A 72,089-nucleotide genomic window follows, 5' to 3' on the forward strand; every position below is an offset into this window, starting at 1 on the left:
ACGTATATAATACAAAATAGAGTCACACCACACCACCCAAGAAATTTGGTAGTGGCTGTACATGTGCTGCAATATTGGTTAACTTGTTACGGGTGCATCAAAAAAATAAGATTATAGAAGATTATACTATATCATCTTAATTCAGAGATTCATGAAACGGACGTTAGTTTATTTTTCCCTAATGTCATAATCGTAGTTTGATAAAAATAACAACGTATGGAACAGTAGAAGATGGGTTGAAAAGAGGGAGAAGTCAACTGGATCCAATTGGGTTGGGAGTAATAATTAATAATAAGAAAATGGGCAACTAGAACTAGGTTGCATTATGAATCTNACCATTTCCCAAATTCAAGATTCCTTTTGTCGACTGAGGAAACATTTGAGTTGTAAAACCAACACTAATACCTTATGGCTGAGAGTAAACTTCATGAGTTTGGTAGTTTAAGGATCTTGTGTTTGCTACGTGTGTGGTATTTGGAAACACAGTCCCTGACGTGTTAGATTGCACATGTGGAGAAAAATTGACATGCCCTTGTTTAGAAGAAATTAGTGCAGAAGTAAATTGCTCATGAAAGTCAATGCACTAGATTCTCTTGCCAGTCTCAGTTCATGCTTGTGAAGCATAAGCTGAGCTTCTTGAAGTGTTGCATCTTTACTATTGTATGTCAAATTAGGTACCACCGCATCATACTCTGGTCTTAGACCATCACGTATATATGTATAATAGCAATTCTTCATCACTAAGATTGACTCCACTATCAACTAATTCATCTCCTAGCTCTTTCATTTTCAAGACATATTCATTAACACTCAAAAGATTCCTTCTTTGTGGTCTGTAAAAGATTTCTTAAATGTAATGTCCTAGCCTTCAAAAAGACTGAAAATGAAGATCCAGTGTATTCCATATTTTATAAGAGCTAGTGCATTTGGTCACATGCCGAAACATAGACTCTGAGATTGACGAAAACAACCAACTCACTAAAAATTTGTTTGTTCTCTTCCAATTGAAATACCTAGGGTTTGGTTTCTTTACTAACTCTTTAGTCTCAACTACTTTCTCAATTAGAAACATAGGGGGATAAATATTCTCACCATTAACGAAGCCATCAAGATTGTGTGAAGCAAGAGCAGGAAGAACTTGGGACCTCCAATATCCATAGTTCTTCTCTACTAGTTTAACAGAGAGTGTTGGAAGGGAAGAGTGAGCTCCTAAGCCTGATGCGTTTGCATTCCTAATTTGGTCAATCCATCTTCAAGCTGACATTTGAAGTTTCAGGAATCGAAGTAGGCATTGACGTTTGTCGAGGCTCTGATACTATGAAGATTCTTGTTTAACCAAAGAAAAATAAAGAACAAGAAACAAAGAAAAGATTATAGAGAAGACGAGTTTCTTCTTCTAATTTTTCTAACTGAAATTTGTTACAAGGTAGCAATGTTTTTATACATTGAATACAGAGTAAAATGCACCGTTTTCCACTAAGTTTTATTCTATTATGAACAAAACCCAGATATCTGTTTTATTACAAGCACAACCCAAAAATATAGGGAGTTCTTCTACCTTCATTCCAATAATCTTTAATCTTAAGTGAGTACTAATATGTCTCTGAAATTTTGCATGAATAATCTTAATCACATAAGCAGTGAGAGTAAGAGAATTGAAGAAAGTTTGGTCAACTTGATGATCATGAGAAGCGCTATTTATAGAAGGTCAACTTTAATTTTTATACCTGGAGAGTCCTTAAGGAGAGCGCGTGACATTCATATCTTAAGAATATAATAATATTTCAGCAGCTAAACTTATCTTAAGAAATAGAAATAATTAAAAGCAGAGGAGTGGGGAGCACGCGGAAATTAATGTTTGACATGAGAGACATTGTGATTGAAAGGTGGCATGCAAACATTGGGCAGAAACCTAGAAAAAGGACCCACCAATGATGCCATTATAAAATATAGTTTTTATTAATTACTCTGAAATCTTTGTTGGGATAAATAATAATGAATTTATCCAACGTATATAATACAAAATAGAGTCACACCACACCACCCAAGAAATTTGGTAGTGGCTGTACATGTGCTGCAATATTGGTTAACTTGTTACGGGTGCATCAAAAAAATAAGATTATAGAAGATTATACTATATCATCTTAATTCAAAGATTCATGAAACGGACGTTAGTTTATTTTTCCCTAATGTCATAATCGTAGTTTGATAAAAATAACAACGTATGGAACAGTAGAAGATGGGTTGAAAGGAAGGAGAAGTCAACTGGATCCAATTGGATTGGGAGTAATAATTAATAATAAGAAAATGGGCAACTAGAACTAGGTTGCATTATGAATCTTGTTAATGCACCTCATTGGTCCATTTTGATATTTGTATCCCACTTTCTTCTCTCCATTTCTGTGGAAAAGGAAAAACTCATAATCCAAAGATCTATCTACCTACCATGGAGAGGAGAAAACAGGAGAGAATACTCCACACACCACGCTACCTTAATTAACATATGTATATGAATTATGACAGTGCATCAAATAATTTATTCATAGTGCTTCCATCTCCATACATATGCATATTCCATATTCCTCCATTATAAAATTCAAGATGCTTCACTAAGTTGAACCTTTAAACTTTGTTTAATTGCATGTCCTTGTTCCACACTGTTATATCATAATTAAAACAATTAAAAATCTCTAGTGTTTGCTGATACATATAATATATTTGAACTGTAAAAAGTAGGGAAAAGATGTTGGGCCTTTGACAAGACAAGGCCCAAGGTACAACTCAGATCTCGATCGTGTTGTTAAACCGGGCCACGACTTCCATGGCACCTATATTTTCGGAATTGGTTTTGTTTCTGGAAATTCTGATATTTTCACCTTCACGCTCAATGTTGTTCATATGCTGTCTGAATTCAGAGGATTGTTGTTTCAGAATTGGCTGATGCATGTTTATACATTGTTGTTCACTTCAAATGGAATGGAATGTACTGTTCAGCATATTTGAATTGAACATTTACTGAAAATTCATTTTTAGCTCTTTCCAAGCAGTCCTTACATCAAAGAACAAATCATTCTAATATGGCTGTCCAAATCATATGTCCAAAAAAAATTAAAAAATGAATAGGAAGCTCTTACAATTTAACAATAGGGTATTGGAATTGCCCCCAGAAAATGGAAGAAACTAGTCCTGTCTTTGTTAGTTGCTTTATTGCTGCTTGTCCTGCAGACGCTCTTTCCTGAGAGCCGTGAATTTAGCTGCTATATCATCGTAGTCTGGCAACTTCGGATGGACATGTTCAGGATATTCGCAAGGTAATGAATTGCTCCGCACAATGTTTGTTGTAGGCCTCTCTGTAGGCATTGACTTCACGGTCAAATAAGAGGCCTCTGGTCTTTTTGTAGTGGGCTTGGAAGTTAAGCTATTGGAATCAGCACATCCACCTGGAGAATCAGCTTTTGCTTTAGTATTTTGAACCTGTTCATTTTGCCAGCGGTCTTGGTGGTAGGTGAAAATATTATACTCAGTTGCACCATTGTCAGAGGTTCTTCTCCTTGACTTTTGATGAAGAGCAGGCCTTTCTATTTCTTCTGATTTTCTATGATGAGAGAAGTGGCACTGGCCTAAATGATCACCAAAATTTGCACTTTTCAGATCATAAATTGCCACCTTCACTGGTTTTATGGCTCCTGTCTGCAACTTACTACGTGGAATTTCCCATTCTTTGTCATCACCAATACAAAAATAACTTGAATGTTCCAAACTGCAGTCATCCCTTTCGCAGTTTAAATGACAATGACCCAATTTCATTTGGTCATAGTTGTTGTAATTGAATGATTGAAACTTTCTTCCCACATCTTTGCAAAATGCCTGCTTAAGTCCCTCCTGTCCATAACATGATCGCGTGCTTTCTTCTACTGAGGTCTTCCTCTGATGCTCTTTCCGATGATGAGATCTGTGCTTGCTACTAGAACTCTTGCGCGGCTTATCATAGTAAGCTTTACATTCTGTATCCTTTATGTTAGAGTTTTCTAGAGAGAATGATCTCCTCCTTGATTGTTTCCTAGTTGTCTTTGCACTCTTTCTAGAACTCCTTGAACTTGAATTTTCACTCCATGTGTCATACTGATCTATATAACTTTCTACTGTTTTTGTCTTTGGCTGGACAGATGGTTTGAACTTGAACAATCTTTGGTCCTGCCAGTCTCCATCTTTTGGCGTGGAAGTCTGAAGCTCCTCTATGTCATCAAGATAGACTACCTTTTCCTCGTCAAACTCAGACAAACTTTCTGAAGAAGATGCTGCAATTATTCTCTCCTCCCTGTGTTCTTTAGGGTCAGCACTAATCCTGCCACTGCTGTGCGTTTGTTTACCAAGATCAACTGCAACTCTGAATTCAAATGGAGAATCAAATTGGGCAAAATCTCCCACTTTCCCTGCATTTTTATGCTCCGGCAACTCAAACATATCTGGCGAAGATTTCTGAACGATGGAAGAACTAAGGGAAGCACCATTTGCATCAGAATTTCGGTGGGAGTGAGATTGATTTAGTCCGGTTGATTTGGTCTCCCTAGTTAACTCTGAATCAACTTGTAAGTCATGTATCTTGTTTGCATCTGAACTTTCATTTCCTTCCACCTGTGGATACATGACATAAAAGATGTGAACATTCTTGTTTAGAACATCAAACATTTATTTCAACCCAAACTATAGAAGTAAAATTATTACCTGTACCAGATCAGAAGTATATTCAATGGCCAAAATCCCAGGTTGGCAGCAGTGATCCTTAACTATTTCATCCATCAATTTGTGCTTTACATAATCGGGAACCGAATTTATGCAGAGTTTTTCTTTTATCTGAAGAAACATGGTTATTAAATTTGCATTAGTAAAACATCCCAATAAAAAGAAAAAATCAATTTATAAAGAAACAGAAACAACTATTAGAACTACTTTAAGTTATAAAACACTATATCTCACAACCTGACAATTCACAAGATTTCCCGAAAATAGTTCAGCCGAAGCCAATGCAAATCTCTGACCATAGCGCTCTTCAAAGAGCTTCCGTATCTTACAAAGCTCGGGAAGATCACCACATCTTGAGGAGGCATATATAAGAGTTGAAACTGCTTCATTGATATCATTCGGGCAGTCCCTGAAAATATATTGCTCCTTTTAGTTCATTTAAGGCCATATATGGCAAGAGTAAGAAAATACTTTAAAGCTTAGAAATGCTTTAATTGTCCATACTTGTTTTTGCGGATATATGACAAGTTACTTCGAATGAATTCGCAGAAATTGTCCAGCAACTCATATACGGCCATTCTGCTCTCCTCTTTAAAGAGCTGCTCAGCCTGAAAAATGAGATTAAGGATCAAATTAAGTTTGGTACAGAATAGTCATGTTGAGTACAAACTATTAAGATTTTTTTGTAAGATTTCACAGACAAAAAAAGAAAAAAAATGAAAGAAACAAGTTCCTGTTAAGGATAGAATTCAAACTCGGGATTGCAATAAAACGTACCAAGTTGAAGGCTTTTTCTTCATCGCCATTTTGGATGAGCTGAGCCATGTCCTCGCGTATAAATCTCACAATCGAACTTTTCTTGTTCTTCAGCAGCTTGAGACGGTACTGGAGCTGCTTAATTAGCTTCTTACTGCAAAAACAAAACATTTACGCATGCAAACATAATAATAAGAACATGACACCCCATAAATCATAAATCACAGCCAAAATTCTCGAACTTATATTAAGTTCACCATTTAGAAGCTCTTCGCCACCCAAACAAGATGCAAAACATGGTGGAAACTTCACGTCACTTGTTGGGCTGTTCCAAGACTATGAAGAGCTGAAACAAGTTTCCGCAAGGAGACAACCCTGACAGTTAAAGCTGGTAATGACGATTTACATGGACCAAAAAGTAGAGGAAAGAAAAAGAGAGAGACAACAAATATTGTACTTTAACGGGTAAAAAACGAAAGAGAAGAAGAATAAAAAGGGGAAAAAGGTCAAGGGCAAGTGAAGCAAAAGACAGTTGGGTTTACTTGTGAAATTTGGTGGGTATTATTTTTAGGAGGAGTGGGTATGATAAGAGGGAAGAGAGTGGTACGAGATAGTTCTGGTTTTTATTCCGAGAACTTCTCCACTACACGGTAGTTACCAGGACAGTTGTCAAAAACCAAGCTCTTAAAAGAATGTTTTTCTGTTGTGACAGGCTCCTTGGTTCCTGTTTCTTCAGCCTCAAGCTTCTGATACACTCAAATTCTCATAGTTAATTCAAACACTTGAATAAATTAGTATTACAAAAACTCTTGAATTGTTAAAATCTAAAAGCCATAATTTTACCTTTATATGGCAAAGTAAAAAAGAGAACTAAATCAAACAGACTTCTAATATTCTTAAGTACATCCTAAAGTAAAAGACTTCGATTGTAGCATTTGACATCACTTACATGTCAATTAATAGGTTTATTATTATATATTTAGTAAGCGGTTCTGATGATAACCATCTTACATAGAATTATAGCATTATCAGGCCCACAAATTAAGCTTTGAGGTCTGAGCTGATAAATACCTCCAGGTTGGTTGTTTGATGTGAGGAAATTCAAGATAACCACAAAAATTTGCGGTATCTTTTCAAATGGATAAAAATGATCCTTAATTCTCATGCACTGACCTTCTCATGATATGCTCTTGTCTCACAAAGTGAAATATAACAAACAGAAGAAGAAGTGCTTCAAGAAACAAATGACTTCGTGGTTGTTAGCACATGCCACTGTAGTCAAAGGAATTGGTAATCAAACCCACATCTCTCTTTGGCTTAACTTCTACACATTATTCTCCATCAAACAAGCATATAAACAGCCAATACTTCTTATCACACATCATACACAAACACTCAAGAATCAACTTACACATATACTACTCAAATTAAAGCTTAGATTGGGTTTACTTACCTTTTTCTTGCAAGAATCCTTTTCTTTGCTTCCTTTGCTCACTTGCTCCATTGATTCATGCTAAAACACATAAATTCATGAGAACTCATACTTATAAAACACAAATCACAAACTTTTGCTAAAATTCTTACCTTTGGATGCTTTAGGATTGAAAATCCACAAAAATTTAAGCTAAACCCTATGATTTCACTTTAAAATTTGATGAAGAAGCTTGAGAGAAAATGGATGAGAGGTGACGTGCTCAAGGGTGAGAATGGCTACGGTTTGTCAATTAAAGCGTTATAACTAATAAAATATATATACATTCCCATTTTGCCCTTAAACTTTTATGATAATTCCAATTATGTAATACGTGCATTTACTGATATACCCTCACTTTCAATGGATTTAACACATGTTCTTGGTCCTTTTCACTCCCCACTCTTTCATCTAGTTGTGAGTGAAAAGACCATTTTACCCTTATTCTTTAATTTCTTTCTATTACTTTACGAACACGTATTTATCTTGGCATCACACCACGTGTATTTTCCATAATCTTTCTACCACTCTATTCTCATGGCTAGCATACTTAATACATTATATTTATCATACTCACTTTTCACTTGAACACATGATTCTGTGTGAAATGACCATTTTGCCCCTATTGAAACTTTTATGGAATTCCTCTATAAAACTAGTTAAATATATTCACTATGACTATAATAATCCCTACCATATTTCTGAATGTGGGTATTACAATTACATAGTGGCATGTAGAATGCTCCGTAGAATATCATGTGATAGTATTAGTGTGGGTGATTATAAAAGTTATATCACTGGGGTATTAGCATGGATAAGCGGTTAGTGAACTATTTATCAAATATGACCATTTATGATGAATCACATGGACATTTAAAATGTACTTAATGATTTATCATAAGATCGTACTAGTGTATTATTAATCCTTAGACCTCAAATATCACGGTTGGATTCTGCATAAACGCATATGGTTCATATGATGTATAAACACGAGGCTAATCATGTCATGTGTTAATAAGCCGATTTGGCCATGTGTTATTTATGTGTGAGGACAAGTGATAGTCAAGATGGGATCCGTTGACTTGGTATAGATTGATATCAAGTTCCTAGACAAATGTCAAGATACATTGGAAAAGGGAAATCTCCGGCCGGGGTATATAAAATGTTACATGAAAGGTTGTTTCATGGTGACACGTTCCATATGTATTGAATTAAAATTAAGATAAGGATTTTGACATACCATGAATCCATTCTTAATTGGGATTAGACAACGGAAGGATTTGATTATACAACATGTATGATTGTAAAAGGTTCGTTGGAGTATATCTTCATTGTGACTTAGGGGTTATGGAGCATTGCTAGATGCCTACCATAATCAGTGGGAGTTTTGTTCATAAAGAGTTATGACAAAACATATCGAAATAGTCTGTGATATTGGGCCCACGGCTAGGCCACAGTGAACCTAAGAGGTCACACATAAAAACTAAGGAGAATGAAGAAATAGCCAAAGAGAGTTGATTATCCAAGGTTGGCTAGCACCTACCAAAGGTAATAAAGTTATTTATATTAATCATTTTCTTTATATTAAATTGGATTTTACAAGGGGTTGTAATTGTAAACAATTTAAGGGTTAAATTGTTATGTAAACAATTTAAGAGTTAAATTGTTAATTGTGATTAAATGTTAATCCAATGTTATTATTTAAAGAAGTTTAACAACTTCATAATAATTATGGAATTATTTGCAACTCCAAAAACAATTATGGAATTGTTTAAGGAAGTCCAAAACAATTATTGAATTGTTTACAAGGCTACATATATAAAGAAAATGATATATCAATTTTAGGGTAGAGATCAAAATTTCTAAGAACCCTAAATGTCTCTCTTGGCCTAATTCTTCTTTTACCTTAGTGTGGATACTCTTTTGTTTAATTTCTCATTAAAAGTCTCCAAGGTTGCTAAGGACTTGAGGTAACAAGTTATACCTTACTTGTTTTCAATTTGATTGATTTTTTTTTTTGCAAAATATGACTATACATGTTATAGTATCACATGCATCATTCTCCATGTATTCCATCTTTCAATAACCCAAGAGGGAATGCCAAACACTTTAGGGTGTTTGATTTTTAATCATTACCTTAGAACTTGGATTAACAGGATTCATAGGTTAGGTTTGAGTAGCTTGGTGAATTTATAAACCCTAACTTCTTTGTCTTAAGTGAGCATATTCCGTTGGAGTTAGTTTAGTTTTATTCACAATTTTAGCAGTTGATAATAGTTTTTTTTTTCTTTTCTTTTTTTTTCTTTTTTAGTTGTTTTGTCTCTCAGTAGTCCAATTTTTATGAGCTTCAATTAGTAATAGAATAGAGAATTCTATAAGTAGCACACAATCTTTGTGGAGCGATACTCTTCTCATCATTTTATTACTTGTGTGACTAGTGCGCTTGCTAAATATGCATGTGAACCAACACACACATCAGCAAGCAAATGTGTCAAGATGTGGAACTTGTCAAAGGGCCAAAAGTCATTTCAAACCGGACCATTATACTCCACTACTGATTCTGGATCAGCGTTGGGAGGATTTAAACATGGACTTCATAGTCCCATTGCCAAGGACACAAAGAGGGAAGGATTTTATAATGGTGGGAGTTGATCGGTTTTTAAAAATAGCACAATTTGTTCCTTGCCATAAAATTGATGATTCTTCTAATATGGCAGCCCTCTTTTTCAAAGAGATTGTACGTTTGCATGGCGTTCTAAGGAGTATAATGTCGGATAGAGATACTAAATTCCTTAGCCACTTTTGGAGGACTTTGTGGAGTAAATTTAGAACCAAGTTGTTGTTTAGTACATCTCATCACCCCCAAACCGATGACCAAATCGAGGTGACAAACTGCACATTGGGAACCCTTCTTAGAACCATGTTGAACAAGAATTTGAAGGATTGAGATGTCAAGCTTGCTCATACTGAATTTGCCTACAATCGGTCTCCTAGTTCCGCAACCAATCACTTTCCATTTGAGGTAGTATATGGTATTAATCCCATCACCCTGATTGAGCTATCTTCATTGCCCATTGATGTTCAGGTTAGTTTGGATGCCAAGGAGAAAGCTAATGCCATGAAGAAGTTGCATGAGTCCATTAAAACCCAAATTGAGAGGTCCAATGAAGCATATAAGAAAATGGCTAATAAGCATAGAAAACCAGCCCATTTCCAACCTGGAGACTTGGTGTGGATTCATTTGAGGAAGGAAAGATTCTCATCTAAGAGGAAAAGTAAACTTGCACCTAGAGCTGGTGACCCATTTGAGATTCTTGAACGGATTGGAGATAATGCTTATAAAGTAGACTTGCTAAGTGATTTTGGAGGTGTCTCAACCACTTTCAATATTGGTGACTTAAATAATTATTTCTTAGGCTACGATGATCTCAAACATACACTTAGTAATGGGAGCTACAAATCATTTAGATGGGGTTTAGAAATCACTCCCCATGTTGAAATAGAGTTTAGTCGCAAATTGATATTGCGACTCTTTGCATATTTCCTTGTCATGTCATCTTTCCAACTCTTCTTTATTTATCTTGGGTCTTTGGACTTCTTAAATTTTGGGCTTCATCTTCACTTCTACCTGTCAAAATGTATTTTATGGCTGGGCCTGAGCCCTTTTTTTTTTAATGAGAAATTGTTTATTCCATCCTCGATAGAAAGGGAGTAACGTTATGTGCATAGATAAGGATTATATATATATATATATATATATATATATATATAGACTAGTTTACGGCTTATTCCACGTTCACTTTTTACCACTAAGCTTATATTAATCATCTCTTTTTGCTGGCTGATTATAATTGCTTTCAAGGTGTTTGGATAATGGTTTCTTTCTTATACAGTTAGACCTAACTCTAATTTTATTCTTTTTTTACTTGAAATTCAAAAGACCACATCAGTCAATAATCAACCCATTTCACTATCTAAGTAACCATAAATATCGACTAAATGTAAGGATTGGGGCAAAACAAGAGGAAATGCGTTTGTTCAATCTCAATGAACTGAAAGAGAAAAGCAATGTTTTGAGTCAAGTCAAGTGGACTTCCCCAAAACCAAAAGATGCCTTGATAAACATTTTCCTTGAGATGATAAAACACTTACCTAACAGATTAAATCCTAATATGTATAATGAATGTTAAAAGATAATCCACTTTAGGACTTGACTAATTGACTATTCAAAGCAAAAGTTAAAAAAGTTAGCCCAAATTTGATTTGACTACAATTTCTTTGCCAATAATACTAATATCTCCTCCACCGTCCACATACCTAAACCACCATATTTTGTAGTCAGCTCGGAAAGGAGATTAACCAAAGTGATCAAATCCGTTCAAACTTTAAAATATTGAACTTTTTTATTGGTACCCATTTTCGGGGGGAACATCTTTTATTATAAAAGCTTATATTAGCGAGCTTTCATACCTGTGTTAATGTTATAAGTTAATTAATTATAATTAGGCTTAGTTTAACTGGCATCCATTAAAACTACTTTAGTCAGAACTTGCCTAACACTTTCACACCACCTACTTGCCTAATTTCAACTTTAGTTTTAGAATAACCTAATCTTTTTCTTTTTTCTTTTTTCCCTTTTATTTGTTAATGCATTTTTCAATTTTTAATTTGTATAAATAAAAAAAAAATATCATAAATAATTTAATTGAGAGAGTCTTGACTATCAAAAAAATAGATGAAAAGATATGTATTTAAAATATATGATAAGCTAAAAAAGAGTTAAAAATTTAGGAAATGGAATGAAAATGATTGTTGAAACTTGAAAGTATCAAGTTTCAAGTCCACTATAAAAAGAGAGTGAATATGTAGTGAATGTGGAATTTTTTGATGAATGAATCCATGGTGGAAATAGAAAGCAATTCTGATGTTTAAATATAATTTGGTTAAATATTAAGAAATGGGTATCAATTTCAGTCTTAATTCGATGTTGATGCATGCCACATTTATTTAAATATATGTTTATTATTGAATGAAAAGTTGATATCATTAACGCATGAACTAGGACCATTAACTTTCTACCATATGATAAGATAAGGTAGTAAATTCTATTTTAATCAATCAATGATGCTTTCACCATAAATCAACCATTAAAACAGTAACCATGATTAATTAGCCAAAACCCCCATTCTCAACTCAAATATCACATAAATATGTATTTGAGAGTGTTTTTAAGTGCTTTATGTATTACAAAAATAAAATTTAATTTTTAAAAAAAGTAAACCACTTTTTCCCACCCATGGTTTGCCTTAATGATACTTTCTTACCCAATAAGTTTCCAAATACCAACTTTACTACTCAAAACACAGTTCCATTAGTAAATTTTGTTGTGAAGAAGGTTAGGATTTTCAAAAGTCCGTTATAAATAAAGACGGGATGGTCAATTAACCTACTCTACAAAACCCCCCACCACCACCCAAATCAACTCAATCTCTTTATTTTCCGCATAACCTCAACTTTGCCAGCGTCGTCGTCGGTCGTCTGGGTGTTGTTTTTTGTCGATTTCTTCACCAAATAGATAGATCCCTTCACCTGTTTCATCCATTGATCCGTTCCTAGCAAATCTACCCAAGATCTGGCCGAAATCAAACTTTTTTTCCACAAAATTCCCCACTGTGTGTCACAGCCAACCCAGGCCTTATCAGCCCTTTCTGGCATCAACAACTGCCCCTAACACACCAAAACACTCCCCTTAACCTCTTAAACGAAACCCATTTTTCCCCTCCATGTTCATCCCGCCAATCGTCGGCTACATAGCCCACTGTTGCGGCCACGCAATTTTGCTAATTCTGGTCGATTCTTTCACTGAAAACCACTCTCGTGATTTTCTCACCAGCACCCTCTCTCCAAAACCCTCAACAACCCAACACCATTCACTCGCCAATCGCCACCCTCCTCTCTAGGGTTTTTTTCTTCGCGAAATTGGGGTTTTTGCTCGTATGATGAAATTAAGGCATTTTGGAGGCTGATTCTTGAAACTGGAAGTTGTAGAAGTGCTTTGTGTGTGTGGATTTGATTTTTCTAGCCGCCGATGACCCCTCATTGTCGGATTTATAAAACTCTAAGCCATGCCCACCAACTACTCGACGAAACTCCCAAGCCAATTTCTAGCAACCCATGCCTGTGTGCGTCACACTTGCTTGCACGACTACCCGTGCACGCATGCCGATGACCCCCTATCGTCAAATTTTAGAGAGTTGTGTTTGTTTTGACTATTGATTGAATGGTGGGTTGACTAATCAAAAAAATTAGACTAGATAGAGGTGGTATTGGTAGTGGTGGTGGTGGAGGAGGAGGTGGAGTTGGTGGTGGTTCTCGCCATGATGGAAGCTAAGAAGAGACGAGAAGAAGAAGAAAGAAGGGTGTTGATGCGTAATTTTGACACCAACGAAATGCACGTGTGAAACGCTGAGCTGGCTTAGAAGACACACGTGAATGTAAAGGAGAATGAGAGTAGATGCAATTGGGATAACTTTTAAAGTGGTTCGGATGCTAAGGAAGTAAATCCTACGTCCATTGTTATTTTATTAATGATAGAGGTCAGGTCGCATGAGCTGACTGACCTTCAAGTGATAGTACAAGCGAATGAATGCTTTAAATTGTAGAGAGAATAGCTAATCAAGAGTGAAATGAGTCAATCCCCTAAATGAGAGAGGAGCTCTCTATTTATAGTGGAGTACTTGAGATTATGATTATTGAATCTGTGAGTTGGTGGGATTATCTGTGCAAATCTTTCTTTATGTCACATTGCCCACCTTCTAGAGTGATTTACGCGATTTGGCGCAGAGATTGAACACGTAGGATCACCACAGCTTCTGGCTGGTCTAGCGCGCACCCACTATTCTAACAAAAGCAGGCTACGGGTGTACCCATGTTCTGACTTTTGTACGCTGACTGGGCCTTACGTTAGCCCTATATTTTTTAGGCATAACAAAGGGTATTTCCGTCTTCACAATAAATATCATTGTATTTAACATAAATTATTAATAAAGCATAATATTTAGATAGTAAAATAGTATTTTAAAACTTTTGAGTAGGAAAGTGTCATTGCAATAAACTTGGGTGGGAAAAAGTCGTTTACTCAAAATTATTAAGTACTCTTACTATTTTAAGTATTCTTTTTTTTCTAATTCAGAAAGTGTTTATATTTCAAAATTATATATATTTGTTTTTATTTTCCCTGAAGAGTAGTACCCTTTCACCAAAAATAACTCTTTTTTTATTCCAAAAAGTATATTTATAATTAAAAAAAAGATGGTAAACCTAGAACATTTGAAGTAATTAAAAGTTAGAGCAGATGCGGTATTTAAAGAGTCACATTAATTTGTTGCTTCAACTGTCCCAATTTCTTCTTCTTCTTCGTCGTGATTCATATGATGTTTAAAGTGGTGAGGCCCCGTGAGCGTGAAGGCCTCTTATTCACTTGGTAAATGAATCACCTACTTTACTAATTCACAATTTTTGCGAAGTGAACATTCAGAATATAATGTTAATTGAGAGGTCCATAATCGTTATTATTTAGAGCCGTTTTCAATAAACGGAAAAATAACTTAATAACTTTTCAACTGCTAGATTTTTAGTAGAATTAATCAATCAAGTATGGTATCGAACAACACTATTTAATGGGACAAAATAATTTATAAATAAAGAAAAAAGATAAGTGGGCTTGCATTTTGTAGTTTTGTGTGACGAAATAATTGAGGAAATTTTGTTAATTAAAAAAACGTCACAATCCCGGAACCTTGAGCCCTGGTCCATAGTGGAAGCCGAACAAAAAAGGTTTTTGAATGAAAAGACAATCAAACAAATACTTGAACAGAAATCTCCAAACAATTTTATCAAACTAATTATAAAAAGCAAGAGAATCCCCTGTGCACCGCCAAACACAACTTCCTCCCATAGTGCCATACACTCCAAGGGACCCTATGTTATTTACATCTTCGCCCTCCTTGGCACTATTATTTGATAAACCTTAAAATAGTTTATTTATTTAACGGTGATAAGAACAGTGTAAAATAAAATTTATTCTCCACTATATTTAAATAGAGAGATCCTAAGGAATTGGATTTAAAGGGAGTGAAGATAAAAGGAGTATCTGTTATTAAATGCATTGATAGCATAAAATCGAAGGGGAAATGATACGGGTCAAAAGGTCCATTGAAAAACTGTTTTTTTTTTTTCTTTTATAATTAACCTTGAAGGGGATATTCTGATTACACAGGATTTGTCATATCCATCCAAGAACCAACTAGAGCTGTAGATAGGTGGATAAAATAAGTAAAAAGACAGGCCCCAAAAGATTATCATTTCCCACATAAAACTAAGGCTACGTTTGGCTACAAGAGGATCTAAAAAGCCACTTCCATTTACAAAAGTAACCAAAGAAAATACTCCTATAAAACAAAGTGGGGATATTCTTTCATCTTTTACATCAAAAATCTATATCTTCTCATTCTTCCTTTTTTCTCTTCCCCGTATCACTAAAGCCTCTAATTAAGACATTAAAAGAAAATTAAAATTGAAAAAAAAACTACTAATTCCATAAAAGGCTTTTTCTAATGTGTTTTTCTTCATCTCTAATTTTTTTTTCAGCTTCTTTTCAGAACTCTCTAGGGTCAACAAAAATGGACAATCCAGGGGGTGATTTAGTCCAGTCACCGACAGACCCATCACTGTAGTCTTCCCCAAGTCTCTTAATGCACCACAAGTCCTCGGCGCAGGATAACACTTTCCAGTGTGGAATTCCTAACTTGAGCGGGTCGCCACTTGACACCTCTGTAGCCACCACGCCGCACCCACTCTCCTTAGCCAAGTTATGCGCGTAGCCACACAACGCTTTCACCAACTTTACTGCGCGTGTGCCTTCGCCACCTAAACCATAAATAAAATGTAATCCAAACGGTCTAAACAGCTCCGGTATAGACGGTATTTTCAACCAAGGCAAAACCCGATCCACAATCCGCGTCGTTCTAGCCAGTGTACGCCTCACCCGTGACGCGCCACGTACCTCAAGTTTAAAAACTTCCTTACAGTTCCAAACACTCATCACCGCCCACGACTCTGGCGGGTTTGATAAAAACGCATCCGACCCGGGCCACGACTCTGGTGAGTAACTGCCACGTGGTACTGCCAAAAAGGTGCCCAAGCTAAGTTTGTTTTTGAGCACCGAGTCAATGTCACGAGGGAAGAACTCGGTGGTGGAGAATTTTCTACGATATAGGAGCTCAGCGTCGGAAGCACCTACTTGAATGATGGTCACATGTTTCGGAACAGTAACTCGGTGAGCGTAGACCGGGTTGACCAGGATAGACGGTGTACGAAACTTTGAGTAACCGCATTTGTCGGTGAAGAGCTTGACGGAAGCGTCGTTGTCGTTTTCGGTGGCGATATATGAATATTCAGCGCCTCTCTCTCTAAACCACTCCTCCAATCTTTTAACAAGCCTCAAACCGATTCCCATCCGCCTAAAAGAAATAAAATAAAATAAAAGTATATATTAGCATTATTCTATTAAAATTACATATGTCCAACATTTGAATAGTGGTGAGAGTGAAGTAGAATACCGGTGAGAGGGAGAGACGCGAAGGCCTAGTATGTAGGCGAGTTTGGTGTAAACAGGGAGAGGTTTGATAGTATCATTGTTATTGTTTTTTCCGTTTCGAGAGAGTTTCTTGCCACATGTAACGGTCTTGATGCAACCTCTTATCATGCCAACTATTTCATCACCTATCTCAGCCACCTGCGAAACAACAAACAAATTAGAAACAGAATTTAGTAATGGGTGTTAAAAGCAGGGCAAATTATTAGAGTTTTAAGTTAAAACTTAAAAGAAGTACGTAGTAATATTGTTAAAGATGGATTTTGAATCTTTGATGATGGTTTTAGTTATGGACGATGAAAAGACGGTAAAATAGAAAAGAAAAGGACAATAGAGAAGACAAGTAATGAATAGAGGGTACAGGGCAGTAGTACCAGCATGAGAAAAGCAGGAGAGTGGCGGACCCTGCATATAGGATCACCCAAGAGGTCGGTAAACAAACAGAGTTTGCCGCTGGGACCAACCTCACATCTACTCTCCACTTGTTCAACGCTTAATCCATCTTTGCTTGGATCAAACTCCCTCACCCTCACCACTACTCCTAAAGTGTTCTCCACGTTCATAATCATATTAGTCACTTCTAAAAGAGAAGAAAGTTGTCAAGTGTTGGACTGTCGACTCAAGATCAGTAGAGGTTTATATAGAGGGAAAGAAGTTGTATGAGCAGCTTTTTCAAGGCCGCTAATTAGCCTGAATAACGTCTGAATTAAGCAAGACTTCGAAATTCGAGAAACAAAGATAGAAATACTGAATAGGATTTGAAAAGGGTTGTTTCTCTTCTCTTCTCTTAGGTGGTGAGTAGATCAACTTCACCATCGCAGAGGTTCAAGTGCTCTTATGATGCCCATATATACATGATTTCACGCCTTTATTATTTATTTATTTATTTGTTTTTGTTTTGTTTTTCTCTCTCTAGAATCTCAACTGTTTTTTTAATTTCTTTTTCTCTCTATTTAATTCAGTGCTTTTTGGCGTCCCTATCTCTTCTTCTGTCCTTCTGTCTATTAATCTTTCTGAGCAGTACAAACAGAGTTATGATTATAATTTATGATATATTAATAAATAGAAATTATTAATAATCAGAAAATAAAAAGGAAGAGGAAATGGCGGCTGTGGCTGCGCAGTCTTGTGGGCGTTGTTTTAAGTTGGTTTAGATTTTTATTTTAGCGTTGGATTTTAATCATAATTTATACGGAAGCAGGCGTTGCCATCATGACCCCATTTATAATCATTACCTCTTTCTATCTCTCTCCTTTTATGTTCCATCCATGATCATCGTCAACATCATCACCATCATATCATGGCCATGCAACCTCAACTGGGTCCCATTTTTACTATTCCTTCGTAATCAGGTGTTTCATGACAAACTTTGATGTACAGTCTGCTTCTGTTTCTTCTTTTTAACGGATTTAATATATAATTCAGAACATTACAGGAATAATTTCTTTTTTCTGATAATTTAAAATATTATATTAATAATATTTTTTCACATTATTCTTATTAATAAAATATATTTATATTATTCTTGACCCTGACTTGCAAACTATAAATGTGCTGTTTACCTAGTCAAAAATTAATTAAGATAAGTTTAAAATTATCTATTTTTGTGACAGATAAAAATATTTTAAAATAATAGAAATAAAAGTTTAAAGTATGTTATTTCTTGTTTAATGGAAAATAAGGAAGTGCAACGTGGCGGAGCGGGAATTTTCAGTTTGGGGGAGGCAACTCCCAGGAATATCGGCCGTTTGATTAAGTGGGCTGCGAAAGCGGGTGTGAATTTGAATCTGAGTAAGGAGTGGTAGCGTGAGTTTTCCGATCATAGATTCATAGTAATCTTCATCATTATCCTCTATCTAGATAGCCAGATGGAGGGTGATGATTCACGATTACTTACTGTATATCTTGCTTGATTAAAGTTCATTTACCTAGTCAGACTTGGCTCTCAAAATGGTACAACGGAATCGCCTTGTCCTTACCCTTCCAATACGAATTCAGGAATATTTAATCAAACGTCGTTTTAATGGTTTTTTCACAAATAAATTAGTGGAATTACAAAGGATCCGCATTATTGATGATGCAGTGTGAAACATATAAACCTTTTTAATTGTTTAAATAGATAGTGAGGAGTAAGGTGCATTTAATTGCAAGCCATAAACGTTTTTGTGACAATGATTGATGTTTAGAGGAAATGATAAGACGTAACAATAAATTAGGGTTTATGATTAGAAATTAAATATGGTAACAGTGGGACCATGGTTATAACATGAGGACCGTCAGATATTAATAAAGGATTGATAATGACCCAAAATTATTGGTCTTATTAAACCAAACAGTTCGGGGAGGAAAAGGAAAGGGAGGCCAATGACTAGAACTGAAGTTTCGGTTAATTTTATATAAATATAATTAGGGTGATGATCAATTTATGTATTTTTATGGGTGTATGTTTGTGATAAATTAGAAGTGGGGAGAACAAATTGAAATATCTATGTGGGTTTGTTAGGTGATTTGGACTGCCCTCCAATCCTAAATTACTAATTATTTCTTATCCGAATCTATAGGAAAAATAACTACTTATATACATCAACAGAGTAGTTGAAGAACTTCTGTCGAGATTGATTGTTGGTTGAAATGTATAATAATCTTAATTAAGTCATCATAAAATTCCAATTTTACCCTTAATAGATAGTGTGAAGTTCCCTTCCACTGTTAATTCAGCATCTTCCCTTTTTAATGTTCGACCACTGGTAATTTCTAAAGCCTTAGGGGTGGTTTGAAATTAATCCATATTAAACCATGAGGGGGTGATGGTGGTAATGGTCATATTAAAATAGAGAATGTAAGTTCTTGTCAAATTCATGTTAACCAAGTTTGAATCAAGTGCTTTGATTAACCAATTGAATAATAATAATGTAAATGCCCTAAACCTTTTGAATTAACATATTATAAACAGAGTTATGTACTTTCATTAATGTGTTTGAACATGCCAAACAAGTACAAGGCATAAATATGAACATTCCAAGAAATAATATTTTGTTACGGTGCAATTAAACCTAAAGATAATTAATTAAATTCTCATGCAACAAACTTAATAAAAAATTAGTCCTTTGTTTTTTTACCACCACATGTGAACTTGTTTCAAAGATTTTATGAAAAATGGATCTCACCCAGTCCTCAAACTTTATTAGTTTCTTTTTAATGATTGAAGTTATCTGGGCTAGTTTCTTGCGTACACCTCAACTAATCCCTTGAGACTTTGGAACTATCAATCAAGTAAAAGCTCTAATGACTACATTTATTAGTAATCGTGAGAAGTAGATCTCACATAGTCCTCAAACTTTATTAGTTCTCAGTACCACCATTTTCAACTTAAATTGTGTATAACTACAGAAGAATATCACAATATTATCTGAATATATAGATAAAAATATATACGACGAGTTTCAAATACCGTTACAAACATTTTAGCATTTCTTTTAAATGAATTCGACCTTTATATATACAATAAAAACTAAAACATCAACCATGTTTAAAATACCTAAGAATCAAGTAGTAAGCTAAGAATTATGGACACCAAAACAAATCAGTAATTAATAATTTGGAATTGATGAAGTCTTATTAATATTATAAATTATTATGAACACTTTATTTTTTTTCTTGAATCATCACTTAAGAAGCTTATTTTATAATATATGTAATGTCATGTATATTCTACTCCTAAAAACCTTTTAATATAAAACCGTAAAAGAGTTAGTTTTAGTCCTTTTCAATACGTAATACATGTTTCATACTACAAGCCAAAGGAAGAAAAATAATTCCATTTAAGTATGACTAAAATTATAATAAAGTCATCCTTTTTTCTTTCAAAAAAAAGGAAAGAAAGAGAATTGATTAAAGAACTAAGTTTGCAATGGTGACAGTGACAAAGACAATAATGGAAGAACAAAGATGATGATGATAGAGATGATGAGAGTAATATTTAGTAAAAATGAAAATGACATAAATTATGAGATGATGAGCATGCATGCATGCATACATACATACATGCATACATGAAAGAATATATAAATATTCTAATTTTGAACTAATTTTTAGATTTATTAACCAAATGATTGTCGGTCAAAATATGGTGGGGGTATTACATAGTTATTCTTGGTTCTTAATTCGGATAAGTAAATTAATTAATGAGATTAGAATAATTAAAGAGTCAAGATGGGATTCTTACTTGTCATTATTTAAATCCTTATTCGATCTTGGTGATCCTAAGAATTGAGAAACAGTTTACTGACCATATCATTCTTTATATGGACTCTTGTCGAGTCTCCATCGAATTGGGAATCAAAAGAGACGTATGAGCAGATTTCTATGCAAATGAAAAGCTTTAGACATCCATTTATTGACTGATTTAGTTATAGCCTAAGAATAATTCTTTGCGATCTCCTTTTCAAGATATTATCCGGTATCATAAATCATAATCAATTAATTAAGAGTTAAATCAACAAGAATTATACGCTGATTGGATCTGAATATAAAGATTAAGAGGTGATGACGAAAGAGCTTACAGGCACGATAATCATAACAAAAAACACATGATTCTTGCGACCTTTTTGGCTTTTGTTTCATTTTTATGTTCCCTTATCATTCTTGATCAAGTTTAAGAGATTGATTAGGTCGATGATGGATCAAAGATCAACCCATCAACAACATGAGTTGTTCTAATTTGGCCAATCAACTGTTAAACATTGGGAAAAAATAATTAGGGTGAAAGCAGGACCACTACGTCGTTTGAATAGATATATAAACCCTAATACCAAGACTAGCTTAGGTTATATATATAATTATATATAGTAAATTTGTCGAATAAAAATAATTTTCCAGTCAAAGGGCAACATGGGTCCTGGACACGTATCATGTTAACATGTTTCACCTAGATGAAAAAATAATTGGAGAAAGAAACAGTTAGAGACAAATGCCAAGACAATTGCCTCGAAACGATAATGGAAGAGATCTTGTTCCCTTTTCTGTAATCTAATTATATATGAGCCGTACAGCTCCTTTTTCACCATGATATTCTAATTACTAATGGTTGCGAAGCACAACTAGCTTTGTAGGGCCGGTGCGAAACAATAGGAAGAGTATTGGATATCATAACATCACCAAATTAGGGTAGAGATTAAGAGCAGCCAACATCAATTACTAAACAAATTAACAACTAGGCAACATGTTCACTATCATCTTGCTCATTGTCTTGTTTAATGGAAACGAAGATATAACAAGGTTGATAATGGAGTGATTAAAAATTGATTAAGACAGTTGGAAAGTTTAGGGTTTGATCATCAAGCTGTAGTTGACTAGACCCAATAAAAGAAAAAGAAATGGTGTGGCTCGAGGAATGATATGTGATTAGTGAACTGCCCTTTTTTGTTGATGATTGTTTGATTCTATGTGCTTCTTGTCTAAAGAATACAAAGTTGGTGATGACTTGGACAGGCTCCACCTAGGTTCTTTGACATCGAGACCTTCAAATCAATTGACCATATAAATTTTTTGGTCTAAAAAGGTATCGAAAATGGAAATATTTTAAGCCAAATCATCGACCATGAACAGATCCTTGTTCCCTTCTCGTTACATGTTTTCAGGGTCGGTGACATAAGAGAAAATAAAAAGCTAGAGCTAGCTAGCTACCTTGACCTGCTAATTAACCACTACGATTACCTACAAATTAATCACCTACTATATATATGATTAACTTATTAGTTTAATCTCCCGAGTAGTAATTAATAATAATGTGGGAAGCAATTAAAGGTACCAGTTCTGAGATGACAGAATCACCCACATTTGTTTAAGTGTGGTACAGCTTAGAATGTTGGGAGTTTGTGGAAGAGGGTGGAGACATGGAAAGATCAGAGATAGGGTGGATTTTGATGTTTTTACAGAGCTGGGGGGGACGTATTTGGGAGAGTTGAGGGTGATGAGAGGCGCTGTCATTTCTTATTCAAATTGTATTTTAGCTAAGAGTGTTATGCGTTTTGTATGCTAAGAGACCGACACCAGGGTGCGGCCCTGGCTCCGCCGAATCCCCAAGATTATGCACCATGTCTCCTCATTGAGACCCTCCCTATTTGCCCATTACCTATCCATTCCTCTTATTATCATCCATCCATCCATCCATCCATCCCATCATCTTCATCTTCAACTTCATCTTCATTTTATCCGATCACACGTGGATAACATACATTTGACTATTTCTCATCACGACCCTCTCATCTTTTATTAATATTAGATAATATTTATTTATGTGCGTATTTTTTTTTTCCACTTATTTTTACTTAATATTCATGTAATGCCAAGTTAGTGGTGGTGGTGGGACTTTCCAAGTAGCTTTGGTTCCATCATGTCCTAGCTCTGTTTGCACTTTGCATCGACATTTTTATCAATCAAATTCTTCAAATATTAGAGACCAAAATGTAAACCCATTCAAAATTTGCAGTGATGGAAAGGAATAAAAAGTAAAGGTTAATGAAAATGAAAATGACATTACTAATAGGGTCCAGTGAGACAACTGTAAATTTCCCTTTATGATAAAGCTTAGGGTTGATTGATCATTGATGTATTATGATATGACTTATGAGATGAGTAGAAAAAGGGTAAGAAGAGGTGTAAAATGAAAAAGTAGGAGAATGCCCTATTGAGTGATGGAGTATGATTCTTGCAAAACAAGACAAAAAGTACTGAAACAGAAAGCATGGGACTCTATTAAGGATAAGAACAAATTCAGAAGCCCTGCCACGTCCCATCAACATCACTATTATCGTCTCCATTATCTTTATGCAATGCATATGGTAATTTAATCATGGGTAATATACTACACTGACGTTTAGAACAGAAAGCATGGGGCTCTATTAAGGATAAGACAAAATGCATGGATGCATGCAAGGCCATCCCATCCCCATACCCATCGCTCCAAACACATGCATTGCATTTGTATATACCAACTTTGCGTTGCGTTGCATTGCATGCATATGGTAATTTATTCATGGGTAACACTATACTAACATTTATCATTAATTTTGTATCATAAACTTCATATCACAATTCATAATAAGTTTTATCTATTAAAAAATAAGTATGATCAATTACAAACTATCATATATCATTTATAAGAGAAAGGTTTATACGTGTATCTTTGTTATTTAATCATTCATTCAAATTGAAGAAGTAAAATGAGATTAATATAAATAAATAAGAAAAAGAAAGAAGTGTGTAATTGAGGTGGATGGTCCCTTGAATGCCAAATATCTCTTAACCAAAGATGACCTTCAAGATTCCTATGTCTTAACTTTGTCTCCAATTATTATTTTAACTATGACATCCCTACTCTCTACTCTAATGCGTGTAACCACGCTTCTCCTCCCATTGGTTTCATTTACATTTAAACGCTCTAAGAGCGTCAACCTAATCAATTTTTGGTACCCTTAATTTGTAGGGACACATCCCTTAAGTTGGTGGATTTGTGTTGGAGTTAAGATTAGATAGTACATAGTATAATATTAATAATATTATAATTTTGGGTATGAGATTACAGGAAAAAATAAAAGTAGGGGTCTAAGTCTAGACAAAGTTGACAGTGCCTTTTCAAATGAGTGGAGGGGGATATTTGTCTTTCTATGGGCCAACTCTGTCTCTCAATTTGACCTTAAACAGTAAATGGAATTTGGTACACTTGTACTTTCCGCATTTTAATTTAATCAAATACACAGCACATTATTTGTCAAACAAAAGAAGAAAAATCTTTCCAATAAAGAATCTCAATTCTATCCTTTCATTCCAAGGTAAATTAATTAACTAAATTTAAATCATTAAAACAACTGAGAATAAAGCGTTGATAGTGACATCATCAGTTTTTTTTTTTTTTTTTTTTTTATATATAAATAACAATTTGAAATTATTGAGCAATTGAAACAGTTAACAATTTATGGCCACATAAAAAGAGGAGAAACAAACAAGGGCAGACAAAGGGAGGAAATTTTGGCTAGTTTCTTTTTGGTTCCTTGTCAACAGTCAAAACCAAATCCCGAGGCAATGGCTAAGATAGTTGTATTTTAACGTTTGTTAGGTCATAATCTTCGATTGCGTGTCTCATAACGTGAAATCTAATAAGAAAGATTTTTTGTTTCATTTAAATGTCCTATTATTTAAAACAAAAAAAAAAATGCAAACAATCTATTAATTGCATGCATTCAACAACATAATGTAACGTATGTCAGTGAGAATTGATGATGGGCAGGCAGTTACCACTTACAACCAGCAGAATTTAGGGAAGGCATTGGGTTTTTTTTCATGCATCAGAGAGGTAGACGACAAACGCAGATTTCCATTCAAAAGCTTCAGTTACTTTGAATTTTCCACCAGATATTGAGGTTTTAACGCTCCTTCATGGCATGCTACTCGTGTCTGCCCAACGTGAAAAACACAAAACCAAATGTAACTGAAACAAGAATGACCAAAAAGCATGCTAACTTATTCAACTATTATTTCAAATTTCCGCATAATAAAATATTTAGAATCCCTAACGTTGTTTTGAATAATATATTTATGTCATTTACTTCTTTATTTATTGTTGCCTTTTTATGGAATAATAAAGTAATTTCCATTGTCGGTTCAGTTTTACTCAAAAAATTTGAAGTCAATATTGGTACAACAGAAATGGACTACACACTGTTACTGCCCCGCATACATGATACAACTCAATATTACGTTTCAGCTTATTATTGGCCCCAACCAGACAAGTAATCGACATCCATTAAAACCACTAAATCCAGAATCCGGAATTCGTTGTACGATTCTAACAGTCAACAGTAACACATCACATCCTGTATTCAGAAAATTTGAAAAAAATAATTGTTGCTACGACCCCTTCAACTATTTTATGAGAAATACCACTTTCCTATGTGACAATAGTTTAGCATGACTTGAAACAAAAATGCAGGGGCTGTGAGTTAACCTTTAACAAACCAAAGTTTAGCATAACTTGAAACAAAAATGCAGAGGCTGTGAGTTAACCTTTAACAAACCAAAGGATTCTGGTGCAGTTTATTAACAGAAACAACCACAAAAGTTATGTTTTGCCTTATCATTTTAAGTGGTAAAAAAGTTTAAAATTTTCAACAGCCTGCCTTCTTAGGGTTGATCATTTGACAAAGTAAGAAATGGCAGAGAAATGAGATTGATATTGCAAATTTTCCATTTACCAAGGGGAAAATGAAGAATACCAACATCCAGACAAAATTAGCCTGAAATCAGATCAATAATTCATCCACAAGTTAGCTCACAAAATTAACAGCAATCAAAAAGTGAAACTGAACATTCAAGAAAACCAAATTAAAAAAGGAAAAAAAACAAAAAAAGTGGTAGGAGGTTTTGTGACAGCAGGGAAAAAAAAAAAAAAAAAAAACCCCTACTGAGGTTCAATCAGACTAGAATAAGGTCACCAACAACAAACATGACAATCTTTTTAACAACTGCTGGAATTCGATAAACTAGGCACGAGTTCTGCTGCTTTCTGCATTTCTGATCGGGTAGAAATAAGGATGGGCCTGCATCAGGAAGGTGGTTTTACTTACAACATATTATCGAAATCAAATAAACATATAAACAGTTTCTTGCCAATTAAGTCGGTCGGATTAAAACGATAAAGCCATGGTGTAGATGTTCTTTGATAAAGGCAGAAAGATTATGAATTTACCATCGCTTCTTTTGCAGTTGGCCTTTCTTGGTGGTCATATCGCAACAACTTGTCAAGGAAATCAACAGCCTTCCAAAACAATTTACATGCATTAAAATATATTTTAAAACAGCAGGAAGTACTAATTCTGGATAACAAAAGACTAAGAATTCTACCTCAGGAACTGCCAAATGTTGATTTTCAACATTCATAAACTTTGACCATGGTTTCCGGCTATGCCTGTAACAAGGGAAAGTGATGTTTAAGTTGAGCTGAAATGGCAGGCTACAATAGCAGTAAAGTGAATTGATTGAGAGAACTATGAAGTCTGTGATCGACCAACCTTCCTACAAGGGCTGCAAGATGTGGGTCTAATTCTATTCGGTACTTATTCAAATATGCATTTAATTCGTCGGTCCCAAGTACCTGCCACACGACGACAAAATAAGGAGTTACATTTCCAATTCTAGGCACACACGCATGAAACCATTACAACACATTTATTTAAAATTTTGAGCTAAAAAAAGGAAAAAGAATTTTAATGTAATCCTTCTAGATAACCTTCTCTAGAAAAAAATCTACCATTCAGTATGTATAAATGGAACAAAAATCTGTCATTGATTTGTTACTGATAACATTTATCTAGCTATTCCACATAACACCACATACCTTAGCAATTTTGACCAACTGATCATAATTATCATGGCCATAGAAGAATGGCTCCTTACGAAATATCTGTACAAAACAAGCCTCAATAATAAGCATCACAAACCTTGGTGTATTATCAAATTTCGATCCTCCTCGCCATCTGTCACCCATGGATGAATATGCAAGCAGATCAAGTCACTCATCTTTGGCAAGACCAAGATATTCTTCCCCATTAATGTAATAAAATGCTAAATTTTGGAAGTATAATCTTCTGCAACCACTAAAAATAAGGTCCGCATATAAACATGTTTCATTATCTGATGGTTAATAACCATATTATCTGCAGCAACTTTTGGGCTCGGACTTGACAGAAGAAGGCCAACCAAAAGATGTCCAAGCCCACTTGCATACACACCACAAATGCAGATGAGGAGAATCTATAAACAAAGTGCCATGGTATGAAATATGAAAGCCTAAAACCTACGATAATAACAACGCAGCCCACCAGTATCTAGAAAAATGGGAAAGAAATACTCACCATTCCAGCAAACATACAACCAAGGCTCCACAGGTCTAATGAGTAATCATAGTCTTGCAAATCAACAAGAAGCTCAGGACCTTTAAAGTATCTGACCAAAAGATAAATAGCATTGAATTTATAGTGAAGTTTGATGGTTAAAATTCTAAAAGTGAAAACTTCTAGAAAATACGGCGGCTGAGAAGACACTGATAAAAAATAATGTATTCAAATAGAAGGGTAAGTTCTTCAAATTAAATCTTCTAAAAGTGTAATTAGTACAACTCATTAGCACAAATGAATAAAAACAAGTCCATTATGGATTTGCTTCAGGCTAAGCCCCTGAAAGAACATGTTATTATCACATAAATTAAGCAGAAAACACTCAGCAAAAATGGGATAGCAAGCAGCAGAATTTACTAAACACCACCAACCCAACGACGCCCCCCCGGGGCCAACAACATTGTCTTCATAAGGTAAAAAAAACATTTGTACCCTACACACCACCACCAAAAAACTCCCTCTTATATGTTTATTTGTTATTGTCTCTCATATCCTTCTCCACTATTTCCTCCCTTGCTATTTTAGCATTTTGGTCTTCCATCAATTGATATTAAAACCCAACTCTTTAGTACTATAGTTTTTACATTGTTATGTAGGACCACAAGATAGTTCCTCTAGCCTCACCAATTTGACCTTGTTCTGCTGTTTTAGAAATATTTCTTATGCTACATTATTGGATTTTTCCACCTAAAAATTCTTTTTGTAAGCTTCTCTGAACTCAAGTATTTTGCTGAGCATGCTGAATAATATATTTTTCTTACATCATTTACAAGCATGTTCTCTCCATATCTATACCTAAATTTCACAGTATCACATGCAGTGGAGAGGAGAAAGCCCAATATATGTCATAATACCCAAAACTGAAACCAAAGTCTCAAATAAACTAAACCATACACAACATTTAATCTATTATTTTCAATTTTCAACAAAATTATCCACAGGTGTCCAACCAATTAGCTATTAACAATAAATTAGCCGGTTCACAAGCATTCTAATGAGACCAACAACACATTAGTGTATGGGAGGAAAAATAAAGGTGTAAAAAAGGGACGAGGGACTAATTGTCAGGCTGTATGCATGAGTGTGTGGGTGGTATTAGGTTTATGAGAGAGTGACAAGTGGCAAGTGATGATTGATGGGGAGCTGAATTCGATTATAGTAAGAGAGTACGAAGAATAAAAGAGAATGTGAGGGATCTGTCTAGGATGATTCGAAAATAGTAAAAAGGGAAAGGGGTTGGGGTTGGGGATCGAAGTCCAGCGGGTTGCTTTGTTCTTAGCAAATTTATCTTAAATGGTTTGGTTTATGTTTATCTTCTGTTATGCTGAATTGTAGTTGTAGATGAACTGTTATTGGACTAGTGTTGTTACAGAGATGCCATTCTATATATAAATTGAGGTTATTCAGTATTGCTTTTGTTCTTTGATTGTTTTGAAGTGATTAAACTGTTTTGGTGTGACTGGAATTTGTGGGTTGTTGACTATTGGAGTTTTCAAGTGTTCTAGGTTGTTGCTTGTGAGTGATATTTTGCAGGTGAAGTTTGGGGTTTCTAACAAAGTGGTATCAGAGCAAGGTTATGGCTGGGACTAGAATGGAGAACAAGGTTGATAATATTGAGAGAGAATTGGGTACGATTAGAGATTGTCTAGTGGAGATGCAGGCGTGGATGAGACGAAAAGATGGAGAAGAAGCCAAAAGAGGAGAAGGGAGTGAGTCGATTGAATTACATGGTGGGGATGATCTAAACCAACGAGGGGGGAATGACAATCAAGATAATCAAGGACAAGGAAGACCAAAGTATGGTGGCCGGAAACTGGATGTACCGCTTTTTTCAGGAGATTTGTATGGTTGGCTATTTAAGATTGAGAGATAATTCAGTGTGCATCGAATCATAGAGGAGAAGGAGCGACTAACCACGGTTGCTTGTGCATGGAAGGTGACGCGGTGAACTGGTTTCAATGGATGGAAGTTCAAGCTCCGATGAACTCTTGGGCCACTTTCAAACTCGCCCTTCTCCATAGGTTCAGTGGGTCTCAAGAGGAAGGTCCTTACGAAGCTTTAATGGCGATTAAACAAATGGGAACTGTTGAGAAGTATCATCGAAAGTTTGAGGCAACCTCTGCTCCATTGCATGAGGTTAGGGAAGACATTTTATGGGCTACTTTTATTAATGGGCTTAAGCCCAAGATCAAAGCTGAGGTGAGACTGGGCAGGCCTGAAACTTTAGTCTAACTGATAGAGTTAGCCCAAAAGATTGAAGAAAAGAATTGGGCTTTAGATGAACTTAAGAGTGGGCTGAATAAGTGTTCACGAACTAGTGGGTTTACTGGGATAAACAGAAGCTTTAGTTCTTTTGGGCTTGGGTCGGGTCGCCAATTAGGATTCAATAACAATGGATTTAGATCGCAAAACCACCAGCCCTCATTCGCAAACACACCCAAAACAAGCATCCCTCACGATCAACAGAAGAGTGTGACTTCTAATCCATCAATTAATCAATCATTGGGGGAACGATTTCCAAGTGTTAATCCAGTCAATAGTCAAAGAGGTAGCAGCTCCAAGGTGAATCAACCTTAGAGCAAAGTCTTTCTATTCGAAGAGAGTTCCCATTTAAACACGACTGGGAATGAGATTCAGAAGAAAAGAGAGAGAGGTTTGCGCTATAGGTGTGACCAAAGTTTTTCCCTGGTCACCGTTGCGGAGAAAGACAGTTTCAAGTCATCCTTGTGGATGAAGAGGAGGAAGAAACCGAGCCTGTTAGGGTGGGAAAAACAAACGAAGAGTCCGAGGAGGCTGCCCAGAATGACATCAAACTATCACTCAGCTCCGTGGTGGGAATTAACGGACCACGAACCATGAAATTAAAGGTTAAGATTCAGGGTACAAAATTAATTATTTTGATTGATAGTGGGGCGTCTCATAATTTTATTGGTAGGGAGGTAACTGAGAAATTGAAGGTGCCTATCACTAGAACGCAATCATTCGGAGTAAGAGTAGGGAATGGTTATCGGGTGAGAAGCGAGGGTGAGTGCCAAGGGGTTTGTATTGATCTTCAGGGAGTCTCGGTTGTGTTGGATTTTTTCCCATTCCACATGAATAGCTCGGATGTGGTGTTAGGAATGGCCTGGTTAGAGACATTGGGGGAAACAACTATAGATTGGAAGACCCAAGTAATGAAATTTAAGGATAAGGGCAAAACTATGAAACTCTTTGGTGACTCGGCGTTGAGGAAGACATTGGTATCCTTGAAAGCTATGTTGAAGACAATACAGAAAGAAGGGTAGGAGTATTTAGTGGAATTTGGCACTTTGCAAAAACAGCCAGATGGTGGGAACGACATGGACAATAGGTTGCTTGAAGTATTGGAGCAGTTTCAGTCAGTATTTAACCCTTTAGTTGGATTACCTCCCACTAGAAATCATGAACACGCCATTAGGCTCTTACGCCACGCCCAACCACCAAACAAGTGACCTTACCATTATCCCTACTACCAAAAAAATGAGATCGAGTGAATTGTGGGAGAAATGTTAGCTTCAAGCATTATCAAACTGAGTGTGAGCCCATTTTCTAGTCCAGTATTACTTGTCAAGAAGAAAGAAGGGGGATGGAGGTTTTGTGCCGACTATCGAGCTTTAAACAAATTGACCGTTCCAAACAAATTTCCAATTCCTGTGGTGGATGAGTTATTTGATGAATTGGGTGAGGCTACAGTCTTCTCCAAATTGGATTTGAAATCGGGGTACCACCAAATCAGAGTGAGAGAAGAAGACACCCCTAAGACAACTTTTAGGACACATGAAGAGCATTATGAATTCCTAGTCATGCCCTTTGGATTAACCAACACTCCGACAACTTTCCAAGCTCCAATGAATGATATCTTTTACCAAATTTGAGGAAGTTTATTCTAGTTTTTTTTAATGACATTCTCGTGTACAGTAAGGCCATGGAAGAGCACATGCAACACCTAAAGGTCACCCTACAGACACTTCAAGAGAATCAGTTAGTTACCAACCACAAAAAAAGTTTCTTTGGGCAGCAAAAACTCGAGTATCTAGGGCACATTATATCGTCGAAAGGAATAGCAGTTAACTCTTCAAAAATTGACAATATTCTTCACTGGTCAGTTCCAAAAGATTTAAGAGCTCTCTAGGGATTCCTTGACTTGACAGGGTATTATCGGCGGTTTGTCAGTGGTTATGGTAAAATTGTGACTCCTTTGATTGCACTATCAAAGAAAGACGCATTTAAAGGAACAGTGAAGCATAGAGGGCATTCGAAGAATTGAAGCAAATCATGACTTCAGTACCAGTTTTGGCAATGCCAAATTTTTCCAAGGAATTTGTGACTGAGACAGATGCTTCAGGATATGCTTTAGGGGCTATTCTGATGCAAGAGGGCAAGCCATTGGCATTCTTGAGTAAAGGGTTATCATTGCAGTCCAGACTTCAGTCTGTCTATGAGAGGGAACTTATGGCCGTGGTTATGGCAATCCAGAAATGGCGACACTATTTAATAGGCGGACACTTTGTGATTAAAACAGACCAGAGGAGTTTATACTTCCTAAATGAACAACGACTATTGAGTGAAGACCAACAAAAATGGGTGATGAAATTGATGGGGCTTTGTTTTGACATTCAGTATAAACCTAGTCAAGAGAATAAGGTGGTTGACGCACTTTCTAGGAAGCTTGAGGTCAAGGAACTTAATGCTTTATCAACGGGTTGTTTTGTAGGAATAGAGGATCTGGAAAACGATGTCCACTAGGATGCCAAGTTAAGGAAAATAATTCAAGCGCTAATTGTTAACCCAACTAGCCGATTGCCTTTCAAACTCGTAGGGAACCAATTGATGTACCATGACAGGTCGGTCGTGCCACGCATTGGTAATCATATTTAGACTTTATTACAAGAGTTTCACTCATCTCCCATTGGGGGACATTCAGGTTTTTTTCGCACTTACAAACGCGTGGCAAACATAATGTATTGGGAGGGTATGAAGAAAGATATCCAAACATTTGTCGAAGCATGTGAGGTTTGCCAAAAGAGTAAATATCAAGCTTTGAGTCTGGCTGGCCTATTACAACTGCTACCCATTCCAAATCAAGTGGGGGAAGACTTATCGATGGATTTCATCACGAGATTACCAAAGGCCTTTCACGTTGACACAATCCTGGTTGTTGTGGACCGTTTGACCAAGTATAGCCATTTTCTCACTTTGAAGCATTCATATACAGCCAGAATGTCGCAAGCTTATTCATTAAAGAGATTGTCAGGTTACATGGATTTCCTCGTTCGATTGTCTCAGATCGAGATCGAGTGTTTATTAGTCATTTTTGGGGGTAGATGTTCAAGCAGTCTGGAACACAACTTCGAATGAGTTCAGCCTATCACCCTCAAACAGATGGTCAATCGGAAGTAGTAAACTGCTATTTGGAAACATACCATCGTTGCTTTGTTAGTACTTAGCCTCGGCAGTGGCCTAAATGGATTCCTTAGGCAGAATTTTGGTTTAATACTACGTTCAGCAACTCAACTGGCATGACACCCTTCAAAGCACTTTATGGTAGAGACCCCCCAATCATCCTTAAACATTCTGTACATGCCTCCTCGGTTGAGGAAGTGAACCAACAACTGCATGACCGAAACACTATCCTTCAAGAACTAAAAGAGAATTTGCTCAAAGCTCAAAACCAAATGAAGCACTTTGCGGATGCCAAACGGAGAGAAATCAACTTTGAAGGGGGGATTCAGTTTATCTCAAGCTACAGCCTTACCGCCTTCGTTCCTTGGCTCGTCGTTACAATGAGAAATTGAGTCCGAGATTATATGGCCCCTTTTTTATTATTGAAAAAATTGGTTCAGTAGCTTACGGACTGCAGCGTCCATTGCTCGGATTCACAACATGTTCCACGTGTCCCCACTTAAGAAGACTACTTTCCCACTCCTGAATGTCCAATCGCTTCCAAAGGCCCTTGATGAGGATTTTATTTTAGCTATTGAACCAGAGGAAGTGTTAAAGAAAAGAAAGTTGCTAAATGGTACTTGGGAGGTATTGATCAAATGGAAAGGGCTACCGGCTTTTGAAAATACTTGGGAAGAGTTCTCCACCATCAATCTTTAGTTTCCATCTCACCTTGAGGACAAGGTCGCTCTCGTTGGGGGTGCAGGGTGTAATGTTCAAACCAACAACACATTAGTGTATGGGAGGAAAAATAAAGGTGTAAAAAAAGGGATGAGGGACTAATTGTCGGGCTATATGCGTGAGTGTGTGGGTGGTATTAAGTTTATGTGAGAGTGACAAGTGGCAAGTGATGATTGATGGGGAGTTGAATTCGGTCATAATGAGAGTACAAAGAATAAAAGAGAATGTGAGGGATCTGTCTAGGATGATTCGAAAATAATAAAAAGGGAAAGGGGTTGGGGAGGTGCTGGCCCTCGAAGTCCAACGGGTTTCTTTGTTCTTAGCAATTTTATCTTAAATGGTTTGGTTTATGTTTATCTTCTGTTATGCTGAATTGTAGTTATAGATGAACTTTTATTGGAGTAGTGTTGTTACAGAGTTGCTATTCTATAAATAAATTGAGGTTATTCAATATTGCTTGTGTTCTTTAATTGTTTTGAAGTGATTAAATTGTTCTGGTGTGACTGGAATTTGCGGGTTGTTGACTATTGGAGTTTTTGAGTGTTCTGGGTTGTTGCTTGTGAGTGATCTTTTGCAGGTGAAGTTTGGGGTTTCTAACACATTCCCGATTAACAAAGGTCAAATGACATTATTACCCCCAATCTATCATGAAAGGACAATTTTCCTCCCTTAGTTTCAAAAGCACCAAAAGTCACCCCCAGACTTCAATTTTAGACATTATCTTTCAATCCTCATCATTTCTCCAACATATATAAACAAAGAAAGGTGCTAACCCTAATATCCATCTCCTTCAAGGTTCCTTACCTCACACATTCAAAACTAAAAGTGCTTGTTTTGTTGGGTTGGTTGGAGTGCTTTAATCAGACTTGACTGAATAGATCAAGTTGATTTATTGAAAAGAGCAAAAATAAGGGGGAAAAAAAAAAAAAGCAAAAGAAACTGCAACATTTGTGGCTGGACGATGATGTGCCTGGCTTCAATTGGCCATGTCACTGCTGGGCCTCGCTGCCAGGCCATGTTTGGCCCTCCTTAACCATCTATTGAGTTTTCTCCTCCATCTTCTTATACTTCTTTTTCTTTTTTCTTTTCTTAGATGTATGGATTTGTGCTTTAATTTATTCCTGAAAAACATAAATTTTTCTTGATTGTGAATTCTTGACTTGAAAAAGTTGATTTATAGGTGTGGATGGATTGGATTAGATATTTTAATGAAGGTGGAAGGGACAATTTTTTTTTTTAATTAGTTAAAATGAATTTTATTTGTTTTCATTAATTGGTCATTAGACTAAGATTTTGATTAATTGAAAATTAATGGGTTTTAAAAGTTTTAATTAATGGGAGTTTATTTGGGATTTTTTATGATTTTGTTAGATATTAATGTATGGTTTTTGATAAATTAATTTGAAAAATCATTTATTCTTTAAACAATTGATAATAAGGGTAAAATCAAAATCTGAGCAGTCAAAGCTAGTCAAATTGAAATAGGGATGGACGGAGACTAATTTTGGGGGTAACTTTGGGTAAAATCAAATCAACATTGACGGTAACTTTGGGTGTTTCAAAAACTAGGGGGGAAATTGTCCTTTCATGATAGGTTGGTGGCCAAAATATCATTTGGCCAGTAACAATAGTCCTAAAGAGACCATGCTAAACACAATTATCAGTTAAATTTTAGATTCTCGAATGGTCTAATTAAAGATGCACAATCAATGAAAAAAGAAATAAATGAATCAAAATATGACAATTTCAGAATCAAAAAGACAGAACAGGAAATTAAAAGCCAAAAGAATTTGAAAAAAAAAAAAGAAAAAGAAAAAAAGAAACAAACCTTGAAGCAACACGAACATTGTATTCTTTGCCAGGATGGTAGAACTCAGCAAGTCCCCAATCTATCAGACGAAGTTTCCTCTGCTCATGATCAATCATGACATTATGAGGCTTCACATCTCGATGCATAATACCTTGTGAGTGGCAATAATCCAACGCCTACAGATTAAGATTCACAGTAATTGAAGAGTCAATAAATTTATAAAGGATCAAAGATAACACTAGAAGGAAATCAATTCAAATATTTAATAACCACCCACAGAACAACATAAACCTAAGACAAGGCATACAACTAACTCACAAATTTAAACTTCAACAGTAGCAATAGCATACACCAGTATCAAGTAATAGTTCAAGTAAGAATACTGGGAAGGATTAAGACCCTCAAAGACTAATGTCCAAATGAAACAACAAACCTTTTGCTTTATTAAAGTTTGTGTTCCCTCAACTGTCCCAAAGGCACTCCTATCCTCCAAATAAATATATATATTAAAAGGGGCATCTCTAAAACACTGCTACTAGGGCCCCAAAAACCAAAAAAGGAAAATTTTACGTGTCAAAAGTTCAAAATTCCAAACAATCAACAGAAACACAAAAGAAGAAAGCTAAATCTGAATGCAGAAGAATTAAATTGGAGGGAATACCAACTGCCTCTTAGATAATATATATATTAAAGCAATAATTTTTTGTAACTAATAAGCAACTCAGACATGTTAACCAATCAACAAGGGTCATCCAAACCACAACTTAGATGTGCAGGCACCAGAACAGATCAAATAATTGAATCAAAGGATGGCTTCTAAATTGAATGCAGAAACAAATAAATCAAGGGAGGTCTTCGAACTTTACAATTTCTTCAATGGTTCATGGGGTTTAGATGGAAAGAGAGAAGGTAACAGTTGTATTGTGCACAACATAATAAATGAGACCAACATGGAAAAGGATAAAATATAGAATGACAACAGCCATAAAATGCATGGAGAAAACAACAATTACTTACCAACAGAGGTAATCATTCTTAGAACCATTTGCATAAAAATTTTCATTTCTCAGTCTTTCCATAAAAATGAGAAAAAGAAAACTAAACCTACTTACCCAATAGTCTGATTGCATTTTAATTCCACTTCTGATCAATGTTAATGCACACACTTACAACTGCAAGTAAAATAGTCTCTACACATTAAGCTTCTCCTTACCTAAAGATATTAGATACAATCAAATTGCAAACTCTTTTTTCAAACCCTAGGATAACAGAAATCCTAAATCCATGAAACTGGACTAGTAACAAATTATCCTAGAACATTGCATGGGAATGACATAAAACCTCTAAATATTATGAACAGCCCATGAATATCAACCCCAACATAGGAAAGTCTTAGCAAGGTTTTCCATTAAAAGAGAACCTAAAAACCGATGGATCTAAAATGAACATGCAATAACCAAAAACAAGAATGATGCCAAGAGTAAAACCGACAAATAAAAAAGTATAACATCAAGATTCCTAAAACATCCTTCTCTAAATTTACATGCATGTACGTGCATGGATATTATACAAATATGTATATAGCATGGCACACATATAAGCACAAACAAAACCCTTCATTTATATAGGTCATCTATCAGCTGCCATATATCTTTAAAAAAATTACTTTAAATTTTACAATTACTCTCATATAGGATGTAAAAGATAACTACAAATCCAACAAATATGCAGCCAGAAAATCAAAATGATTTGAGGTCCATCCTCCAAACTTTTCCCAATCAACAAAGCTATATTAGCTCCCTAATTTCTTAGATTCCTCAGCTCATTAATTAGATGTCCCTGTCCAGATTGACATCAAAGACAAGGGTCATTATATATTTCCATGGCTGAAAATAATCATGTGTCAATAAAAGACAGACAGCTTCTTATGTTTCTTCCTAAAAGTTCAAATGACAACAACTATCAGAAAACTGGAGCATTATTAAGGACTAAAATATTTCCACAGTCACGGGACTAACTTGCTAAACAACAAAGTTCTCTTTTGGAATCAACATCACGAAACACCATCCTATACTTCACCCTTTACCATATTCCATAATCAATCTTCTACAATTGAAGTTAATTGTCACTAGTCACTACACATCCGTTACTGCAGTAACAAAACAAAACTATTGTTTTCTTTTATTATACGATTCAAACGACATATGAAGACAGCTGTTGCACTTTTAAGCATACATATACACAACACTCTTCCTTCCGCACTTGGTATCATAAAACGTTTTATTCCAGACAATGTACAAAAAGTAATTCCTTCATAGCTAGTAAGAATAAATATAAAACTATGAATAAGCACTAACACACCAGCTTCTAATCTGAAAATTCCGTATTCAAATGGACGGGTACATAATGAAAAAAATAAAATAAAATAAAAAATCAACTCAATAAGTATAAATGACCAAAAGTATTCACTTCTCAACACATTACTTATCCATTGAGAAATAAGTGCTTCACTTCACTTGCCTTTAGAAGTTCATAGATGTAATATCGAATATCAAAGTCTGAGAGTGTTGGATAAAGCACTTTAAAATCTGTATTATTCACATATTCAAATATAAGACTTGGGGTCTTTGATTGCTGATCTCTAACAATATCAAGCAACTTGATAATATTTGGCCCGCCACAAAGATTCTGCAGTATTTTAATCTCCCTCTTAATCTGCAATTAGCAGAAAAAAACAAGGTAAGTTCTCCAAAAAGTCATTCCGTAAACTTAACCATGCAACACAAAGTATATCGGTATTGATCAGCTAATTAGGAACCTATCAATCTGACTCATGACTACAAAATACAAAAAATTAGCTAATATCACAATAACTTCCAGTGAACTTTGTGATTTTAAACAATTCAAGCAATATAAGCAAATGTAAAACCACAAAAGCAAATGAAGAATAAATCATAGAATTAACAAAACTAAATTAGCGAGCCTGGACTCACCTTCTTCTTCTTAACAGGCTTAAGAATCTTAATAATACACTTCTCGTTATCGGTGCAGTGCACGCCCTCAAACACCTCACTATATTTCCCTCTCCCAACCTTCCTTACTACCTCATAATCATCTTGCTCCCTATTAAACCAGCAAAATCACGTGACAAATAACCAGAACACAAAAATTAAAACTGAACCACAGAATTTTTTATATTAAAAGTCTAAAACAACCACGCAGCCGAGACTAGTCCTACTATCACTTAATCGACTAATCGAGCATCAGTTTACGTATACACACGCGACTAAAACCAAGTATTTCAAAGTAAGGAGAGCTGGACCAAAAAAAACCCTAAAAAAATTGAAAACGGTAAATCATAGTTTATGAAAGGACAATATTACCCCCACTGGACGGTGAGGGACTCGTAGTCCCAGTACTCCTTTGGGCGAACCACATTGATATCGGAGTAAACCCTAGACTTGGAGGGTGCGCCAGGGCGGCGAATCGATTTTCCGATCTTCTGCGCCAGCGTGTCCTGCGTTGTGATAACCTGCCTCGAGCGCTGGTGGTGGTGTAGCTGTCGCGCGTGTAAGAGGGACGCGCTGGAGGCGAATCGAAGGAGAATAAGAAGAGGTGAGACGATATGAGCCGACAGAGACGAAGGAGAAATAGTTTTTGTTGAGAGTGTAGTTGATATGTTTGTCGAAGGTTCAACAAGAGAGAGGAGTCTGTTGGCGGTGTTGTAGCGAAAGAATGTGAACTGGAAAGGCCCTATGGCCATCTATTTAGCCAAAAGAAAGCCGGAACGGGAATCGGTTTCTTCTTTCAAGTTATCTTTTTTTTTTTTCCTCTCTCTCTCTCTTTTTTTTTTTTTTTTTTTTTTTTTTTTGTCCCTTTTTCTTTACAAAAACCGACGTCGTTTTTGTTTTCTCAGCTTTGTTTTCACCGCAGCAACATCATGAATCCATGATGAATCTAGTCATGCTCAACGGAGGACACGTGCTTTTAGTGGAAGTGGGGCAGACAACCTTGAACAAATTCCACTTCCACTATTGTGTTGTGTTGAGTTGAGTTGAGTTGAGTTCATTTCTTCCTCACTTTCTTAAAAGTAACCACAACTTATATATTAAGTTAGAATAATGTCACCAACAACCCCTACTTTTTATTTCAAATAATATGCTAACTAATTATACATAATAATATTATGTAAAATAATATAATATTTGTTATATATAAATTGGTGTAACATAAATCGAATAAATGAGTATATATAAAAAGTTAATTTAGTAAATATTTGACAAAAACCAATAAATAATGTATCAATTAAAGGGCTATATTACATTAAAGTTTATATTACTATGTTATAAAATAATACGTGTTAAAATGAAAATTTTGATTTCTCACTTAAAATATATTATATTAGCCATTAAGAGTGCATTTATATCGGGGGCATATAAAATAACGGGGATAATCTTCGTTTATTTTGTAAGATTCTGGTGTTTAGTTTACAAATAATAAAATATTATGGGTATCTTTTATTACAAATAGTGTTTACTGTTGGTAATATTGGGAGTAATCTGATACCCTCCCCCAAGGGTGTTATTAAAAGATTATCGAGTAATATGATTTTTTATATATATTTTGCCCTTAATTAAATATTATTTTGGACACAATTGCCCTCAAATGTCTACCAAATAACAATTACCCAACTCCCCGACATTTGAGAAATTAGCTAAAATACCCCAACCACAAAAAAGTTTAAAAGTTAACAAAATACTCTCAGCCACCTAAGACCACCATCAGCTGTTACTTACCGTCGCCGCGGTCAGTGTCAGTCACTGTAATGGTGCACAACCATTGGGATCTGGCTAGTCATGCGCCGGTAAGGCCTTTTTCGACCAGATCTGTGATAGTTTCATGGCACACCTTTGGCCGTGAAATGGCCATAGATCTGACCGTGAAACGACCATGGATTTGTGATCCATGTCTGGAAATGGCTATGTCGGCGCACAGTCGGCCATATACGACCAATCATGCGACATTCCATCGATTGTCGGTGGTGGTGGCTGGCTGTCGGCAGTGGCTTGGGTTGGATGGAGGTGATTTTGCTATAAATTAAAGTTTTATATAACTGAAGTATTTTAGCAAAATTTCAAATGTAGGGGCTAAAAGAAATTATTCAAAAAATAATAATAAAAACAATATTATACTAATATTTAAAAGGGAAGACAATTTAGTAATCTATATAATATACCCACTTATTTATCCTTCCAAACAAATATATTATTCAACAATTTATTCGAACCAACCAAATACATTTCATAAACATTCTCAATAATCTTCAAGGTGATCCATCTTTCCGTTAATATAACATCTTTTATAATAAAACATTATATACTCCAAACGCCCTAAGATTAATGTGTTACACCCATGATAATATGATTTAGTGATGTCTAATCATATTTTTGTTGTCCTCCTAAAATCTTTTGCGTCCAAACTTTGTCTCCATGATAATCAAGAGTTGTTTGAAAATGTTTGTATCTATTATTTTTAAGGTACACAAACATTTAAGAATTTAGTTTTTGTTTGAGATTTGCAATATAGAAATATTTTTACAGAGTAATAATATTTTGTCGCTAAAATAATTACAATTTCAATGGAATCATTTGCAAAATTATAAAGGTGTGTACCAACAATATTATCTCATATTTGTGTGTTAATCTCTTAAAATATTTCCAACAGATATAGTTATTGTTTAATTTTTGATAATTTATTTGAAGTAATAATTTTTATGCATAACAAAATTATTTTAGAGAAACTTTATGGTATTTTTTATAGTTAAATATTATTTAAAACTAAAAAAATAATAAAAAATTGACCTGTTAACAAACTTCGTGAGACTTCACATATATGGGGTTTATAAATAGATTTAAAATGCCAAAAACTAGTTGTTGGATAAAATAAAATTTTGTCCATATCTAATTGACATTTTCATTTATATTATAAGTTATGGATACCTTTGTAGTGGAGATATAAAATATTAGAGGTAGGTATGAATTTAGTCCAGTGTAGGTATTATTAATCATTATCTCGACCTTATTCTAGTCATAACTAAAGAATATGAGTAATGTTAGCCTTACTCTCCCTTCTTACTCCTTTCTCTTACTCACTCATGTGGTAGGTGAGTGTAAGAAGAGAGAGAAGGGAGTAAGAAGGGAGATTAACATGAGTGAGTAAGAGAAAGGAGTAAGAAGGGGGAGTAAGGCTAGCATTATTCAAAGAATATTAGTTTGTTTGGCTAATCCATAGTATTTGGTATGTTTAAGATAAGATAAATTATTCAACCTTTGTACATTAGTATTTTAGATACTAAAAAAATACCCATTTATTAAATAAAATAAGGCGATATATGGTAAAGAATCTAATAGTTTTTACAAGGGGTAAACAATTGTTTCTTACCCAAAAAATGGAGCAATGACATTTTCCCATCTTCAAAATTTTAAAATACCATTTTAATACCCAAATATTATATTTCGTTAACAATTTCCATTAAAAATAGTAATATTTACTATAAAGACGAAAAAACCCTTTACTCTTCCTTCTCTTCTCTTTCCAATGGCCTGTGCTGGGGCGTGTATTGGCATGGTTGGAGCAATTTCACAAACACTTGGTGTGCACCAAGTTGAAAAAGTTTGAATAACCTAGGGAAAAGGTGAAAATGGCTAGGAAAACTCTCAACAACACACCAAACATAACAAGAAACCCTAGGGTTGGCCTCCGTCAAATGGTGAGTGAGCATGGTTTGGCTTTTGGGGCTTTTGTAGTAGAGAGGTTAGTGAATCTTTTGGCAGTGGTAGATTGGATGTTGGTGGCCAGAGTTGGCTAGAATTGGGTTTGGAAGCGGAGATTAAGGGAAGAAAAATGTGCAAAAACTAGTGAAAGTGGGAGATATGGAGGGAAAAGAAGATGTGGGTTTGTAGAAAAAGTTGTGAGGAGTCTGTAAGTGGTCTTGGAAGTGACTTTAGACGTCAAAATAGGCTGGAAAAAGGCAAAAACCACCGGCTACAATGTTGCTAATGTGCATTGCCCCTTGCTAACAACATGTGTCACCCCTTGCTAACAACATGTGCCACCCCTTGCTAACATGTGCCTCTCTCTGTTCAAGCCAGATTCTGGCAGCCAAAATCGCTCTTGTGACCATCTTGCTCTTATTTATAATGGACTTTTGACCATCCTACCCTTCTTTACAATGAAACTTACTAACAGAATTGTGCTTTGAGTATTAAAGTAGTATGTTAAAAGTTTGAGGGTGGAAAAGTATCATTACGCCATCTTTCAGGTGTGAAAAAGTTGTTTACTCTTTTCATAGGCAGCGAAATAAAAAACAAAGGGTAAGGTGTGTTAGACAGGTGGTATTGGACTATGTTAATGTTTTTGGATGGAATGGAAATGTAATACAGATGACTGGATTATATTCTATACTAGATTTGATGCATGATTGTATTCGATAGAATTATATTTTGAAATTAAGGAAGGGAGTCCGATTAACGAATTGGGAGCGAATGTCTATGATATTGTTCTTTTGTTATGTGGTAAATCCACCTACACGGATTCACGCTACATGTCCTAAGGATGCATTGTTACCAAACCACATGTCACTCCACTAGAGGGCTACTTCACTTGTAAGTTTACCAAAGGTCAATTAATTGGTAAGCATCAATTTATGTTAGTGAGGTCGCGTGTCACTTCATGAGGGTTACTTCATGTGCAAGTCCACCCGAGGTCACGTGTTGCTCTCTATAAGGGTTATTTCACCAGTAAGTCCACCAAGGTAATAATATATAAAGGGACGTCAAACCCTAATGGGAGGATATACTTCTCTTTATAAACACTATTATTTTGGCTAAAAAAACCGCCTCATCTGTTCCTAGAATTGGGGTCGCTTGTACTTGTAAAATACACAAAAAAAAGTAATAAAATAATAGTAGATGTAGAATTTGCACCTTGCATCCAAACCAGTTTAAAAACTCTATGTTCTTAATATTTATTTATCATCTTAGCATTAGTCCAACACTGAATTACCGGTTTACTATAAACCCTTGCATAGATCTCCTCACAAGATTTACGTACTTCTCGCTGGTGCAAAAAATCACACCAACATCTTTAAAAATTTAATGGCTTAATTCACCAAAAATACTTTTCAACTATTCATAGTCGGATTTAATATGTGAGTGTTTTCTTCTTTAATTCCAACAAGGACACACAATTTAGAACTCCGAAAACTCCTTCTAAGTAGGCATATTTAATAACAAATTTTAATAGACAGAGTATATTACTCAATTTAACTTTTAAATAGAGTGAGCATTAATCCATTAACTTTTGTTTATTTATTAAAGGTTTAAAGTGTTGTTTTTTAATTAAATATTCAATTACGAAAGTTTTAATAATTTAATCATATTAAAATTTTATCCATATAATATTTGACTCAATAGGCTTAATGTGGCAAAATATCAGTAACTTAGCCATGATGCCACTTTACTCCTCAAATAATCTTTAATTATTTGACAAGAGTTTTTATCTAATGGATAATTTTGACTATTTTAAGTTATATTTCTATAAATATATGATTGAGTTAATGAATCTAGTTCATGATACACTTAGCCAATATTATTATCCAAACTATTGCGCGAGTTTATTTATTATATTGTTTTTATTTTATTATCGAATTTTTATATTTTAAGAAATTGTAAACGATTATTGTTTCACAAAAAAATATGTCAAATATTGATTATAATAAAACATTTTGTTATTGTCCCTTTTTTTTTTTTATCGGGTTTTTATGTTTAAAGATGGCTGAGAATCGTTATATGATTGCCATTTAGGATGTCGTTAATTGGCCCTCGCGTTTGCTACTCATTGGGTTTGATAAAATATGAATGATTCATATGCGTTCAATTAATGTATGCAGTATAGATGTTTTAATTTGATAAAATACAGGTGATGGAAGATCAGATTGAAATTGTCAATTTGTAATTTAGTAGGAATTGAAAACAATATATTTTTATCTTAATTATGTTATTGATAACAGAGGGAAAAAGGAAAAACTGTATACATAGCGTTTCTAATTATTTTTGCTATCTTATCTGTAGTTCAACCTCTTTAGTAGCAATTAAAAACTCACGTCGAGTTAAATCAGAGATAATATCCATGGTTGAATTCATTATCTCTAACAGACCATGGATAATATCTTTCAATTTTTGGGTAGCACTGTCGAGATCGTCCATGCTGGTGTTAACATATTTGAGAATTTCTTTGATCTCATTTTGTGGCTGGAATGATACTGCTTCATCTGTAAATCATGCACACACATATTAGAATAGATATATGATATTAAATATAAGATATATGGTTCAATGTTTATTACCATGTGTTATTGTTCTTGATGCTTCTGCCATTGTGAATAAAAGTTTTTAAAGTAGAACAAAATTAGTATTGTGTGATATTTCAAATTGTATTTTGTTATGTTTATATAGGAACAATAAAATGTGAAAAGGCAAAATAGCAAGAGACTGTTTCTCGTAAATAGTTACATTTATTGAACATATTTAGTGCATAGTTTCGACTAAATTGTTGTGATAACTGAAGTACTGATGAATATTATCATGTTCATATTAAATGTACATATGTAGAATATCAATAGTTAAGAGATTGTGATAAATAGTTAGATTTAGTGAATATATTTAAAATATTATTTTGAGAAATTATTACTGGTAATTGAAACCATGAAGTCAAAAATTATATGAATTTGCAGTTTAAATATAAATAGGTCGAATATGAACATTTATTTTTTTGCTAATTAGACATAATTGTTGAAGGATGTTATTATGATGGTTGATATAATGAGCAATGGAAATGAAAAGGTGGAAAAAACTTTTGGGTTTCCAGTAATTTTGAATCATACTTTTTTTTTTTAACGTAAAAGTCCAAAAAAAAATTATTTTTTATTTTTTTATTTTAATTAAGTTTCTTTAAGTCATATAACTATACAATTAAAAAAATTATTGGAAACATTAATCAGTTGTGTTTAGTATTCATTTTTGTTAATATAACATTTAATAATTATTATGCATTAACTGTAGAATAAACAGTATTTATATTAGCTTTTGGTATCATCATTCAGTGGGAACAATATACTGTGAATCTTTTATCGATTTTATTGATAATAGAACTGTTTTTTATATATAGTTCTATTTTTTTTCCTTAAGGAACACCAAGTTCCTTTTCTTTGGCAATAATTAGGGATTCACATTTCCATAAATCGAATATTACATGTATGGTTGAGCCTGTTATTTCTAACAAAACATTCATAATATCTCTGTTCATCACTCTGGCAGTATTGAGTTTGTCCAGCGTGGCTTTAAGGTTTTGTAGAATACCTTCCAGTTCAAGCGAACCAACTGATGTTGCTGCTTGACCTACTAAAAATCAAACAATGGACATGTAAAAATAGGTATGTAGAAGGAACATAAGAGTAATCAGTTGATGTCATTTACTGGACGCTTCTGTTTGTTTGGATTTTGGATTGACAATAGTTGGTCTTTCGTCTTCCATTTGTTAATGATATTTGTGTGAAATGAAATAAATATTTGAAGGTGTATGGATTGTTGAATTGTCTATTCTTATATAGCTTTAGATGTCATTGAATGACGTTTCGTATGAACGATTGTGAATAGACATCATGTGAACAAAGTGCCATTCATTAAGTAATATTCTATGATAATTAATGATGACAACAACTATTCGTGTTCTGTTCAGTGTAATTGGATTTTTGCTAATTAATACGACTTATGATATTTTTCAGTAAGTGTTTGCATGTTATTGGTTATGGTTATTTTGATTTAAATGTTTTATTGTTATTGGATGAGTTTAAAATTTTCAGATTTATATTAAATGTTAAATGATAATACGTTTTATAAAAAGCATTTTTCGTTATTATGTTTAACTGTGTTTGATAAATTTAGGTTGATTCTTTGTTTTTGTGTAATTGAATGATGAACAATAAATTGTTGGATCTATCATTTGAACAATCCATTTATAAGTAACTAATATGGAAAATAATAGTCGGGTGAAAAGTTTGATAAAATACGTTATCACAATTTGCTTTTGAGTATGCTGAACAATAGTTTATATAATAGTTTTGGAAAACTAAATTTTGCAACAAAGCAGTTTTTTAAGACAAAATTGAAATACATATTGTCAGAATCAGTATATTGAACAGTTGTATGTAATATATTAATGGTGAGTTATTTTTTTTTATGATGTATGGTGATGACGTTTGTAAATATAAATACAGTTTTATATTATTCATTCTATTGATAATAGAAAAACACAAAAAAAAACTATGTACATAGTTTTTTTCTATTTTTTTTTTTTTTTTTTTTTTTTTTTTGCTGTTGTTTTGGCGATGAACTTCCTTGTCAGCAACACAATTCACGGTTGTTAAATCAGAGATGATTTTCATGGTTGAACTCATTATTTCTAACAAATCATGGATAATATCTCTCATCTTTTCGCTAGCCTCGTCAATATTGTCTAGGCTAGTGTTAACATTTCTAAGAATCTCTTTGATCCCATTTTGTATGTTTGATGATGTTTCTTCATCTGTAAACAACAGACAGCTATTAGAATTGATATATGATAGTATGTATAAAGATATTGTTTGATGTTCATTACCATTTGTGGTTGCTTTTGATTCTTTTCCCATTTGCAAATAAAAATTTAAAAAGTAGAACAATATTTGTGGTTCTGCGATGTTTCAGATGGTATCTTGTTATGCTTATATAGAAACAACTGAATGCAAAAAGGTAGAATATTATTTGCGTCGTTTGGAGAGATTAGTTATGATAACTGAATATGAAAGGAGAATATAATTGAAAGACAACGGTATTTGGATCGGTTCAAGCATATCAAAAACTTTTTTGGGAAGATACATTTACAAATTTATCTTAGAAAAATAAAGCAAAACAATTTACATCATTGAAATTATGAAATGATGAGAGAGAAGTAATTGTTATTTCAATGTTTCCAAGAATAGAAGCTGGATCTGGAAAAGTAGGAATCAATTTATTGTAATAATTAAAAATTATATTATCGTATTTTGGGCAACAAATGAATATTGTAGTTCATATTATAATAACTATTGGATAAAAAATTTTTTTTTTTGTAATTGATCTGAATGTGATGTGGATAAAATAGATAGACTCGAATAAAAAATGTTTGATGTATATTAATCTGAATGTTTTGCGGATAAAAAATAGAAAGGTGGATAAAAAATAAAAAAAGCAATTGTATACAAGAATGTTTTTCGTATATCAATGTTTGATTTATATTGACGTGAATGTGATTGTTTAACTATTTTATTATCATGCTCTGTATAATGTGCAATTGAAAGCGAAAGGTTGAAGAAACTTCTGGGCTTTGAATAATTTTAAATTATAGTTAATATTGTTCAAAATGAATTGGATATTGTTTTTTCGTTTAATATTAAGTATTCAATTACAATTTTGTATTTATTGTGCAAATGAATTCAATATTAGTTTTTTTTTTTTTTTTTTTTTAATACAGAAGTTTAAAGTAGACACCTTACCTTGCATCATTTTTAACATAAACAACAATACAAGTGCCTTTACTTTAGGCTTTCGCCATCCTTACTTCTTATACACAGATTTACGGATAATGTTATGTATATATTATTAGAAAAAAATTTATATTTTATTTCTAATTTTCTAAATCCTTATTAATTGCAACACTATGGTCACAAAACAACTCTATTGATCCTAGCATATGACTGAACAACTGAAGTCAGATTAGAAAACCAAAATCAAAACCATGTAAGGGTTAGGTATTTAGTTTCTTAATTAGAATATTTAATATTTATTATATGATGTTAATTATCGATTTAAAAGTATTTATATTATTATGTGTTGTTATTATAATCATAATAAGCAATATAATTCGAATTATCTATATCTTTTATTCATAATAATAATGTGTACATAGATCATGTCGGATTATTCTATCATAGATATTAAGTGATATTTCTTTCGCAATTATCAGAGATTGGCGTTGATTCAAATCCGAGATTATATCCATGATTAAGTCCGATATTTCTAGTAAGTCATTAATCATTTCGTTGTTCTTCTCTCTAGCAGCGGACAGTTTCTCCAGGTTGGCTTTCACGTTTTGCAGGATATCTTTCAGTTCGAGAGGCTTATCTGACATTGTTGTTTCAACTGTATGAATGGAAAATGAACTTGTAACTGTAGATGTATAGGAGAAATATTAGAGAAATTGTTGGGGAAATATATGAGAAATTTTTCAATATTATTTACCTCTTGCTCTTGCTTTATGGCTTCTGGGTTGATAATTGTTGGTTTCTTGTCTGCCATTCGTTAACGAAATGCAAATGAATTGAGAATAGAGATTTGAGGATGTTTGAGTTGTTGAACTGGTTATATTTATATACATATAAATAAATAGTGAATGGTGTTTTATAAAGAAAGAATATAAACCGACATAATGCGAACATGCAAGTGTTCATTAAATAATATTATCTGTTGAGTTATGTTTAAAGCAACTATTCATACTCTATACACTGTATTTGGAACCATCTTTTGTTGGTTTTTGGGTTTCTGGGTTGACAATGGTTCGTATTCTATCTGGTATTTGTTAATGATATGTCAATGATATGATATAATTAAAGCAACTGTTTGTATTTTGTTCAGTGTGATTGGAATATTTAATATTACAACTTTTGGATTATCAGTTATATAGTTTTACCGAAGTCAACAATACATTTTATCAATCCGATTATATTTATGTTTATCTATGCAGGAAAATATGTAATAAATCTGTTGAATATATGCGAATCATCATGACTAGAGGTGGAAATTATGGGCCGGGTTAGGCGGGCTAACCCTAACCCGGCCCGTAAAAAAGAGGGCTCAAACCGGCCCGCCATGAGGGTTGAGCCCAACCCGCCAGCCACCCCGGGCGGGCCGGGTTACACAATGGTAACCCGGCGGCCCGCCGGGTTGCTAATTTGGCCTCTTTGGAAGAGGCCCGCAACCCGGCGGGTTGCTGGCGGGTTGGCCCAAAAAAAAAAAAAAAATTTGTTAATATTTTTTATTTTTTTCAATTACACTTTTACCCTTGAAATCTAGCCGTTTTATAGCCGTTGGAGGGGTCTTTTTCGTCATTTTCTTTCCCTATTTTTTTCTATAAATTGGACCTAAACTCTCATATTTTTCTCACAACTCAAATTCTCTCATTTTCTCATATTCTCTATTCTCTCAACTCTCAAGTCTCAATTATTCATTATTCTCTTAATATTTTTGTTATCAATTTGCTCTTATTTTAATTTTTATTAGTTTTGCAATTTTCAATTCATATTTCCAATTTCCATATTCCAAATCTCTTTCTTTAATTTTTATTTCTTCTACATCATTTTTTTTTTCACTACAAGTCTACAATGGATAGATATTCTCTCCCATCAATTTCAATGAGGAAGAAAACTATTATCCTAGTCCTAGTCCCGCTGATTTTACTATGAATGCAGAATTCAAATAGTCCCGCTGTCCCAATCCCATCTCAGAATCCGATCACACTCAAAATATGCCGTCGATTCCAACAGCGCCCGTGGTTCTAGAAGTCGTCCTCGTAATCTCGTCCTCGTCCAACTTCACTCAAGCTGAGGCGGGATCATCAACTGCCGTCAAGCGAAAACAGACACACATCAGACGTTCGGGCGCATTTCGACAAGTTTTACGAGACGAAAATGGCGTTCAAGTCAGAAAGCAAGATCCAAATATTGTGCAAATGTTTATAAAGCTGATTCAGGTAAGGTACTAGTACTTTAAAAGGCATGCTAATAAACATATTAATCAACATGATAGAGAAAGCAATCAAACTCAAATAACTAATATGGGTACTACTTGGCGTTAATTCTGATGTATATAGGAACAGTTACTTATATATTGCTGCATCTATCAACCTATTATATGGCAGAGATAAATATTTTGAAAGATTTGTTCAATTCATTTTTTCCAGGATTTAAAAGTTATTCTAAAACTGCAACTAGAAATGATTTAATAAAATTGTTTAAAAAAAAATTAGAATTAAAAAATAATTTCATACTTGTCATATTAGTGTGGCTTTAACTGCTGATATTTGGAGTGGTAGACTAAACAAGATTATATTTGTGTGACTAGTCATTATTTTGATAATGAATTTAAATTAAATAAATCTTTATTAGGATTTAGATTAATGGATGTGGATCATAGTGGTTTAGAAATCTATAATAAAATTATTGAAGTTTTAGAAGATTATGATATTATATAAGTGATAAGTTAACTTTAGATAATGCAAGTTCTAATAGTAAAGCTATAGAATTTTTTCAAAAATTTATCTTTTATATAATTTGAAGTTTTTTCACCAACGTTGTCATGTCATGTTATTAATTTAATTGTGAAAAGTGGTATGAAAACAATTAAAAAAATATTGATAGAATTAGGGAATCTTTAGCTTGGATTACTAGTAGTATAAAAGAAATCTGAATTTCAAGAACTTGTATAAAATCAAATAGTCTTCCTAGAACTTTTGCTTAGATTGCCTGTTAGATGGAATAGTACTTATTTAATGCTTGATTCATGTTTACCTTATGCTAAGTAATTAGTTATTTGTAGCAAATATAGATCCTCATCATTTGGTAGAAAATGATTGGAAGATAACTAAAGTATTTCATTCTTTTCTCAAATGTTTTTACCAAGCCACTTTACAACTTTCTGGTGTGTATTACCCTACTAGTCCATTGGTAATACGTGCAATTTATAAAATTTCCGAGTTATTTACAAAAAACAAAGATGGTGAAATTTTACATGCACCAATAAAGGCAATGGAAAATTTTTTTTTGAAATATTGGAGACCCGTTCCTTTTCTTTATTGTTTGGTGCATTTGATCCTAGAATTAAATTAGCACGTTTGAAAATGGTCTTGACAATTTAGTGAAATTTACAACGATCATATATCAATCAAATAGAGAGGTAAAAAATGTCTTTTCGAAGTATATTTCCAATATGAAAACAGGTAGGGAACCCGCATCGCAAAGAGGCGAAATATCCAGAGAAGCTGTAGCAGAAGAAACAAATGAAGACTTATTCCTTGAATTACTGAATGGCCGGAGGACCCGAGTCCGAAGCACAGCCTCCTCTTCAGACGCACCACCACCAACAACACCACACTATATGCTGTCCTCCATGGAGTCGCAGAGTATGAACTTCAACAATATTTGGCAACCCTCGAAATGTTTTCAACAGGTCACTTTGATCTCTTAGAGTATTGGAGAGCCAGAAAATGTATTTTTCCGGTATTATCAAGACTTGCCTTGGATGTTTTCGCTGTTCCTGTCTCAACCTCTCATCCGACACAACTTATTGCAAGTGGAAGGATTTTAAATGAAAGGAGGACTAAACTTGCTCCAAAATGATTGAAGTCCTCACATGTCTTCGAGATTGGGAACGATCGCGCCATCAAGATCAATACGAGGTTATCGACAATGCTTTAGTAGAATCATTTCAATTTTGTAATTAGATGATACAGATGAGGGAGGTCTAGTGAACCACCCCCATTTAGTTGTTTTGTAAAATGTAATTTGTAAATTAATTGTCAATTATTGCACTCTTTTTTCTTTACCAAGTTTTTCTCCCATTGGGTTTTTCTTGGTGAGGTTTTTAACGGGCAATAATTGTTGTAATTTCTTATTTTATTTTTGATAAATGAATAAGTCTAATTTTCTTATATTACAATTTTATTGTATAAATTGAATTAATATTTGAAATGTTAACAAAAAAAAAAAATTGATTGAATTGAATTATTATATTTGAAAAGTTACTAAAACAATTATATTTATATTATTTATTTGAAAAGATAAATTAAAAAACAAAAACAAAAAAAAACACAAAAAAAAAATCGGGCTAACCCGGCCCGACCGTGCCTAACCCACGGGTTAGGCTGGCGGGCCGGCTGGGCCAGCAACTTTCCCTTAATTGGCGGGCCTAACCCGGCCCCCTTTGTTGGCGGGCGGGTTGAGCCCAGCCCGCCAAACATGTAACCCGTCCGGCCGCGGCCGGGCCGGGCGGGTTACTTTTCCACCTTTAATCATGACTTAATCAAATTAAGATAGACATTGAAAGATATTAACAATCAATATTGTTTGTCGAATTGTTATTTTTTCCATTTTAGTTATTCAATTTATTTGAAATTTTATTAACTAATAACCGTAGATTTAAAATAAATGTGGTATGATTATAAATAATTTTAAATCTATTTAGACTATTTTATTATTATTGCATATATATATAATGGAAATTTGAATTAATAATAGATTTTTTTAAATTATTATTGGAATTTTATTTGTAATTATTTAATGGTATTTGTTAAAGTTAATTATATTAGATATTGATTTGGATAATATTAAGCTTAAGATTATATGTGTTTGGACTATTTTGAATCAATAATGTAATATTAATTTTAGTATTTTTTTTTTTTTTTTTTTGAATTAGGATTTTTGCATTAATGTTAATTTGTAGCTTTTTCATGTCAGCATGTTATTAGTCCAGGCTATTTGGTATAACTGCATGCATTCAATGTTTTGTAGAAACACTTCACATTCACATTAAATGTTTTGATGGTTATAAATTTGTTTAATGCTTAATTGGATAAATAAAAACACTTGATATCCATATTTATTGTTTTATGTTTCATTGTTTTTGATAAATTTAGTTTGATTAGTTGATTTTATCTAATTGATTGTGAAGGGGCGCATTTATATGATTGTTCAAGTATTTTATTAGGGCTTTTATTGTATGCTTTCATCGTCTGTTGGTCGTCGTTTTTTATTGGTTACTGTCTTCCTTGCAGTTTCTTTCAACATTGCTTCTACTTTGTCTAAAGTTTTTACGAATCTACAGATTGTTGGTATAACAATGTACGTAAAATTTATTTTATATGTTTCTTTATGTTTTTTTTTTCTGGTAATGTTGAAAACATAGTGACTGTAAGCAAATATTGAGAAAATATGAGATTGAAGAGTAGTAATATGTATTTGTTTATGGTTTTTTTTTTTTTTTTTTTTTTGCAACTGTTGGTTATAATGAATTTGATTTTTAATTATATGTGGCTTTTGTTTTTTTGTTGTTACTGTCGATAGCATGGCAATTTCAAATCAAGTGTTGAATAAAGAAAAGCGCACTGTTAATGTTAACATCAGACGTTCTGTTCATTTTTAAGATACAAATATTGAAAGGCGAAACAAAGATATCAATCGTTTGATCGATTCTGTTGTTGATAATGAAAGTGAAGAAGAATATCAACATCCAAGATATACGAGGATTAAGGGTTTTGACTGCATTAGTAAAGACAAACGTTTGGAAAAGAAAATTGATCACTTGATTGAGCTAATAGACAGTAAAGAAAGCAAGTTTACATTTGATGATAATTATAGAAGTTTATATTTTAGTTCTTAGAAACATGTTTTATCAAGTGTTGTTGTAAAACTTTACCTTGTTATAATGATTTTAATTATTTTGTTGTTGTTTTTTATTTATTTATTTACAAAATTACAGATTGAAGTTTTGATAGAGGAGAACCATAAACTTGCTTTGAAGTTGGAAAATGCAATTGGTAAACTCGAAGTGGTATGTTGGTTATGTAATTAATTTGCTTTTATCTTTCTTGTCTGTAAATGTCTTGAAAACATATTGTTCTGCAGAGCATACAAATGAATCAATTTAGTTTTATTGATTTCTGTATATGTGTTTGTTTATATTATAGAAATAGGTTATTTTAATTTAATTTTTGATATTTTTTGAGAAATAATTGGTTGGAACATTTTATTTTATTGTAGTATGAGATACGTGTTAAATCAAATTCTGGATCAGTGGAAAAACTGAAACGTATGTTTTTGAATTCAAATGTTTCAACCTCTGTTGAAAAGACATTGGACATACTTGAGCAACCAAAACCTGGGAAAAAGCGTGGTCGCAAACCGAAAAATCAACAATTGAGCAAAAGCTGTAGGACGAATGAATTATATGTAATTTACCTTTTTGATGCTTTTTTGTTTTTTGTTTTTTGTATGTTTGAATGTTGAATATGATTCTTATATTATCATAATTTATGATGCTTTAAATTATTTCGTAATTTCTTTTACGTTATAAAAAATCATTTTAAGGTGAAGCAAAATGTTATTGTTCATAATATAAATTATTAAATTATTTTGAATGGAGTTGGTTTAATTAGTGTTAGAGAATAAAAGTTTTTGTTTACATGGATGTTTGGAAATTTATCAACATGTTCTGTCAGAGAAAATTACGCTTACTTTGGGTCAACAAAAGTATGGGCTTTGTTGATAATTGGGCCGTAACTCATACAACAATATGGGTTATGCTAGGCGTTAACATCTAGGGCAAATAAAAATGTGTTTGGTAACGGTTTATATAAGCAGTATTTAGAGATACAAAGCAAAATTGATGGAAAAAAAATTCGAGAAGTAGATGATACCCATCCAAACATCTACTTTATATGAAATAAATTTGAATCAGAGTATATCAACCATGTCCAAAAGATCACAAATAACAATTCTTTAAACAATGTCCGTAAACAGTGAAGAAATAATCATTGTAATAATACTTTCTCAAGTGAAAAACACATTAATCAAACTTTAAACAATTCTATAAAGAGTGAAGGGAAAAAAAAAAAAAAACCCATCTTCGCAATATTTTCACGTGGCAACTCAATGACCAAAATTAAAAGCCACTTTCCATCAGGAAAAAACACAGATGAACATCAAATTGTATAGAAATAGTATGTGACGCAATGAAAACATTGCTCGACGATCTAGTTGCAACAATTGTGATGACTAAGTCAAAAGGAAGACTCAATGTGATTGTATCACGAATGAACATAATTGTTCGTCGGGATAGAAGATCAGGTTTTGCTGAATGAAATATCAAAATTCAGATAAATAATGTATAATGCGAACAAAATAGTCCAAGATAACATGGATCCATTAATTATTATTAATAAAGAAGTATATTATAATATCAAATTCGGTAATGGAAATGTTTGGCAATTGCTTTCCTTTAATGAGGTTGTATAAACTAATGCAAGATGCCAAATGATATACAATATAATTTCGGATGTGTTAGGAAAAACAAGGATGAACATGTAATTGTATAGAAACAGTATAAAATTCTAATAAAACATTATTCGGCAATTGTTTGTAATAATATAACACACATTGTTTGGCAATGTGTGATTCTATACAATAACACACATGCTGGGAAAAACATGTATGAACAATATTTAACGTTGATCATATTTGTTCACTCATATCATTGAATTACTCTAGAGTGAATATGTATTTCTCATTTTGATTACATATTGTATTTAAGACATACTAGTTCATAATCTACAGAGCATCTCTTGCAATTGATATCACTTGGCCTTGTTATTCTGTCCCAGTGTACAGCGTATTCATCTTCCTTATTACAAGTTCCTAATATCCTTTACTTGAGGAGAATGTTTGTTGTTGGAGTCATGGATTTGAAAGTCTCTCGGCAACTCCTCATCCTTTGAAAAGAATCTGGTTGTTGTACCAATTTGAGAAGAAGTTGTATACCATTGTTATCATATATTTTTAGCAAAGCATCTGCAAAAATATATAGTGCTTGCATATTTTGTCTTTTGCAGGCTGCACCTAGCATAGGTATACCTATGTAAATATCATGTTTGATAAATACTAAATGTGTTCCAAGCAGTAATAAAGCATGTTCATTTTCTACGTTTGCCAAGATTTGTAAAATTGAAAGTCCTTCTGTTGTAATTGCCGGTAGCTTGTGTCTTTGTTTGAAGATGTTTCTTTTACGCAGCATTTGTTTTGCATTGGATTGTGTATATAGAAATTTACATCTTCAATTGTATAGATAAGATAGATATGAATTGTGTATAGCAATATATAATAATTGATATTGTAGATGTTAGTAATACTTACGTCAAGCGGATTGATTGTAGATTTTTATTGCTAGTTTTAGTTGCTCTAACAATGATTTGCTGCAGTATTTCTTGTGGTAGTTGTAAGAAACTTGTTTTCTGTACTGCTGAATTTTGGTTAATCATGATTATCTTCCTTTTGTTGTTGTTGTAAATGTCTGCAATTCCTGTCAAACACTATTTATATAATTTTTTAGAAGATATTGAATAGTCGTTACATTATTGTCAATTAATAATGTCGTTCACGAAGCGTTCTAATTTAGGGGAACAAAAATGCTATATCCACCGAAAGATTGGTACCGAACAATTACACCGAAATACGTGGACGTCGTCACGTTGGACGATAGAACACTGACGTAAATGGACGGCCGTCCAATGGTTTTGGATGGCCGTCCATACTTCCTGGACGGCTATTCATAGTGGAATGGACGAGGGCCCATAAAAAGTATTTAAAAAAAATAAAAGTACAGTAGATGGACGCCAGTCCATCTGTTGTGGACGGTCGTCCATCTTATAGGGACGGCCGTCCGCATGAGATGGATTGTCGTCCATCGTATTTTATCAATAGGGAATACTGGATATCCTATTGTAAAGTCTTCTGGGAACATTCATGATACAAGTGTCTCGTCCAACTGAGTTAATAGATTCTGGCATTGCAATTCAGAATGATAATAAGTTGCACCCTTTTGGCTTGTTGTGGTCGGAGCTCGAAGGAACTCACACAAGACCTACAAATGTGCCTTCTGGTGTGGGAAGGACTGCTCCATATGGTGCGATGGCTGATCCAACTCTTGCTGTAGAGACACAATCAGATATTTATAGAAAAAACATACTTGCTGACCCCATTGTGTATCAAGATCCTATGGCTGCTTACCATATGCGACGCATGGAACAGGAATCCAACCATTTTGATCTAGCGGAGCAGCTTTTGTCTAAACAATTGCAGCAACAACAGCTCCAACAGCGAAATATGTTTTCGCCTACACGCTTGAATAAACAGTTTTAGAACAGTTGCCAAATCAGAATCTGATTCATCAACAACAATTGGCAAACCATCCAGCTCAAGATATGGAACATCTATTGACCCTTCATCTGCAACAATAGCGTCAGCTTGAACTTCAACATCATCAATAGCAGCAGTTTCATCAACAACAAAAGCTTTTGCAGGAGCGACAACAGTCACAAGCTCAACAGGTGCTTTTTGAGTGGTTGATGCATGGTCAAATGCCTGATCCTGCCCTTGGGCACTCACATATTGACCCAATAAGAGCAAACAATGTTCCACTAAAGAAAGTGGGAAGAAGTTAAAATTTTAAAATTTTTAACATAACATGGACACCAGTCCATCTAATTTTTTGTTTTCATTTTTTTTTTTTTTAAATTTTTGTATTGCTTATGGACGCCAATCCATCTCATGTGGACGGCCGTCCATTTACCAAATTCTTTTATCGTGTCCTATGTGGCGACGTCTGAGTCAGAGACCACGTATTTCGGTGCAATATTTTGGTACCCATTTCCGGTGTTTGTAACATCGCTGTTTAGGGGAATGTGAACGGTTTGTTGACTTTTGGGATGAATTTTTGTATTCTCCTATTTTGTTCGTCTTTAAACGACACTAAGTTTATCGTTTATATTTGTTTACTTAGTATTTTGGAATACAAATGCAATGTATCTGAATAATTGTTATTAAATAATACTAATTGTTGTTATTATGTATATTTGTTTCATCGAACATATATATGATGCAATAAAACCGTGATTAAAATTAACAAAAAATAGATGTAACTAATCTTGTATATTAAATGCATGATACTTTATAATATTCTGGAAAAATATATTGTAATTATTAAAAAATACACTAATGATTTATATATTCAGAAAATATTAAATCGAATTTCTAAAAAATATTATATTTGATATACATATTGTCAGTGATTTTGTGATACACTGTCGTTTTTCTATTATATTTTTTGTTTAGTGAAATGTCGTCGTCTAATGGTTTGATAATCGTTTATATATAATTTGGATTTATGTCAACGTGTATCAGTTATTAGTTCACGTATCACTTGTTTTCTTGCCATTGACAATTGCATATCTGTAAGTCTTTATTTTTTGTTTAAGCATTTGTTCTTGATTGAAATTTGTTTGTTTTTTTAATCTCATATGAAAATATTAGATATTTCATTCATATCATTAATTTATTGGTGTTTATTATTATTATTATTATTTTTACGGTAGACAAAGTGTTTGATACAATGTATAAGACATAATAAGGCAGAAATTCTATGTTTTAAATTGTTGGTAATTATTTTATTTATTCATTTGTTGACTACAAATTGTAATATTTTGTAATGCATTTGTAATTTCTTCAATTGTTGCTATTGTATGGTAATGTGAAAACTTCGTGGAATTATTGGTTTATTATTTGTTGCTGATCAATATGATTTTTGTTTTTATGTTTAATGGAACATGGTTTAAGATCGTAGATATGGCCCCTAAGGATTTGATGAAGTTTGTTCGTAGACTCAAAGCTAGAAATGCATCTAAGGAAGTAACAATCGAGCAGACGTCTGGTCCATCTATACCAGTGTCTGAACCTGTTACACCTGGTATTGGTTCATGCACATTGAATTGACCGAAGAAGCAGATAAAGATTCCGATAAGGACTTTATCTGCTGATTCATTTGTTTCCCCTCCAATTTCAAGAAACCATATGTCAAAAGAAATTAAATTATCCAAATCTGCAGTGCTGTTATTACTACTCTTCAATCTCATATTTTTGCAAGTTTCAATACCATGATATTCTCCCAAAGATAAGAAGAACATAAGCATGCCTACATTATATCAAATTTTTGCCCTTTTGGAATAACATGCAAAATTTGTCTGAAGTCGCCACCAAGAGCAACAGTTATACCTCCAAATATTCTGTCAACATTTAATTGGTTATCCTCGCTTAGAATTGTTAGGATTCATGTATTTTGGACATGGAAAAGGTGTAGAAATGATGGACAAGATGATGGATGCAAGGTAGAATACAAACACAACACATAAGCCCAAAAAATTTCAAGGTAAGGATGGAATATTACCTACTCCTTTGCTATTCAACACTTGAATCTTCTTTCTTGGAGTCTTAGTTCTTCAAGTGAACTTGAAGAACTTCAAAATGTGATCCACACAAGTCAAGGAAAAGAGAGCCGAGAGAGTGAGAGAGAAAATGAGAGAGTGATTTTGTTTCAGTTCTATGAAAATGGTATAACACTTGGTTTATATACCATGGGCACAAAGTGTAATTTTAAATTGTCTTGGGAAGTCTTCAAACAATTTAAAATTAATCTTGGAAAAGAGCATTTATGTCAAGTCCTTGGTTTTATGGTTAATTCATAATTAGCCCAAATGTTAATCCCATAAAATATTCTAACTCTTTAGAATAAAACCAATGCACTTTTGTCTCCATTACTGAATCCGATTCAATAATAATATTTAATAAATCCTTATTACCCTTGGTTAGTGCTAGCTATCTATGGATAATCATTTCTCATCAATACATTAATTCGGATGCAACTGTTTACGTCCGAACATCATTAATCTGATTAATGATATGTATTACTCTCTCTCATTAAGCTTGGTTTTATGTGTGATCATTTTGGTTCATTGTGATCTAGCCGTGGGCCCAATATCGGATTTTGATATGTTTCATTGTAACTCTTTATAATCGAAACTCCCACTGATTATGGTAGACGTTTAGCAATGTTCCATAACCCCTAAACCACAATTAAGTGTAAACTCCAATGAACCTATTCTGATCGTACGCATCGTGTAGTCAAATCCCTCCATTATCTAATCCCGATTAAGAATGGTTCATGGTATGTCAAAACCCTTAACTTAATCTTTAATCGAATTGTCAATCGATACAATGGAACTCGTCAACATGAAACTACTTTTCATCTGACATTCATTATACTCTGGACAAAGATTTCCCTTTTCCAATTTTTATTGAAATTCGTTTGGGAACTCGAGATTGGACTATTTTGAGTTAACGGATCTCATCTTGACCAGCACTTGTTCTCGCACATGAATAACATATGATCAAATGCTAGAGTCATGAAAGTGACTCTATTTCGTTGATAAAAAGATCCCATATGTAATTGAATTGAAGTTATATTGAGACAATTAAGAGAAATTATGAATTTATGTATAAAAATCATATTTTGAGTTTTTCTTACTAATTTAGCATATTTAGGATGAATTTGGAAATGTTGTGAGTTGATATTAGGTTGTGCTTTATGAATTAGGGGTGATTTTGTCTCATTTATGCTGTTCAGGGGGTAAAATGTCATGTTTTAAGGGGTTGATTTTGTCATGTTTCAATCGTGTAGGGACCAAATGAAAATTTACCAAATTTTGTATAAAACTACAGTGCAAGTTCGCAGATTGGGTGGCTGCCGCCCACCAAAACTCTTCACCTTCTCCGATGAAGCTCCGGCGACCCTTCATCTCCTTTTCCGGCGACGTTTCGGCTTCCCCTTGCTCCGGTCATCATCATCCCTTCATCACCACCGTGAAACACGCACGCCATCGTGAGACGCACGCCACCGTGAGCTTTATCTTCCCACCGCGACGTTTCATCTTCCCGGCCAGATTTGGCCATTTTTCGACAACGTTTCAGCTCCCCAAGAGTCGATCTCCCTCCCCCACGGCCGGATCTAGCATTTCCAAGCTTTAGCCGCCGCAAAAATCGTCGGAATCCGCGATTTTGCCGCTGCGCCTCTTCAACTTCCAGCCCAGATCCTGCTATTTCCGACGACTTCTCACCTCCCCAGGACCTGATCTGAACTCCCCATCACCAGAGCTTTCCATCGGTACCTTCAGATCCCATTTCCGCCACCGTTTTTCGGAAGACCCGCTGGAAAATTAACGTTTTCCGGCGAGTGCGGCTGTTCATATTCCGGGCTGTCCGTAGGTCGTTTTCTCCCCTTCTTCACATCATGTCGCTGTCGGTTACCTCCTCTCCGCAATGATCAGCTCTGTTTCCACTGTTTCAGCCTCCGTCATCACCACCATGAGCGGCTGAGTTCCCGGTTGTCCGTTACGGTGTAGGCGAGATCGAGATTGACTCCACTGATCTCCTCATCAGCTCTCGACTAGTTGGATGAGCCCGAATGTTGGATATTTGGTTAAGTTTCTTGTATTCAGATTATATTTGTTTTCGTTTCAGTTTGTTTGCGATGCTTTAATATTATTCTGATGCTCGACGTGTTGAATTGATAATGTCCATTGAGAACGTTTATTGATATATAACTTTTCGCATAATTGAATGTCGGTTTGAGATTATTGAATGTTGATTATGACTTTAAATTGCTTCGGTACTGATTGCAATCAAGTTGTAGTAGCGTTTAATGTCATCTCTACTAGGAATGCATTTATTGTGTAATTAGTTGATTGGATGATACAGGTTGATAGGTTGTACTTGTTAACGTTGTACCAACTAGTGGTGTTTAAGGGTTTAGCATTTTTCGGTTAGTCAATGATAGTCTTTAACCAATCGATCTGTAACTAAGACGACGGGGAGACAGGATAGATTATGCCTAGATTGCCGGGAGATATTTCTATTGATTTGCCTAGCCTTGTAGGATTAGGAAATTGAAGAGCGAGGAGAGGAATTGTGAGAGTTGGTCTTGAGTCAAACCGAACCCATAGCGACAACGCTTTTAATATTGTGTTTTAGTTAGCAATTTATTTGATGCTTTTTAATTTCCTGCAAGTAATTAGTTTCCTTAGTTTTAATCAATCATTCTGCCAATTTCTCTTTCGTTAACTCAAATATACATTAGGTCGTTAGTCTTGCTCTTTGTGGATTCGACCCTGCTTACCGCTAACTACAGTATTTAGGTTTAATTTTGTGACTGTGACGACCTGTCCAACATCAAACCGGCTTATTACACAAGACATGACTAGTCTCGTGCTTATACACCATATGAACCATATGCATCCTATGTTGAATCCAACTGTGATGTCTGAGGTCTAAGGATCAGTGGTACACTAGCACGATCCTACGATGCATCATTGACCACATCCATGTGATTCATCGTAATTTTTTTTATTCGATAAATAGTTCACTAACCGTTTATCCATGCTAATGCCTTAGTGACATACCTCTTATAATCACCCACACTAATACCATCTCATGATATTCAATGGAGACATTTAGCATGTCTACTATGCAATGTTATTGCCCAATTAACATTACTTGCGTAGGAAATTCTTTGATGATTTGATCTTCTGAAGATTTATGTCATCCGGACATTTCACATACAATATTAAATATAATATAATATAAATGAAACAAAAAATCAACATGTGAAATAAAAACACTTTCTTTTATTTATAATATATTTACAAGATATAATGTCCTGAAACCAATAACACGATTGGTTCCTAGGGCATACACTAACAAGAACATCCTTCAATGATCTGTCAAAAGCTTCAAAGCAATACCTATTGGCCATAGGTGCTTCATCCCAAACTATCAAAGACGTTTTCCGAATATGGTTTGCTAATTGTGTACCTTTTTTTATATCACATGTACTCTTGTCAGTGATATCCAAAGGTATCCGAAAACGTGAATATGTTGTTCTTCCTCCGGGTAATAACAATGCAGCAATTCCTGAAGTTGCAACAACAAGTATAATTTTTCCTTCTGATCGTAACTTGCTTATTATTGCTGACCATAAAAAAGTCTTGCCTATTCCACCATGACCATACACGAAGAAAGTTGTCCCTTTTTTATCTTCAATTGAACGAATGATTGAATCATATATTTTATGTTGCCCATGATTGAGACCGTTATACAACTTATCATGCAACTTTATATTGCTTTCAATATCATAACTCATCTCCTCAGCAATTAATCTGTTCTGTGTACTTCCAAACTGAGAACAATTAGGAATTGGAATTCCATGGAAATCAGTGATTTTTTTCCCTCCTTTTCTAATCAAATCTTCAATTTCAATCAGTGCATGATTTTGTAACTGTTCATCAGTCAATTTTACTGCTTGCATTCCATTTTCTGTTTCAGTATATATGCAATATCTTCAGATAGCTTAATCACATTTCTTCTCCACAGATCTCTAGGACTAACAACTTCATTGAATAATAGGATCGTTACGAATAGTTGTCATAACTGATTTCTGGAAACCCATACTGATGCTTCGTCTAAGCAATCATGCCATTCTTTATCATCATCTAGCAAACCTAATGCATAACAGTTCTAGTATCTATAAAGGATGTCGATCCTTCAACTAAATTTAGGAGCATCGGAAATGCAAAGTACATTCTGCCAATACATCTTCCATTATTTCTTTCTGTCCATTTTCTTTCTTTAGTATTCCAGACCCATTTACTTGGAAAATCAACATAAGTCAGTGATCGTGCATGAGGATATTGTTGATTGCATTTCATCCACTATGTCAACTTTGTTTGTGTAACAAATATGCTTTCCAAATATTGGAACAAACATTTATCTGGAAAAAAAATCATAGTTTGTTCATTCTCCAAGTGAAATGGTAATCTTTCAACTGCAGGTTCTCTGTAATACATGTCAAATTTAAATATCCTCTAGCAAGCTTCAATAGCAGATATATATCTGTAATTTTATATATTAATTTTATTAATGTCATATATATAATAGATAACAACAAATAGTACTATGAAATTATAAAGTATCTGATATAATACATACCTGCAATCAAGATAAGCTTTAATCTCGTCTATCATTCCAGCATTTGTGGATTCAGAATTTGCTTCACTGTTGGTATTAGGCTGTATGGAAACTGTAAGTATGTCAGACCTTTGTTGATGTATTTGAAAAGATATTTGATTGATCTATGTTGATTACAGATCTCAGTATTAATATGGGCGTCAAACTTAATTAATAAATTCCTATTATAAGGAACAATATATTGATTATTAAGTTTGACACCTTTTTTCTCAATAAATGCGCCAGTAGCCCGTCTTCTGTATAACAGATATCCTTCATCATCTACTGTTGTGGTTGTCACAAACTTTTTTTGAAAATGTTTTTGACACTTTCCTTTCTGCATACAAGGGGAATTTCTATTTGCATCACCGCGTGGACCATGGATCATGTAGTTCTCAACAGCGGCAAAAGCAATTGGATCAGTTTCTTTATTAGGTATTTCAGCTCAGATCATATTATCTATTAGAGGTGGGCATTTGGGATTGGGCCCAAAAGCCCAATCCCAAAACCCGGTCCTAGTTTTGGGACCAGGCCTAAGGAGAAGGGCCCGGGCCCGGGCCCAAATTTTTTTACATATTTTCGTTTTAGTCCCTTGTATAATTGCATAAAACTCCCTATAAATTTTAAAATAAACATAAATTATAGGGGTTAAAAGAAAATTTTACAAAATTTATTGACGAAAAAATCTTCCAAGCCTAAAAAATTTATAAATTTTACCCCTAAAAAATACTAAAAACCCCCTACAAAATTTCATTTCGCCCCCAAAATATAATAAAAATCGAGGGGAGAAAAATAAATTTTCTAGGCATATAGGACTGGTCCTAGGCCCATAGGACCAGTCCTAAGGACCGATTCAGGTCCTAGAGTTTCTCATGGGCCTAGGACCATGAGCGACTAGTCCTATTTGGGACCAGTTCCAAACAGCCACAGGCTTGGGCCTGCTTGGGACCGGTCCTTGCCCAGCTCTATTATCTATTTTTGACATCAGAGGATTCTTGTACTTAGCAGTAAGGTAAATCAATATATGTGCATGTGGAAGTCCTCTTTTCTGAAATTCAACTGTATAGATAACTGCAAAACAATAATATAAAATGATCAATAATAGTTTATATAACATAAATATATGTAATAAATATTAATAGACCATTCGTTTTTAGTAGAATATACATGTTATTCACCAAAATACTTACTTGCTTCAGTTTCTCCAAAATATTTCTCCTGTTTAATTACTCTGATCAATTTAAGCAATTTTATCTAGAAAACTCTGCAAATTGCAGTTACTCTGCCTTCTTCATCACATTGCCCAATAGCATCCTGTATATGTTGGATTTCTGGCCATTTTGGATTACACGTGAACGTTAGAAAAATATCAGGATATCCATGATTTCTGCAAATTGCCATAGCATCTTGATAATTCTGAACACGATATCGGGGACGATGGTTATAATGTAGATTTACCTATTTGTTGTAGATTTACATCTCCATTTGAAAGAGCATCCATTAATCCACTATACAAAACACTTCTTAATTTTTTCTGATTTTGCCTCATCCAAAGAAATCTATTTTCTTCAATAGCCATATATGCATCGACAATATACTGTTGTAACAGTCTGCCAGATTTCATTAGTGTATGACCTTCATTTAATCTATACTGCAATCGAAATGCATAAAATTGCCTCATTGTTAATCTTTTCCTTGCAGAAGAGTCTCTGTCCCAAAAATCTTTATGGTGAATATCAATTCTATATCCATCTTCTCCATATGGGAATACAATTGGATAACTTAATGCCGTAAAACTTGGATGCAAATCACTAATTCTTTGAAGACCATCATTTGAATGGTAAACAATCACATCCTTTCCATGTTCAGACATGCCAATATCACCAACTATTAGACCTACAATTTCAGATGCAACTGGCAAATTGTATTGTCTTCCATCTTTTGCTCCATGATTTTTTAATCGTAAATGCATTTCTGGAATATTGTCTGAATGGACGTTGTCTCTAGCAAATCGAAAAACTTTAACCAATTCATTGTTCCTGTCTAGCATGAACTGCAATTCTTTCAGCAAATCTTTGTCAATGCAGCTGTTGTCTACATAATCACCCATAAAATTGTATATGTGACTGGTCTCAAATTGCGAGTCGTATATGTACAGTTGTGCAAACTTAGGTTTCTTTCTAGTAGGTGGAAGCAATGATCTTACACGATGGTAATTCTGTCCACAGAGTCTGAAAACAAACGCACCACTTCCTTTGTTGATTTCATGATCAATTTTTCCTCCCATTGATGTAAACGAAAAAATCGTATTGTACATTCTTATCTTGTTTCTAAACTTAGCTCCGTTTGATCCACTTGTTACATTCATGTAACACCCAACATGGAGGTACATGATTTAAATTATGTTTTATAGCCCTTAGTTAATTTTCGTTAGAATTATTTTAAGAGAATATGAAGAAAATGCCTTAAACTTGCATTAAGGGTAAAATGGTCTTTTCACTCAAAATTAGTTGAAATTGTGAGGAGTGAAAAGAGATAGAATTTTATAGAGAATACAATAAAAATGAGGGCATTATGGTAATTGACTAAGGGACAAGGATGGAATTTCTAAAAAAGTGTAAGGGCAAAATGGGAAAGTGAGTTTATAAAATAAGATTATAAAGGTTTGTAACCCGTATTTCCTTCATTCCACCGCCACACTACTCCCCCATTTTCTCTCAAATTTTCATTCAATCCTCCAAGGATTTTGAGGGCTTTTAAGTGATTTTTAATAGGGTTTTGATTATAGGCTTCAAAAGGTAAGAATTTTTGCTCTTTATCTATCATTTATTTGTGTAAAAGTTGAGTTCTTATGAAGTTTATGCTTAGGGTTAGAAGAAGTTTTGAATCCAACAAGAGTAGAGAGCTTAGGAGAGACTACTCAAGCATAACGTAAGTAAATTCCACTCAAAATCCAACTCAAGTTAAAGTTTAAGAAATTCAAGTGAGTAGAGATTTCTTTTGAGCATACATATGTTATGATTATTGAGAAATTGAGATGGACTTGATGATTAACTATGATTTTTGTTGGATATATTTGAATATGAGAAGTGTATGTGATGCTATGATGATGGGTTGAAATTGGAAGAATTGGACAAATCTTTTGGGAGTGTTTGTGCCGTGTAGGTAAGATGATGTTATAAGAGAGTTTTTCTCTCAATTTGGATGGTTTAAGAAATAAATAGAATGATAATTAAATTAGGGTTTGTTTTTGCACAAGTATTTTTTGATGAAATGCCTAAGAGAAGTATGAGTTGAGTAGAAACCTTAATTTTTATGCAACATTGCATATGTGCATTTCATAAGTGCATTTAAGTAAGAATTTTAAGCATGAGCCATCCATATGCATATAATTGTGTATGTGTAGAAACTTAAGAAAAAATAAAGAATAAAGAATGATGAATAAAGAACAAAGAAAGAAAGAATAAAACACTCTAAGAATAAAAAGAAAGGAAGAATAAGCATTAAAGAGTTAAAGAGTGTTAAAGAAGAGAAAAGAATAGGTTGTTATGATAGGGAACCGTGAGTGTTAAGAAGAAATTTTCACATACATGCCACCTTAATTGAGTGGCACAAGAAGAAGAAAAATTGTACGACCCGTAAGAGTGTATGTGGATGAGGGTTGTACCAAGAAGAATTCCTACATGCATGCCATCTTAATTGAGTAGCCTAAGAAGAAAGAAGAAAGAAGAATTTGTATGGCTCGCAAGAGTGCATGTAGATGAGGACTGTACTCACTCACACGGCCAAGGTTCCAAATCCATACATCAACCGAGTCCGATCAGCAAAGAATAAGAAAAGAAAGAATAAGAATAAGAAAGAATGAGAATGCTTGAACAAGTGAAGAAAGAAAAGAAAAGAAAAAACAAGAAAGAAAAGAAAAGAATAGAAAGAAAAAGAAAAGAAAAGAAATAGAACAAGAAAATAGAAATAAGAAAGAAAAAGCATTTTATGCATTATTGCATATGCATTTTATTCATGCATATTGCCATGAATTTCATTATGGTTAGGAAGAATAGAAAGCATAAGAAAGAAAGAACAGAGAGAAGTAGAAAGAAAGAAAAGAACAATGAGAGTTAGAAACAGAGAAAGAAATAGAGAAAGAAAAGAGAAGGAATTAAGTAAGGAAAGAATCAAAGAAGGAGAAGAGTTAAGGGATTTACTTACTGAGCATTTTTATGTTCACCCCGTTGTTTTCCCATGTTTTTGCAGGAAATGGGTGAGCAGCGATCTGAAAGACGTCGACAAACGGAGAGGATTGGCATTACTGTCCACTGTTGCTAAGTTTTTGTACTTGTTATTTTGATATTTGTAAAGAATTATATTTTATAAGTAAAGAAAAATTGGGCCCAACTAATTTTCATATGCTATTTATGTATGTCTTTATTGTATATGTTTTAAAGTATACTAGTAGAAAAGAAGTCATTACAATTCAACAATTCTTTCAATGGTTCAGGTGGTTGTTTTAGTAGTGGTAATTCGACTTTGCCATCCATACAACATAACGAAAAAACAGGAGACCTTGGATTCCTGCTTTTAATAGTGCGTTCCTCGTGCCATAAAATTGCCCCACAGTATTTGCAAGTATAGGATGGTTCACTAAAGTTCCAAGCCCTTACATTTATTGATCACAAAGAAAAACAAATCAGAAATCATTAATATTGTTAAAAAAAAAAAAAAAAAAGGTTTGACAATACTTAGAATACTCACAGTCATGTTTTTCTGATGGAGTAACATCTACATTAAATGTATTTTTTTTACGCTCGTTAATACCTACGAATATTTATTAATTGCATCAGTATCATTATAATCAAAGGATTGAAAATGTTTGCAAATATTTGTAAAACCGACGTTGTCATTTTTTCAATGGAGTAATCTTCTCATTGGATTCTTTTGTTATAGCTTGTCTCAAATTTTGTATCCAGTAATTAGATAAATATCATCATAATCAAAACATTATACGTATTTGACAATATAATATTTCTTACCTCTCTTTATTTTAAATTCAGACATCCTGAATGCTCTATTCTATTTGAATTTTTGTTTCTCTAATATGTCATCTGGAATTCAGAATAGTAATAATAACATAATCAATTTGATATACAACAAAGAAGTTTACTTGCCGAACAATGTTTTGTTCAAAGCATGTGTTGATGCGTGATTTTGACACCAACTAAACGCACATGTGAAATGCTGAACTGACTCAGAAAACACACGCGAATAGGGGTATGAGAATGGATAAGAGATGGGGAACGATGTTTAAAGTGGTTTGGATGCCTAAACAAGCGACTCCTACGTCCATTGATATTGTATGAATGTACTGAGGTCAAGTCGCGTTCAACGAGCTGATTTACAAGAGATTACAAGAGATTACAAGAGAGAGAGAGAGAGAGAGAGAGAGAGAGAGAGAGAGAGAGAATATATGCTATTCCAGAAAGAAACTAGCTAAGCCCACAAACGGGAGAGGAGCCCTCTATTTATAGTGGGATGAATTGAGGTAATGATTACTAAATTAGGGAGCGGATTAGATTGCCATCCAAATCATTTCTTGCGCCCCGTTATTCACCTGCCTGAGTGATTTACTCGATCCTTGTAGGGATTGGACACATGGATCACCTCCAGCCTTTCACCAGCCTGACGCACACCTACTACACTGGCAGGAGCACGCCTTTTGCGTCAGTGTGCGACGTGGCTGCATCTGAACTGTTGTTGGACTTACCTTAGCTCAGAACACTTACGCTGATAGGGCTCTGCGTCAGCCCTACTTTTCCAGGCATAATAGAAGTCCCCTAGTTTTTAAGGTTTGAGAATCGAACCTTGGAAACTACATATTATGCCTTGATTTGATGCGCTTGAACACTGGTTGACCCGACTTGGATGCAAAGAGGTCGAAGAAACATTTTCATGTAGGCGACCTGAAATGGCCTTTACTTTAAGGGTCAGCGACCTGTATTAAACCATATCCAGTGCCACGACAATGACTTTGACCTTCATCCAAGGTTTACGACCTGATTGCATTGCAAAATTTTTCGCTTAAGGCAAGAGATCGTGTGGCTTTGCGACCGACATACATCCAAGTCGAAGAGTCACGTTGCCTCACGGTTGACACAAGACAAGATCGAGAGGTCACGTCGCTTCGCGATAAGACATGAGCTGAAGAGTGTTGTACATAACGACCTCTTTAGACGTTATTCGTTGCACTTTCATAGCTGATGCATTTAATGAAATATCTTTTGCTCTGACAGACATGTCCTGTGTGCAATAAGTGCCAGCCATGCTCATTAAATGCGAGCCATGCTGAAACGACATTCCCTATCAGAGCATTAAATGCGGATGTGAGCACATTTAATGTGAAGGAGGGAAAATGTGCCATCACTTGAGTGTTTCAATGGAAGAGAACGACGATTTGGTTTCTCGAAACGTGACAATCACTCTTCTCCATTGATTTGCGACACGTGGTTGCGATCAACAGTCAGATGCGTTTTCTGCCCAAACGTTGTTTGACTTTGGGAAACCAAAGCACCATTTCCTTCCCTATAAAATCCCAAGCTCACTTCAGGCAATGTCACAATATTCATCTTCTTAGAGAGAGCAAGAGATTTTCGTGAGCCTTGGTTCTTTGTCTATCAGATTGGTGCACGCTTGACATCCAGAGCAGGAGGACTAATCTTTTTATTTCAAGAGGTAAGGATGATCCTTCTGCCACTTTTACTATTTTTTCTTGTTTTCAATAGTTTTCGTGCGATGACAGTCTGTCGGAAGTGGATCGGAGATGAAATATTCTCTTTGGGATTGAGCCATTGATGGTGGCTGTAAAAATATTCTGTTAGGGTTTTTCTAGGGTTTAAGGGAGTAAGTATTTTCTTTTTCCTCCACATCATCATACGAAATTGTGTACAAAGACTGAGTGATTCCCTGCTTGTCGCTTTTTCTTTTCAGACCGCAGAAGAATGGACTCCCCAACGACTAGGACTGATGAGGGTCCCCCTCAAGAGATCCTGTCGATAATTACTGTCAATGAGATCCAGAAGGTGGTAGACCAATACGCTCTTAGCGTGGAGGTATTCCGAGATAGGACACATACAACTCGGAGTTCGCCACGAGGGATGGCTGCGATCTCCAAGAACATATTCAAGAGTAGGGGGCTGATCCCCTTCCACCCTTTTGTTAGGTCGGTCCTCAATCATATCGGGATCACACCATTACAGCTCAAGCCAAATCCATACATGATAGCCGTGGCCATGTACATCGCGTGCGGCAAGAACGGATTAGGTGAGCTAACCGCGCTAGAGCTCGGTTGCTCGTACATTCTTAAAAAGAGTAAGGACAAGGATTCTTACTATCTTTCCAAGCGACCTACAATTGAAGCGGGAATACACAGTTACCCGAGCAACGTAGGGGCCTATGAGACAAAGTTCTTTTTCTTTCATCATAATGGCATTTTCCATTTTTAGGATCCAAGTAGGTTCTCCTTTCTTTTGAGTTTACGAACTTTCTTTCGTTCTTTGCTAACAAACTCTTTGTTTCTTCGTAGTTAACAAAACGACCAGGTTAGAGCTCCTCGAGGATCCGGACAGGATCGCTACCTTCAGCTTTTTGCCCAAAGAGAGTCGTGACACAAGATTGCTCGTGACAACCGCAAATTTGCGGAAGTATGGTTTCTTTAACTCAGAAGC

At 34.4% G+C, this 72,089-nt stretch overlaps 3 protein-coding genes across 3 annotated transcripts; all 3 read right to left on the bottom strand.

Moving 5' to 3' along the window:
* Positions 1 to 2,762: 2,762 nt before the first annotated feature.
* On the bottom strand, positions 2,763 to 5,997 carry LOC116111371. Its single transcript, XM_031397571.1, has 6 exons — positions 5,757 to 5,997; positions 5,521 to 5,653; positions 5,248 to 5,351; positions 4,981 to 5,152; positions 4,726 to 4,854; positions 2,763 to 4,635 (listed from the first exon to the last, which is right to left on the bottom strand). The coding sequence occupies exons 1-6, from the start codon at positions 5,795 to 5,797 to the stop codon at positions 3,205 to 3,207; spliced, it is 2,010 nt and encodes a 669-aa protein (XP_031253431.1). The 5' UTR covers positions 5,798 to 5,997; the 3' UTR covers positions 2,763 to 3,204.
* Positions 5,998 to 15,617: 9,620 nt separating this feature from the next.
* On the bottom strand, positions 15,618 to 17,430 carry LOC116111361 (probable N-acetyltransferase HLS1). The gene is made up of 3 exons (XM_031397561.1): positions 17,000 to 17,430; positions 16,591 to 16,766; positions 15,618 to 16,491 (listed from the first exon to the last, which is right to left on the bottom strand). The coding sequence occupies exons 1-3, from the start codon at positions 17,192 to 17,194 to the stop codon at positions 15,627 to 15,629; spliced, it is 1,236 nt and encodes a 411-aa protein (XP_031253421.1). The 5' UTR covers positions 17,195 to 17,430; the 3' UTR covers positions 15,618 to 15,626.
* Positions 17,431 to 25,871: 8,441 nt separating this feature from the next.
* LOC116111355 (casein kinase II subunit alpha) lies at positions 25,872 to 39,368 on the bottom strand. The gene is made up of 10 exons (XM_031397554.1): positions 38,912 to 39,368; positions 38,522 to 38,651; positions 38,049 to 38,243; positions 35,547 to 35,704; positions 27,536 to 27,626; positions 27,019 to 27,084; positions 26,693 to 26,775; positions 26,526 to 26,589; positions 26,371 to 26,439; positions 25,872 to 26,221 (listed from the first exon to the last, which is right to left on the bottom strand). Exons 1-10 carry the CDS (start codon positions 39,289 to 39,291, stop codon positions 26,165 to 26,167), a joined length of 1,293 nt encoding a protein of 430 aa, XP_031253414.1. The 5' UTR covers positions 39,292 to 39,368; the 3' UTR covers positions 25,872 to 26,164.
* Positions 39,369 to 72,089: the final 32,721 nt, after the last annotated feature.

The sequence above is a fragment of the Pistacia vera genome, unplaced genomic scaffold (assembly GCF_008641045.1).
Source record: "Pistacia vera cultivar Batoury unplaced genomic scaffold, PisVer_v2 Contig631, whole genome shotgun sequence".
Lineage (NCBI taxonomy): Eukaryota > Viridiplantae > Streptophyta > Magnoliopsida > Sapindales > Anacardiaceae > Pistacia > Pistacia vera.

Coding starts and splice junctions, on each gene's coding strand:
- LOC116111371 (XM_031397571.1), bottom strand. CDS start 5,797: ATGTTTTGCATCTTGTTTGGGTGGCGAAGAGCTTCTAAATG. Junction 5,352..5,520: donor AAGAAAAAGCCTTCAACTTG/GTACGTTTTATT, acceptor CTCATTTTTCAG/GCTGAGCAGCTCTTTAAAGA. Junction 5,153..5,247: donor TCATATATCCGCAAAAACAA/GTATGGACAATT, acceptor ATATATTTTCAG/GGACTGCCCGAATGATATCA.
- LOC116111355 (XM_031397554.1), bottom strand. CDS start 39,291: ATGGCCATAGGGCCTTTCCAGTTCACATTCTTTCGCTACAACACCGCC. Junction 38,244..38,521: donor AGCCTGTTAAGAAGAAGAAG/GTGAGTCCAGGC, acceptor TGCTAATTGCAG/ATTAAGAGGGAGATTAAAAT. Junction 27,627..35,546: donor AATGTTCGTGTTGCTTCAAG/GTTTGTTTCTTT, acceptor TCTTTTGGTCAG/ATACTTTAAAGGTCCTGAGC.
- LOC116111361 (XM_031397561.1), bottom strand. CDS start 17,194: ATGATTATGAACGTGGAGAACACTTTAGGAGTAGTGGTGAGGGTGAGG. Junction 16,767..16,999: donor CTCCTGCTTTTCTCATGCTG/GTACTACTGCCC, acceptor GTTGTTTCGCAG/GTGGCTGAGATAGGTGATGA. Junction 16,492..16,590: donor CGCGTCTCTCCCTCTCACCG/GTATTCTACTTC, acceptor TATTTCTTTTAG/GCGGATGGGAATCGGTTTGA.